The sequence below is a fragment of the Ursus maritimus genome, unplaced genomic scaffold, assembly GCF_017311325.1.
Source record: "Ursus maritimus isolate PB19 unplaced genomic scaffold, ASM1731132v1 scaffold_8, whole genome shotgun sequence".
NCBI classification, from domain to species: domain Eukaryota; kingdom Metazoa; phylum Chordata; class Mammalia; order Carnivora; family Ursidae; genus Ursus; species Ursus maritimus.
Genome location: NW_024426996.1, coordinates 26,903,782 through 26,975,870, shown reverse-complemented (window position 1 = coordinate 26,975,870; position 72,089 = coordinate 26,903,782). Strand labels below are relative to the sequence as shown.

The following is a 72,089-nucleotide window of genomic DNA, read 5'->3' as shown; positions in this document are numbered from 1 at the left end:
ACATCATCTGCAAGCCCTCCCTGGTGCTTTATGCTGATAGGCAGAAAACTACTTTTAGTGATCTAATCTTCTCATAGGATTACGCCTGGGGATAATAAAACTTTACCAAATGCCCGTGGGAATTGTATTGAAGGTAATCTATTGTCATACCGCATGGTAGTAAACTGGAAGGATATTGAAAGTGATTAACAGAGCAATTAAAAGATATAATGAAGAGGCCTGTGAGTCTAAGTTGCTAAGAAAGAAGAAAAGACCATCATTTCAAAACTGATCTGAAACCTTAACATGTGCTGCTGTGATCACCATTGTCAAGAGAAAAAGGTTTACTCTTTTTGTTTTATTTCTACAGCAAAACTTCTCTGTTTCTTCTGTTACATTAATCAATGTACTGTTCTGATCAATGTTCTGTTACATTCAGAACTTCAATGTTCAGTAATGTTCGTCAGGAGCCCAGGCTAGGGGGGGCTCTGCCGGCCTCATCCTGGGGCTCCCAGGCTCAGTCTAACGTAGTGGCTGCAGTTGTGGTCATTTCCCAGCCAGTGGGAGTGGGGAGAGTCCAGGTTGAGGGGCTTCGTCTTTAATGAAATAATAGAAAGATTGCAAAATCACCTTTGGTATTTCATGACCACTCCTAGCTAGAACAATCTCTAGCTGGGCATCCCTCTGCCTAAATAAAACATGGGGTGGGGGTGGGGAGTAATTACTACAAAGAATGCTGGGGGAATGGATGGTTTATATCACACTTTCATCCTCTGATGAGGGAATTAAAACCCAGAGAGGGGAAATGAGTAAACAAAGGTCTCACGGTTATTTGAAACTTAGATTTCCAGACTCTCAGTAGAGGACAAACTTTGCTAAATGTCCCTGGGAATTGGCCCTTGTTCTCCTGCCTTCATGTTGCTGATATTAAAAAGAACGGTGGACAAAGGTCAAGAGTTTGTCATTTGGTTTCCAGGAATTTCTAGGAATTAATTAATTTTAAGGATTGGTCTGAACAGGCCTTTCAATTTACTAAGCTGTTTGTCATAATAACAAGATAATGGTAAGCTTTTCTTTGCTTGCTCCAGAACAGTTTTCTCTATACCAATGTGCTGCTCTCAACCCTAAATTCATATGGACCCACCTTTGCTTCTTTTATACATTTTCAAAGTAAAAATCCAGCTTTCCAAGGAAGTCGGTCACTGTTTACCCTAGTTGGCTTTTTCATAGTATCTTTCATTCTGAAGTTATCACACTGTTTGCTCAGATAAACCAAGTACATGTAAGTTGACATAGAATATGATCATTCTATTTCTGGTTTTTAAAAAATATTTTATTTATTTATTCATGAGAGACAGAGAAGGAAGCAGAGGCAGAGGGAGAAGCAGGCTCCCCGCTGAGCAAGGAGCCCGATGCGGGACTCGATCCCAGGACCCTGGGATCATGACTCCAGCTGAAGGCAGACACTTAACTGACTGAGCCACCCAGGCATCCCCATTCTATTTCTGTTAATAGAAATTCTTATTTCCTATTTTCATAGAAATCTTCCCCACCACTTCATGGAGAGAAACAAGGATTAAACAAATTGAATAGGCAAGTATTGGGTATGAGATTTTGTAAGTGTAGAAACAAAGAACTATAGTTTATTCTTTTTTTTATATCGGTATTAAAAGTAATACTTTTCAAAAAGACCTAACTTATCCCTGTTTTATTCTTAGAACCGTATCGCCTTTGAGGGAGTTTCTGGCTAAAGTTAAAAAACGTGTGTTTAGGGGTGATGCTTCAGATTCTCTTGGGCTTTGTCAGGTAATGAGATTTGAGTCTTCTGTTTTCTCTTGATCACTCCTGGGCAAGATTGCTTCCTCTCTACCGCACAGCGACGGTGTACTTCGAGATGAAATCCGTCTCAGTTACACACTGGAGAAAGCCTGGGGTTATATTTTTCTGAGATGCAGATGCTTCCATACTACATGTCCCCTTATACAACTATTCAAGATGTGTTTGTGACTAAATCTTAAGTCTTTAAAAGGCCCTTAGGAGAACAAGTGTGAGGATGGCCATTGTCTTCTTTGGCCATGTTAAAGATAGTTTTTCTTGTCCTTTTCTTAAATTTCCTAAATGTGCTTATCCAGTCTTGCGAACTCTAAGAATAACATGCAAAGAGGGAAAGGAGAATGCAGGTACTCAAAATGCTCAGATTATTTTATTCCCAAAGTCAAACAATGGAAATTTCATTTTTCTTTTCTTGGTTCTTTTTTATTTAAGAGAACTTTGTTCTGTACCATTCTTGCCCCTTCCCCCCTAACAAACTTAATTTTTTTTTACCCTCTCTTTTCTCATCTATACATTCCTATTACATACTCCCTTAGTCAGACCTAGACCCATCGTGCTGGTTTGTCTCTATTTCAGTGGAAACTGCATAAAAACCCAGGAGGCAAAGCAGGAAACTGGCAAAATGGAAAGCTTCTGCTTGTTACCGGTACCCAGGAGCTACACTCATAACCTTGCTCATGTTATCAACCTCTGCTCCATACACTTTCCTGTTTGCTGTGACCCCTATATCCTCTGAACTGATTTTTGACCCCTTCTGAGCCTTTGTCTTCTAGAATTCATGCATATTTCCACTGCCCATGGCTCCTGGGGTTCCAGGACACCTTAACTTAACAGGCTCCAAGTCCCTTCCGGAGTCTGGGCTCCCTACTCAGTGGGGAGTCTACTTCTCCCTCTCCCTGCTGCTTCCCCTGCTTGTGCTCTCTCTCTCTCAAATAAATGAATAAAAACTTTTTTAAAAAATGAAAAAATACAAAAGCAAAAAGGAAAAACGTCATGCACAGACTACTACTGTTGTGGGGAATTTTAACGTTAAGAAGTAACTGAAGAAGGAGGTGACATTTCATTGGGAAATAAAGACGCAGGGCACAAAAATAGCAACATTCTCACAACACTGCAATGTTATCATTTAATCAAATTGCTTTCCTAAAACCAGCTTTTAAAAAATGGTATTGTTGCTGAGTAAAGAGGTAATTTCGGTAGACAGACAGAGGGTAGGATTAGGAAATTTTATGGAGAGAATAATGAAGGTACCAAAGCAGGGAGACCAGAGACCAGAAGAAGTAGAACCAAACTCTCCCTCCTTGAAGATGTTGCTTGTTACTGTAGGCCTTGCTCACTCTCCTCTTAGACGCTTAGACATTTAATTCTTTTCAAGTCAGTTCTTACACTACCTCCTCCTCTTTCTGGTACCCTCTCCTACACAACTCTTCCACCATCTCAGCTCTCCCAGAAATAATAATAATAATAATAATAATAAATAATACTGAACAACTACTGTTTATATAGCACATTACAGCTGACAAACTTTCATATATACGATCTCATCAAATATGGGTATTAGCATTCATTCATTCAACTAATATTTAATAATTGCTGGCTAACTTTCTAAGTGAAACGAAGATGTCTAAAGAATTAAATGTTATTATCTTCTTTTTATACATGAGAAACTAGTGTGTAAGAAGAAGACAAGCTTTTACTTAAATCCAGGATCAACTCTAGGACTTCTAACTCAAAGTATTCTATTTTTTCCATGGTGTCTCGAATACTGAACTCAAAGGCTAATGAGCCCAAGTTTCTGTGGCCAGGATCTTTAGCACTCTATAAAAATAATTTGTTTCTGATGCAATTTTAAGCCCTGACATTTGACCTAATTTTTAATGGATACCATGTCCCCAATTCATTTTTATATCAATATTTTATGCAGATAGACACTGAAGAATTTCTTTGATTCAGACCTGATATCTTGCTGTACAAAATCCAGGCAGCTTTTCTAAGATCAATGGACAAAAACAGTAGATATTTTACTTTACTTTAATTTCTTACTCCTTATTGTTGAATACACTATAGATACATTTCATTAGAGCAAGGCTTTGTATGTTTTCTCAGTGCCGCATTCCCAGCGTCTACAATAGTGATCCATAGAATGTGTTCAATACATACTTGTTGAATGAGTGAAAATACATTGCTCTTTGTTGGTATGGAGGTAAAGATGCACGTAGAGTGTTTTACGTACATCATCCATTCAACAGGTTAATCACCTGGCCAGGCACTGTGCTAGGAACTGAAGACTAAAGGTAGATTATGACCTGGTCACATGATTTTTAAAGTCAGGACTTTTAAATTGCAGGTGATGGATATGCAATAAACTTGCTTCATCAAAAAGAAAAAAGAAATGCATTGGCTCAGATAGCTGGAAAGTTTGAGAAATGTGGTTTCAGGTATAGCTATGTCTTCTTCCTACACGCTGTTTTCTCATGTATAAAAAGAGGATTATAACACCTAATTCTTTAGGTGCTACAAGAGGTATCTGCTTGCTCTTCACTTCTGTGTTCTGCTTTCTTTGTGACAGCTTTCTTTTTAGGCGGGTTACTCTTAAAGGACAACAAGGAAAGAAAACAGTAACCCTGCAATGTATATTTCTGACATCCTTTTAGCTAGTGATGCAACCTCTTTCTAGAGTTGCTGTGATGGAGATGAGAGATGATGAGGATCTGAACTGGGTTAGTATCAGTGAGAATGATAAAAAGTGAGCTGATCTGAACGATATTTACAAAATAGAATTGATGGATATAGATGAAGCAGGAGAAGGAAGAGTCAAGGATAGCTCCAGTTTTTCAACCAGGGAAACCAGTAAACCATTTACTGAGACTGGACATGCTGAAGATGGACTTCTTCTTAGAAGAAGATAAGTTTAGTTTAGAATATATTGAGTTTGAGTTTTCAGTAAGAATTTAATTGAACTATAATTTTAAATTCTCAATTGATACCTATTGTCCTGTTTGTATTTATGAGAGTATTCCTCTTTGCTCTCAAAATTGTCTCTCTCTGGCTGGGAAATCATATAGTCCTCCTACTTAAGATGGTTTCCTTTTTTCTCAGTGCCTGCATCGTGCCTGCATCTCAGGAGGTGAGATGCAGGCACAGGTTTGAGGAGAGGGAAAAGGTATGAAATAGTAGCTATGGAGGATGAAGAGTAAGCTGACTGGAGCCCAAAAGTTTGTGAGATGGTGTTGCAGGCCCAACTGAGATGGGGTTCTGATTTCCTAGAAGCACCACTGTATCTCTATCACCGTACAACAGCCCTCTAGGGTCTGTATTAATGTGCCTTTTGCAGGTCTGAAAGCTGATGCGGAGGAGTCATGTAACTTGCTCACATCCACAGTAATGAGAGGTAGTGCTTGGACTTGAACCCACATCCTTCAGATTCCAAAATGTGTATACTTAACTATTTGTGTCATCACCAAAACTCGAGACTTTAGGTAGCATGAAGCACTACTTACGCTGTTGACTGCCATGCTATATTGTGTGAGCTTTCTTCACTTATGATATAGAGTTATTATTGCTTTGAGTATACTCGTGTATGTACTTTCTATTCCAAATCTGTACAGGTGCTTTTGGAAAATACTCCTTTCACAGCATGTGTAAGTTTGGAGGCAAAGCTAGGAAAGGGAAGATCTTAGGTTAGAATGACTGCCCTGTGCTCTCAGCTGGAGTTCACACTGGATGGACCATTGGTTGTGGGGAAGATCACTGGTGATATGTTACTAATAATGGTCATCACATGGCAATTGGCATACCACTTGTTTTTAAAAATAAAAAGAATTAGAGGATATACAAAATTATTTTTGCATGTATGTGGTAGGAGAGGAGCCATAAACAGACCCACATTATCTCCTTCTCTTCCTGTAAAATGGGTTGGGAAACACTTTCCACTTGTGAGGCTGCTGTGTGTATGCAGGGTAGGACGGGTGGGGAAGGCAGAGAACTGATCTGGGTTCTTTATAGGGTTTAAGGAAAAAACCCTAGAACTTCAAAGCTCTCATTGGCACTTTGTGTTGCTAAAGATAAATTCCTTATCATTTTGGGGAGAGATACAGATATAAATATAGATGTCATTTTGGTTTTTGGAGTAAACATTTGCACGAACCTTGAGTTATGCGAAGGTAAAATGAGATCCTATTTGAGAATGCCGGATTTGGAGTAAAAGAAATCCGACTGCTCTACAGAGCGATGTAAATGACTGTGTTTTCTGTGGTCACAACGGCATGTCTGTAAGATTATTATGGGGTTAGCTGGTTTGATTTCTCCTGAGAGGCTAGGACAAAGTAAAGATGGGGTTTTCCTCAGTGGTAAGAATGAACGGGCCCTAGGAATTCAGTGGAGAGTTGAGGAATGATGATGGATTTGGGGGTAGGGTTTCCTACTGTTCTGTGCTGTAATTGCCTTATGTTCCCATAAACTTTACATTTATTCAACTGGGCTTTACTACATGTCAGGCAATGTTCTAGAGGTCTGAGATATATCATGGACAAAACAAAGATCTCCAACGGACGGTAACTCATATCGTAGCAGGACTCCTTTAGTGAAGTCTTTTGAAGAATAAAGTCTCATGTCAGCTGTGTTTTGGAGAAAGGAAGGCAGTGTCTCGTTTCGGAGTGAGGCAGAGCAGAGACAACGTCACCAGCATGGAGATGGTGGGGCTGGGGAAAAGTGGTGGGGAAGCCTGGCATAGCCACAGCCAAGAATAATGTCAGCTCCGTTTGCAGATTCTCAGAACTTACGAAGGGGTACTTTGTGTCATCACACATAACGGAGACCCAGATGGTAATTATTCTCGTATTAAAAGGAGGGAGAATTCAAGAAGCTAGCAGGCTTTTGTGTTATGCCTATAATAACATGAATTTAATTCTCAAATTGTTGGCTATATTATACCTGGAGTGAAAGAAAAAGGTAGCATCAGAAATACTGTATAGGAAATTGAGCTTAAATCTCATTTATTACCATTGCATGTATGAATGTGTTGTCTCTCATGAGTACCCTCTATGGAAGAAAGCTTGAGAATCATTGGTGTAACTGTTTCCCAGGAATACACTTACGAACATAGAGTAACAGTCACTTGTCAATATTGGCTATTGACAGGCAACATAGATGCTCTCTAAAAGAATCCTAGATTACATTTCTCATTAGCTATTGCCAGATGGAGACATTTTTATTTTCAACCCGAGGGTATTGTCCTTGTAAATATTGCCTCTATTCACCCTCTGTTGTCATAATTATATGATTAATTAAATGATTATTCTTCAAAAACACACATTGTGTAAGAATAATTTTGGTTATTATGGTATTTTTCTATCCATTATTCTGTTTTCTCCCCAGAGTTTTTCTCCACTAATGAAATTCTATTTATTTTATTTCAGGTACATCAGTAAGTTATGTCTTTCTGTGTTCTCTGATTACATTTATCATGTTAAGATGCACCTGTAAATTCAGTTTAGGCTTGTATTTTATAATATGTGAAGTACTCCTTTGGTTTCCTAACCACACAGAATGCCAAATGGACTTTTATTTATTTATTTACTTTTTAAAAAGATTTTATTTATTTGAGAGAGAGAGAGAGAAAGAGCAAGAAAGCAAACAAGTGGGAGGGAGGGGCAGAGGGAGAAGGAGAAGCAGACTCCCTGCTGAGCAGGGAGCCCAAGCAGGACTCAATCTCAGGACCCTGGAGATCAGGACCTGAGCCAAAGGCAGACGCTTAACCGACTGAGCCACCCAGGTGCCCCAAATGGACTTTTAAGTCATCCCATGCTTATGGAGCTATTGACCCAAAACAGTTGACCTTTGGGTAATATTAATGAGGTATGGAGAATTAATAACAAAAAATTCCAATTTTCAGTCATATATAAGGAAGCTCTCTTTGGCCCACGTGTGAAATCCCTCCTTAGCTTCAGCTTTGACTTAAACATCCAAATATCTTTTTAAATTCCATGTTGGATTCTTAAAATTTATCAGCTAGTAAGGTCTACTATGCCAGACACAATAATGGCCCCCGCAAAGATGTCCACATCCTAATCCGCAGAACCTGTGAATGTGTCAAGTTACATAGCAAGGGAGAATTACGGTTGCAAATGGAATTAGTTGCTAATCAGCTGGATTTAAAATAGGGAGATTATCCTGGATTATCTGGGTGGGCCCAACGTGATCACAAGGGTCCTTAAAAACTGAAGAAGGAAGCAAAAGAGTCAGAGGGAAATGTAATTACAGACCCAAGGCACAGGGAGCTGCAAGGTTGTTGGCTTTGAAGATGCAGAAAGAGGGCCAGGAGCCAAGGAATGTGGGTGGCCTCTCAAAGCTGGAAGGGGCTACGTAAAGGATTCAGGATTCACCTCTTGAGCTTTCAGGAAGAAAGACGGACCTGCCCGTACTTTGATTTTAGCTTCTGACCTTCAGCATGGTTTCATCTCAGATAAATTAGAGAGTATGTGGTTTTTGAGCAATTAATGAGTCTATTTCATCTATGTTATTTCATCGAATTTATGTGCATGACATCTGTATTGTGTCCCCTCATTTTTCTTTGTGTCTCCTGAGTCTGCTGTGACAGCCCCTCTCTCATTCCTTTTCTCCAAGTCTTTGCAGTCCTGTTTAGAACCAACCCCTGAGTGTACCATATTTGATTTGCAAGTCTGGGACCTGGGCAATGATCTAACTTTTAGTTTGCTTCTCAGAGTCTTTCCTAGGGCATCTGGGGTCAGCCGCATGCATGCCCAGCTTGGGGGTGAGCCCAGGAGTGCACAGCCCATTCTGGAAGATGGCTTCCCTGAGCTCCTCCCCCTCTGTGATTTCCCTATTACCTTCCATGTCCCCAAGGCCCCCCTTTCCAGTCCTGCTGACAGAAATCTGAAATTTGGTTTACTCTGCTCTGCCAGCATTTCTCATGACACCCCCAGTGTTTGTGGCTTGGTGGATGAAAGAGAGAGTGGGGGACAAGCAGTGAGATTTTACCCCTCCCTCCCCACTCTCTCAGGTCTTAGTACCGTAGCTCTTCCAAGTGAGGAGGAAGGATTTCTTCCTCCGGAGTTTTAGGCCCCCGTGGGCCCTCCTGCACTGTGCTCCCAAGTGACCCGTGAACCACTCCTCAAGCCTAAACTAGAGAGCTTTTCCTGGAACTTTCTCTGTCGTCACTGATGCTCACTTCTGGGTTTTAGGCAGTATGGCGGTTAGGCCAGGGGACAGACAGCAGGGGTACAGAAAGGTAAGTACACTGTTGTTTCCATGGTGCTCCACATCCCATCTTCCTTCCTTGTCCACATGCTCCATGAATTCTGTCTCGGTTTCTAGCTACATTCAGTGGGAAAAACAGAATAGAAGGTTTGTTCTGTCTTCCTCCAGACTGGAACTGGAGAGAAAATGTGTATTAGATCGGAAGGTAGTGCACTTTGAGGGATGAACCTTTGCAGTTTTACCTTCGGTGGAGGACAGGGGAGCCCTGATGGGATGGTGCTGATGAGTGGTTATATGAAGGGCTCTTCCTCATAACGTCACCCAGGCTGCCTCAGCTCCCAGACACATCATCCTCCGCCCCTGCCCCTCCTTGAAGGCCTGTAGATACCACTCATCACCAGCCCCAGGGTCACAGGAGTGCAAGCTGAACATCCCAGAATTCCACCCCTAGGGCTCTGTTCTCCCCTCCCCCTAACCCCCGCCGTTGTCTTCTGATGATTTCGTCTGTCAACACTTGCTCATTTCATCATCATTTTCATGTGACATCTGTGGGAAACTTAAAGACCACTACATATAAAATTTCTTGGATAAAGTATAAAGATCCTTATATTTTTTATAGCTTCACATTAAGCTGTTTAAATGTTTTTTTCAGCCTCTTCATTAACCAATTCAGGAACGTGTTGGAACGGTAAGAGTTCACACCGCTCTAAACCACACAGAAATATGATTACATGTAATTTGCCGGAATCCTCCTTGAGTTTATGTCACTAGGAAATCTCCTGTAAGCAGTTTAGTTGTTCACACACTGAAAAGTATGTGGATTAGGGAGAGTAAAAGACTGTGTGGGAATTTATACAATCAGGAACTCTGGCTGGCCCTTGTTGAATCCAATTTTCTCGTCTTCATGATCAGCTTAGAATCAGAATATTATTGCTGAAATGGGCTATTATTGTTGAAACTAGACTGTTGGTCTAACTTATGAAAAAACAAAATTAAATGACTTGCTTCCGGTCACACGGCTCGCGGGTGCCCAGAGCAGGTGTCCGAGATAGGTCTTCTGACTTGCAGCCTCTCCTACCGCGTTTATGAAGCAATTCTGAAGAATTCGCCAGTAGTGGGGATGGTGTTCAGGGCGCCAGTGGTCCCTGGTTGTAACAGGCATGTGGGGAGTTCGCATCCTTTGAAGCCTTTATCCTGGCTTCCCCTCTCGTTTACCTTGTTTTGTATGTTTGTATAGGAATTCAGCTCAAAGAACAGGAGAGGGTGAAAGAGCAGGGCTTGTGATTCCGTACTTTGGTCACCCCGCAGGACCCCACCGCGCACTCCTGCTGGTGGTATATACTCAGTTGATCATCCACAGCAACAGTAACCAAGGTAAACGTTCGTGGAGAGCATGTGCGTGCCAGGCACCGACTGGTTGCTGGTGAGAAAAGGGGCAGGCCAGGTTTGGTCTCCGCCCTTACCGAGATCAGTGTAGCATAGTCTGTTTAGCAGAATTGTTTTCTGAGCTAAAGAATACATAATTGGAGGTTGGCCTTCCCCCCTCTTCTATTGTGTATTCATTATTCTTTCTAAAGGGGAGATATGCACGGAGGAACTATTTTAATCTTACCTGCCTTTTGGAAGGCCCTTGGACATCCTTGGCTAATCAAGAATCAGTGGTATAAGCAGATTGTTAATACGGCCTCATGAGAGGGGTAATCACAGCTTTCTCTGGTTTCTTCAAACCCCAGCAGCCTCAGATCTCGGAACGCTCTGAAGTCTTTAGGTTCTTTTTTTTTTTTTTTTAAAGATTTTATTTATTCATTTGACAGAGATAGAGACAGCCAGCGAGAGAGGGAACACAAGCAGGGGGGAGTGGGAGAGGAAGAAGCAGGCTCATAGCGGAGGAGCCTGATGTGGGGCTCGATCCCATAACGCTGGGATCACGCCCTGAGCCGAAGGCAGATGCTCAACCGCTGTGCCACCCAGGCGCCCCAGAAGTCTTTAGGCTCTTATGCTCATCCCTGCTGGCGTGTCAAGGGTGCTGGGTATTCTAGACCCAGCTCATCCCTTGTTCTGCTTTCTCATCACCTGCTCTGATCTTGGGCATTTGATTCATCACTGCCTGTCGGCACAGATATTGTGACTGGACTCATCCTGTTACACAGAACAAGTTATCAACATACATCTATATTACTGCTAAATAAAGTATATAGTAAACATAGAATTAAAGGAAAAAAAAAGAAATTTGTTGCAGTGTAGTATTTTGGAAAAAGAGACGAGGTAGTTAAGGATGGTTCCTGGTAGTGACTACAGCCAGTTTTGCTTTGCTTAATTTTGCTAGGTTATAACACCCAACATTCTCAAAGCGATGATAGGTGATGAGGTCAGAAAGCACGGTGACCCCTAAGAATTCTGTTTCAATGACTTGATGCCTTTGGCATCTTTAGTATTCTATGGATTCAAGGCTTTAAACCAATACCTGAGAGAATGTGGCAACTCTTGTCACATAATATATAACAGAATGTGTTAACTTAGAAGTAATATAATGGGTGACTGTGGCGAATCAAGAGCGCCGGTTTAAGGAGGAACCGGATACGGTGGCTTCCGCGATCTGGGTTATAGGTCTCTGTCTGTTACTAGTCTCTGCAGCGCTTGGCTGAGATGGGAAGCTCGCCAGCCTTACCTGCTGGCTTCAGGTCGACTCTGCATTCCTTAAGGAGGAATCCACGAGGCTATGGGTTACAGCTCCGCATCAGAGGACCTTTAGAGGGCTCTTTCAAGGAGTTTTAGTGAGAATTGATTGAGGCAGAACAGCTAGGTCCCTTCAGGACTTAGATTTCCAAGGCCTGGAACGTTGTGTAGCAACTTCAAGTAGGGAGGATCCTCTGAGGAATTTCTGGACCTGTGTGCTGTTCTGCGCAGACTCTGAGGCTGTAAGAGAGAGAGCCTGAAGCCACTGGCACATACCCTCAAATATCAGGAGAAAGGGGTGGTAGGAATAATCGTCTGTGAGAGGCCAAATACCATGGAACAAAACCATAATAATAAAAAATTATTACGGCTAACATTTATGAACTGCTTTACTTGTCATATCTACTTACTCATTATAACACTGCTTAGAGATACTATTATTTTCCCCATTTTACAGATGAGGAAACAAAAATATTGTTGATTGCCCAAGGTCTTACAGAGAAAATGGAATTTTTCTTTGTGCCAAATGCAGACGGTTTGAATGGCTTAAGGGAGAAAAAGAGGACATGACTATTTAAACATATCATGTTCTTGCTATGGCAACCATATTCAATCATAGCGTTAGATCTGGACGATGTCCTTTGATGCTGTGGTAGGTAATCAGAAACCTCAACACGCTCATTTGCCCAAGATCGTACAGTTAATAAATAGCAGAGCTGAGAACGAAACTCGTCTCTCGACAACCAAGGCAAAGTCCTCCTGTTAACCTTTCGATAGTGGGATTCAGAACGATAGGAAAGTGGAATTGGCTGCTTGCAACCATACAGTAACCAGGATTCTGCTGCCATCTAGTGGGACAAGTGAGTAATATTTTCAAAAAGTTTCAGAAAGGGCATGGAGCCGCGCCGCACACACTGAATTGTCAGGGATACAAGGAGAAGGAATTGGAGAGGTTATTTAGTGTACTGGCACTGTTGTGCAGATGGGAGTTGCGGAGATTGGGAGTTTATTTTATATATATATATACATATACATATATATATATATATATATATATATATATGTTTATTTATTTATATTTAATTATTATTGAGTGAAGTTTCCACAGTCACACAGTGTGATCGTGAGACTGAGCTAAAACTCTGGTCTCCACTTTTGTTCAGTTCAGTGCTCTTTTCTTCTGTTACTCCACTGATGGGAAACAAAAGTTCCTTTCCATTCAGACTCCAAAATCAGTGTATTTGCCTGAAGTACTATGACGTTTTCAGCACATGCAGTATCAGTCAACTTTCTATTTTGACGGTCAGTTCTTAGTTATATTAATGGAAGGGAAAACTGGTGTGTGTGGTGTGGACATATATCTATCTATGTCTCTATTATTTTATGGCTGTGTCTCTACCTTGTTCTAGATCTGTAATCTTTTTTTTTTTTTTTTTAAGCCAACACTAGAATACATTTCCATTTCTTGGGCACTTGGTTACTTATGATAGCCTTCAAATACACTGGATGTCAGTAGACTGCTGGTTAGCATTTTTTAAAAAGTTAATGAGATTCGGGGTGCCTGGGTGGCTCCATTGGTTGAGCGTCTGACTCTTGATTTCAGCTCTGGTCATGATCTCAGGGTTTTGAGAACAAGTCCCGCATTGAGCTCCACACTCAGCACACAGTCTGCTTGAGATTCTCTCTCTCTCTCTCCTTTTGCCCCTCCCCCCTCACATCAATCAATCAATATTTTTAAAAATGTTAATGAGATTAAAAAAGGTTAATAGAGTATACATAGTAGAATATACAGTATATATCAATAAAATATACTTTATGCCATTATAGTCTTAGCAGTAGAGGACTTTTATAGCAAGTTTCAAAGATGTTTATTTCAAAAATAGATTTTTATTTCTACTTCTGATAAATTTATTTTGCATATCGGGGACCATACAAGATCTAAACTATTCGTTACGAACTGGTTTGTTGAATCCATGCATGAAATAGACAGTAACTTAAAATGGTGTCTCCTACTCCATTTGTCACATTTACTAGTTTGTTTCTTCAATTCTTTTACCTAAAACAATGTACTGAGTATCTGGGAGGGTAAGAACTGTTCCATTCGGTGGTGGTGATTTGAAAAACAGCATGGGAGCTGCGACAGAGAGAACCATATACTTCTATCAGGAAAAAGCAGTTCTTGTCTTTTTTTTGGATTATCTCAGCCATAGGGGAGGTTTTAGAGATTTTTCTTGATTTTTACCTCTTTTCTATATGTTCTAGATCTAATTCTCCAATGGATAAAAACCATCATCATCAAGTGTCTTACCAGTTGTTATCATCTTCAATTTTGCAAAATGCTGGACACATGTTAAAAATTCTGCCCTATCTTTAACAATTCTATGACAGTACCAGAGAGGCAAGAAGGAAGGGAGAGAAGAAGGAAACTTTAAAATCTTCAGACCCAGACAAAAATATATGAAATGAAGCTGGCTATTAGAATATATGGGTAGAAAATTCTTTCCTGAGCAAACCATGAAAAGTTTCTTCTATCGTAACTTTGGCGTAATTTAGAGAAGCTGCTTTTTTCTTAATTGCTAAGCCCAGTGGACAGAGACAATGAGGTATACGAGTTGAGTACATGGCTCTGAGGTCAGCCTGCCCAGCTTTGAATCCCGGCTCCACTACCATTTACTAATGGGTAGCCTTCAGCCAGTCACTTAATCTCCTATGTTGTCAATTTTCTGCTTTATTAAATTGACATAATTACTGTAGCTATTTCATAGAACTTTGTGTGTGTGTGCTGGAATGAGATAGTGCAGTTAAAGTGTCTTGAACAATGGTCGGCACATAGTAAACACTAATTTTCAGCTATTAAAATAATTGTTATTAATGGCTCTAGTTAGAGATCTTGAAGGGATTAAAGTCTAGCCTTAATTCAGTGGAATCATGTATCAGATAATATTTCCCCTGAACCAATCTCTGTTTTAGCCACTTAGAACAAATTCTGTTCCTTGGAGACTTGTTCTCCAATGTCTTGAAAAAATCAGAGTTTCCTCAGAATGTGTTAAATCTGGCTCCACTCTGTACAATGTGGGGGTTATGATACTACAGCAGGACCCAAACTCAGGGAGCCATCATCCCTTTTCTTTCTCAACAATTGTTAGAACTGGTTGGTATTACAAGTGTCAATGACAATGTAGGCTACTCTTCAACAGCACGTGGGAGATGCTAAGTTTGGCCTACGCCTGGGTTTACTGGTCCCTGGGCAGGAGACTACAGGCGCACCTGATCTCTGAGAGTGACATCTTTATGACAGGTTGGGCCTGTGCCAAGGAGACATGGGTATTGGAGCCCTAGATGTTTACACTGGAGAATTTTTTTTGGATATCACACAATATCCTCCTCATCTCCCTCAGCTGGTATCACAGACCGCGGGAGAGGTCTTGGGAAAGTCGTGGACAGTGTGGAGCTGGACTATACCTCAGTTATAGGAATGATGAAGTCCTTAGGCCTCAGTTCCATATCTGAGTTGAAAACTTTTTTTCTTGTTGGATCTCAAGTGCACAAGGTTAGTTAATGATGTTAATCCTACCCTTCAGTTCATGCACATTATCACCTTTGGTTCACGGAAGCTCAGCTCTTGTTTAATTTACCCCCATTCCTCATACCCCATTTCCCTCTGCCTATAAGTGATCATTCTACGTGCTTCCTATGTATACTCTCATTCTATCTGTTTAACGAAATAATTTCGTTTTGTGTGTATGTATTTTTAATTGAAATAGATGGTCATGTGTAAAAATGTCATTGTGTTTTGTATTTTTTCTTTGCCAGCACTATGATTATAATATGCATCCGTGTTGCTAGACGTACATTGTTTGCTGTGTTTAACACCTGTGTAATATTCCATGGCGTGCGTCCATTATATTCTACCTGTTTACTCTTCTCGGCTAGGGCTGGATAGTCAGTTTTTGCTTGACTCTCTGCCTCCACGAGCAGCGCTACAAAATCATCCTCCTACATGCTCTCTTGTGGACCATGTGACAATTTGGTATGTATTTATATATTTACGTCTCTGTCTCCAGGCGCAGAACATGGGGTCAGAGTTTATGTGTATGTGTAATTGACTAAGAGCTTCCAGATTCCTCCCAGCACATGTAGACCAGGCTGCACTCCAGCCAGCAGTGCATGAGGGGGCCTTTGTCCCCAAATCTCCACCAACTCTGGGCTTTACACAGCTTTTAATTAGCACTTCTCTGATAATTAACGAGTTTGATTATCTCTTTATATGCTCTTCAGTCTTTCGAGTTTTCTCATCTGTAAATTGCATTTTTTAAACGAATAGGCTTTATTTTTTAGAGCAGTTTTAGATTTAGAGAAAAGTTGAGCCCATAGTACAGTTCCCGTACTTCCTGCCCCACTCCCACATAGTTTTCCTATTAACATCTTACATTTGTATGATACATTTGTTACAATTAATGAATCATAGTTTATTTAGATTTCCTTAGTTTTTACCTAATACCCTGTCTTGGTCCAGGATCCCAAACAGAGTATCACATTATATTTAGTCTTCGTGTCTCCTTGGGCTCCTTTCGACGGGATGGCTTCTCAGACTTTTCTTGTTTTTGATGACCTTGACAGAGGTTTGAGGAGTACTGGCCCAGGTTTTTTGTAGAATGTCCTTCTATTGGAATTTGTCTCATGTTTTTCTCATTAATAAACTGAGTTTACAGATTTTTAGGAGGAAGACCACAGAAGTCAAGTTTCATTTTCATTCCATCATATTAAGGGTACATTCTATCAACACGATTTATGATTGTCGATGTTGATTTTGGTTACTTGGCCGAAGCAGTGTCTTTCAGGTTTCTCTCCTGCAAAATCTCTTTTTTTCCCCCTTTTCACATAATCTACTCTTTGGAAGAAAGTCACCATGCAATATCCACACAGAAGGAGTGGGGACTTACGCTCCCTCTCTTTTAGGGGGAAAATATTTGCATAATTCATTTATAATGCTTCTGCAGGGAAGTTTTGTCTCCTCTCTCTCGTTTATTAATTTACGCAATCATTTATTTATATTAGTATGGACTAACTCATGGACATTTATTTATACTTTGGGTTTTAATCCAATACTACTGTATCTATTTTGTTCCAGCTTTGACCAGTGGGAACTCTTTACATTGGCTCCCGTGTCCCTCTGACTTACCCCAATCTTTGTGGGGTTTTTTTCCCCCTTTTTTGAGCACTTCCATTCTTCCTGATACTACAATATACTCTAGACTCCTTTTGATTATTTTCTTCCCTAGTTATACGATAGCCATTTCTCCAAGGATCCCTAGCTCCTTTTATTGGCGAGAATGGTATTAGAAACTAAGGTCAGAGTGCTAGGTATGATCACTGCTTCTGAGTTACCATTTCTTTTAGGCCTTCTCTGCTGACAGAGCAAGCCCATGCATGTTTGTGTACTAAACCCTGCATGTGTACACACATCCATAAGTATTTCTGTGTGTAATCATCTGTAGCTATCTTAAGTTAAACAATGGTTCTTACTGATGTCTCCAACTCTACTCCATTACCATGTGGATCATTTCAGCCCCCTCCCCTCACTTATTTGTAGGTGTCCATTCCAACAGAGAGAAACCCGGCTCCTGCTATCTTCCATCCACTTACTAATTGTTCAATTCCAGTATGCATGTGTAGCAGTATCAGAATTGTTAACAAGTACCCCCACGGGAAATGACTTTATCAGCTGGAGCGCAGCGCTTACGCACAATTCCTTTTGCCCTTAGTCTTACAGACTTGATTTGTTTCTTATGTTATGTAGGTTGATACCATTTCCCCTAACCCTTCTGGTGAAGTTGTTTCATACATTTGTAATACAGTTAAATTGTCTTATCACAGTCTGCATTCTTTCCTGCGATTTTTGACCTCATAAATGATGTTTTTAAAGTTGCATACATTGGGGCTCCTGGGTGGCGCAGTTGTTAAGCGTCTGCCTTTGGCTTAGGGCGTGATCCCGGCGTTGTGGGATCGAGCCCCACATCAGGCTCCTCTGCTAGGAGCCTGCTTCTTCCTCTCCCACTCCCCCTGCTTGTGTTCCCTCTCTCACTGGCTGTTTCTCTCTGTCAAATAAATAAATAAAATCTTAAAAAAAAAAAAAAAAGAAGCTCAAAATTGTCCTGAACTGGACAATTTAACTGCTTTAAAGTTGCACACATGAAGGTTCACTATTTGGGTTTTACAGTTCTGTGGGTTTTGACAAACGCATAACGTCATTTGTCCAGCATCACAGAATCATGCAGAATAGCTTCACTACCTTAAAGATCCCCTGTGGTTCCCCTGGCTATTTGATTGACACATCTTATTTTTTTCTTTGTGGATTTTGTCCTATTTTCTAAATTTTAATGCCTCATGAGTTTTAGAATCACAAATATATCACTATTTTGCTTATAATTTGTCCTTTTTGATTTTTTTTAAGTAGGCCGTTTCTGACCCCATGTTATGAATATGTTTACTTACATTTTTCTCTATTAACTCCAAAGTATTCTAATTTTACCTTAAAGACTTTAGTCCATTTGTAACTTCACATATGCTGTTTGATAGCATTCCAGTTTAATTTTTCTATACATTGAAGAAAAATTCCACAGCATCAACAAAATAATCCAATCTTTTCACATTGATTTATGATGCCATTACTATACTTTTAAGTTCCCATATATCCCTGGCTTTCTATTCTATTTTACTTAATTATATTGTTATTATATTGTTTATTATTTGTATGGCTTTGCATTATATCTTAATATCTGCTTATGCACATTCCCACACATTACTCTTCTTTTTTTTAGGCTTCTTTGTTTCTACATACGTTTTCAAATAAGGATTTCGAATGAACTTTTTAAAAATTCACCTGGAATTCTAATGGGGGATTGCATTTAATTTATAGATAAATTTGAGGAGGATTGATATTTTTGTGATAGTGAGTCATAAACTTCAAGAGCATGGACTGTCCTCTCACTTATTCAGCCCATCTTTTATGATTTTATTAGCATTTTAAACTTTTCTGAATGCCTGGGCAGATTTTAGAAAAGCTCTCTTCTGCTTACTCTGCCCAAGGCTGAATCCGCTCCCATCAACCTCTCCCCCACTATGTTCCCAAGATCAAGACGGCCTTTAGGGAATTCCCCAGCCTTCAGACTCTCCAAAGATTCTCGTTGTTATTTTGGTTGTTAGTTCTTCAAGTCATTTTAGTTTCCCTTCACATTTACAGTTTTATAGGCTTGGAGGAAAGAGTGTCAGCAGCTTGCTTTAAGTCACCATGCTGAAGAGCCTGGCCGCAGTTTGTTGCTAAGCCTGTGTGAATGAGGCTGTGTATTGTTTTTGTGGGGGGTGGGAGAGAAAGGGAAGAAGTCACCTCCCTGATGCATTTTGGTACCCCTAAAGTACGGACCTGACCGGGAACTGCGAGTCCAGGTGGAAGCGCACAGGTAAAGGCCACATAACACGTGTCTAAATATTTGACGGTTTGAAATACATCTGACAAACTGTTAAATAAATAAAATATGTTCTATCCTCCTTGTTTGGCAAACATAATTTTATAACAACCTGGAAATCCAGGTGTAGGCCTAAAATTCCTAGATCCCTCTGAATTCTGTAACAGAACACCCCAGCAAAATGCAGGAAGCCCACCTCTACTCCGTGGCCTGTCTCTGTTTCCCTCCCAGATCCAACTCCGTCCACCTCTGTGATGATCTCATATGCATGCAGGTGCAGACCTTGGTCCACCTGTCTAAACCCTGTCCACACCCTCTACAAACAACTGCCTCTTGGCCCACCAACCGTGTGGTCTCCCTAGAGAGGAGGCCTGGACAGGTGCTGGGATGGAATGGAATTCTGGCATCCTGGGTACTAGAATGAGGTCTGGAAGGAGGAAGAGTAGATTTTAGGGTGGGCATGTCCCTTTGGCTCCATGGATGCCTGGCCCCAGGGGGAGGGTCCTTGCTGGACAAAGGTGAGAACAGAGTGCCCTAAGTATGGTGCCCAGAGCTGGAGCTCTGTGTGCCAGGGCCCAAGAGAGGTACTGGTCAACTACTATTGCTTCTTTTAGGCTTTGAAGAAAGAAGTATCATCCATTCCATTTAAATTCTGAAGAGGCACAGTTGTTGCCTAACCCCCTGATGCAGGGGAGAGCTTTCCATTTTGGGGGTGAAATGAAGTATGGATTATGAGAAGAGAGACATCTTCCCCCAAATCCCTCTTCTTTCTGTTCTGCCTGCATAATGTAGATATGAACCACAAGTTCCCTCTTAGCCTGGCTTTTTTTTCTTTTAAGATTTTATTTATTTATTTGAGAGGGACCAAGAGAGCATGAGCAGTGGGGAGGGGCAGAGGGAGAGAGACAAGCAGACTCCCAACTGAGTAGGGAGCCCAAAGCAGGATCCTAGGATGCCAGGATCATAACCTGAGCCTAAGCTGAAGGCAGATGCTTAACTGACTGAGCCACCCAGGCGCCCCTAGCCTGGCTATTAAAAGAGAATGGAGTGACCTTAAACAGAGGCTGGAAGTGTGGATGGTGACTGGGGAAAGCATGCCTTTTTTAATGAAACTTCACTAAGTGTGGACAGTGTAGTTGTTTTAAAGTTGTGTCGTGGCTGGGTTTAAAATCAAATCATGTGTTTTCTTAATTATCTGTGCATAGAAAAAGGGGCTCAGTCCTGAAAAGTCTGCATCCCTGATGTTCTTAGCATTTTACTGAATGAGATAAGAGTCTTTTATTAAGGGGGGGGGGCGGTGAAGAGTGTAAGATACAATCCTTGTTTCTATTTTGTGAAGATTGTGTTCTGGACTGACAGAGTCACACATCAATCTGTGATTGGGAGGGGTCAGTGGTACTGTATTTTGTATAAAGTAGCAGAAAAGAATCAAATCTAGTATGTATGCAAGTCAGAGGGACAGTGGCATTCAAATGACTGGTTATTTCTCGTCCTTTCTGTGTCTCAAATCTTCATGAAGGAGATGAATGATAAATAGTGATGACCTTGTTGCCCTTGGAGCACGAACAAAGGTGTGGGTGGATCCAGGTCTTGCAGCTGGTATGCTCTGTTAGGCTGAGTTTCTGGGTGGAAGTCCAGTCCTTTCGTGTTTTCCATATTCTGCTCATAAATTTCTGCAGGGAAGTGGAGGCAGTGACCAGTCTCACAGACAGGTGCTCTGGCGAGAACGGTCTCTTCTTTTTAGTTAAGTATTAAACCTGGTTTCATGATTGTTTTTCAGGAATAGCTAAGAAATAGAAGAAAGACCTGGGAGGTCTATTTTCAGGAATGATGATCTATCCTATATTTATGGCAATAATAATGCAGTTCTAAAATTTTTAACATGTCAGACAATTTTACTCAATGTTTGCATTATATTTACTCAGTGTTTCCATGGTTACATGGAAATGCTTAGAGCAACCATTTTGAAGTACAGTCACTCTAATTAAAAATTATATAAATGACTATATGTAATTGCCAATTGATGAGAGTATTGATTTTATTTGAATCAAAATTAATCACAGGTTTCATCATTACTGTCTTTGAGTTAATAACTGATGATACATCACTATGTAATTCTCTGCTTCTTACAGAGACAATCCATTAAAAATTAAAGTAACTGCTGAGTGTATTTTTTGGTTTAACTTGAATGTATTAGACGTCATAATTGGGGACATAGGAATGACAAGGAGCCAAATATGATAAACTGGATGAGAAAAACTCATTGGAGACTGGAATTCACTTTTTTCGATGTTAAGTTTGTAGCAATGTTGGCCTTATTCTGAGTTTATATTAGTTTCTTATTTTCATCTAACAAATTTTATATCTAAATTTCTTCTATGAACTACTCCTCAGATTACGGACATAGAAAGTGATTTTTTAAAAATGTTGATTTTCTGGGGCGCCTGGGTGGCACAGCGGTTAAGCGTCTGCCTTCGGCTCAGGGCGTCATCCCGGCGTTAGGGGATCGAGCCCCGCATCAGGCTCCTCCGCTATGAGCCTGCTTCTTCCTGTCCCACTCCCCCTGCTTGTGTTCCCTCTCTCACTGGCTGTCTCTCTCTGTCAAATAAATAAATAAAATTTTAAAAAAAAAAGTTGATTTTCTTTCTATTCAGCAACTCTATATTTGGATTAGACTCCTATTTACGTCATCTCCCCAGCCTCGCGAGTGCTTTGTCATATTCTGCATCGCCACTACCAATGGCAAATATGTTGCTCTAACAATCTGGTACTGATGGTGGTTTTAAACCGTTTGCAAATTATTAGATACTCCATGGATCAAAATCTGCAGTCTACCTCCCTTCCTCTCGAAGCTGGTGGGGTTTTTGCACCGCCTGTTGGCTAGAACGCAGTGGGAAGGATGCTGCCTGACTTCCGAGGGTTGATTAGAAAGGACAGCTTCCGCCGTTCTATCTTGGGAAACTCCAAAATCTGCAGCCACCGCGGGAAAGGGCTGGCTGCCCCGAGGCTGCCTGCGGAGACCCGTGAATAGAGCGCCAGGAGACGGATGCTCAAGGCGCCCCACGGGTGGTTGCTTCCAGCCCAGTGCAGCTTCGGTGAATGAAAACGCTTTGAGGACGGACCCAGCCACGGCGTGACTACAACTGCACGAGAAACCCCGAGCTCCGTCAACACTGATAGGCGTGGGCACATTTTTAGTGCTTGCTGTTGTTCTCAGCCGCTCCGCCAGGGTGGCGTTTTCCTGAGCAATAGATCAGCTGCACAGTCGCCAAGCAGCACGTGCTCCGCCTGACGTTGGGAAAGCGCTTCGTAAACTTTCCGCATTGTTTGGTCAGTCTCCGCGGTCAGCGTGTGTTCACCTCCCTGAACGGATTTTACCTGTAAATTAGATATATCAGGACCCAGATTATCTGCCTCATGCAAATGTGATGAAGATTGGACGAGATAAGATGGGAAAGTTGTTAAAAAGTCATACTGAAATCGCTTAAAAGCATAAAGTTGAACAAAAATCAAAACGGCTGCACCAAGGCTCCAGCGAAGCTCGATATTTAAAAAAAAAGGTTTTATTTGTTTGTTTATTTAGAGAGCGATTGCAGGGACGGGCGGAGGGAGAGGGAAAGCATCTCCAGCAGACTCCGTGCTCAGTGTGGAGTTGAACCCAAGACCCCGATCCTGACTTGAGCAGAAATAAAGAGTTGGAACTCAACGGACTGAGCCACCCAGGCGCTCAGGGAAGCTCTATTTTAAAGTAACCTTTCTCCTCTTTTCTGAAAAACTCCCCTCCTCCTTTCCTAGCCTTTTGTTTCAGGAACCTGGTACCACACTGAAAGCGACTAAGGCTGGCAGTGCATACAGTTCCTGTTGAAACCGCTAGATCCTTTGTTTCCCCATATAACCCCCAGCCCCTTGCTCTGGGAGGGCTTGCAGTATTGTTGTTGTTGTTTGTTTGTTTTGTTTTTTAAAGATTTTATTTATTTATTTATTTATTTATTTATTTATTTATTTATTTATTTAAGAGAGAGAGAGAGCAGAAGCAGGGAGGAGAGGGAGAAGCAGTCTCCAGGCTGAGCAGGGAGCCTATGCTCCCAGGACGCAGTATCCCAGGACCCTGGATCATGACTGCAGCGGGAGGCAAACGCTTCACCCACTGAGCCACCCAGGGGCCCAGGCTTGCAGTTTCTGAAGGCCATAGCCTGCTGCATCCTCCTTTCCTCGGCAAAACAATAAAGTTATTGCTCCTCTTTATCCCAAACTCGGTCTTCCAGTTGTAGTTCGGCCCGGAAGCACAGACGTTTATCGACAACAACACAGTGCGTAAAAAGTGAAGTATTGTACTATTTTTTTTTTTTTTTACATTTTCTTACCTAATTTTAGTGGGAGTTTAATATTGAGAAGATACTCCTCTTCTATCAGTAACGCTATCTTTTAAGAGAGAAAAATGGGTTAAATTTTTTTTCTCAAAATTAAACAGTCTCAGGAACTAAATGAAAAATGTAGGCAGATCATTTGGTCTATTGTGTACAAAGTTGCCAAATTCACACAGTTCGCTGAGAATAAAGGTTGAAAATTCTGTATCTTGCTAACTTGGCTTTTCATGTTGTTCTGAGTAGAGCTGTACACAAAGTAAGCGTATTCCGGGGGATCAGGTACCGCCCACTTTATGAAAATCTGATTTCAGAATAGATTTCCGCACAAATATCTGCATTTAGCGCTGTCAGCCACAAGGTGGAGGCAAAGATATTTTTATTTGAAGCAGGCATGTCATCCCGAGGTTTTTCATGGTGCAGCATACAGGCTTGCAAAGATCCATTTTCTGGGATTGTAGCATGAGAAAAGACACCTAATTCATTGTTGGAAACTTTTTTACTGGGCAGAAGCAATATAGGGATTCCAAACCCCTCATCTGTGGATGGGTAAGTAGGTACCATTGTTAATTGCCAACTAGAATTTGCTGAAAAGCATTAGCTATAAAATGAGGAGACTTGTGGTGGTGCGTGTAGTGGAAGGAATAGTTGGGTACTTTCTTGGCCTAATGGGGAAACTATCTCAGATCCTGGAAGAAATGGACAAGGAAGAAATAGCCTCTGGGAAAGGTCATCTTTTGACTTGATTTTCTATGACTGGGTTTTCTTTAATGGGAGACAAAAATTTCATTCCACAATTGACAGCATTTTCATAATGCAATGGCAGACTGAGAGAAAGTGATGTTAAAAATTCACCCTTGCCCAGTAACCATTTAGCCATCAGGTCCTTTATTGGTTGATTTCTGTTGCTTCTCTTTTTCTAATTTGGGTGAGGGTGCCAAGCCTTTTTTTTTTTTTTTAAGTTTTTATTTATTTGAGAGAGAGAGCGTGACAGTGAACAGAGGGAGAGTGAGAGGGAGAAGCAGACCCCTGCTGAGCAGACACTCCCCTGCTCCCCACCCCCCCTTGATCCCAGGACCCTGAGATCATGACCGGAGCAGAAGGCAAATGCTTAATCCACTGGTCACCCAGGTGCCCCAGGCGCCAAGCTTCTAAAGCAGTGAATTAGAGGCTTTTGCACAACAGGTTCCATTCAAGACTGATTAAACCCCAATCTCTGAGAATCGCTGGTCTATAGATTCGGTGAAGGTGAGGCTTTGGTGGTGGGGAGAGGTACACAGAAGGAAGACCGGAGTCATAAAAACACAAGCTTCTAAGTCTTCTTGTTTATTTTTAGCTATTTGAAAACTGGGTAAACGGTCAAGTTGACTCAGTTGTTTCGTTAGAGCATATTGCTGTTGAATTAAATGACGTAATAGAAAGGCTCTCCCCTTATGTTTTTAAATTAAAATCTCCATAAAAAGGAGTGTTGTTTCTTTTACGAATTTCCAGGAAAAGGTATTAATATACTAATCCTGTGTAGACCATTGAAGGTGATGGTTCTCAGGTGATAGTTTAAGAATCACTTGTGGAATGACGTAGGCATCTAGAAAAACACAGGGGGTTAGTACTACAATTTGAAAGACATTCAGTCTTGGAAAGGACAATGCAACTTACAGAAGTTTTGTGTGATGGCTAAACTTTATGAGTCAACTTGACTAGTCTATGGTGGCCATTTGTTCAGTCAAATGTTAGTCTAGATGTTGCTATAAAGGTATTTCGTAGATGTGATTAACATTAACCACCAGCTGACTCTAAGTAAAGGAGATTACTACCCTTGACGATGTGGAGAGTCCTCATCCAATCAAAGGCCTTAAAAGCAAAACTCTACCCAGAGTACATTTCTACCTCGAGGCTGCAACATAGGAACCCTGTGTGAGTTTCCAGACTCTTGGCCTGCCGCGTGGACTTCGGATTCGCCAGCTCCGTGACTGTGTAAGTCAATTCTGTAAAATTTCTCCATTTCTCTATCTCCTTATAGTCCTATTTGCTTGGAGAACCCTTATTGATACTCTTTGTGAGTGCCATGTTTAGAAACAAAGAATTTTGTTTGTTTCTGTCATGGTGAGTACCTCGTTTTTGTAAGAAGGTGATAGGTAATGCTTAAAAAATGGAGGATTATTTATATATAATAGACACTCAAAAGTAAACTCAGCTACAGTTGACAGTAGATGGAAACTCAAAATCATCTCTTTAATGATGAGAAACACCTAGGAAGTGAGTGTAGATTTTGGCAATATCTTCTCAAAAGATCTCTGCTTCCCATAAGGTGGAGTAAAAGCAGGGATAATTATGTATATAAGTCTAAAATTAAAACTTGTATTAGAATGATGGCATATTTGGGTCAGAGCTCCTTAATATAAAAGAAACTGATGAAAGTTCAGAATTTGCTGGAAAATATATTCGGGAAACGATGAAAACACTACTTCAACCCATCATGTAATATTTATCGAATACTTAGTGACAAAAAACACTCTGTTCTGCTTGGTCAGGCATAAAAATGCTTGACCAAAACGGGCTCGTTTGTAGCGGTTAATGAACAATTTGTAACTTCTCAAGAACGGAGCAGAATTTTCCAAGATTAATTTTACAGAGCAATATTTCTGGGCGATATCCAAAGAAGAAGGGGTCAGTGGTTCAATTTAGGGAATAGTAAGTTGTACACAGTCACTTGTGACTCCGAGGGAGATATATTGTTTCCAGAACTAATTTCATCGGGAAAGCGTTCTCCAGTATGCCCATTAATTTTGTATGGCATACTGGACTTAAAGGCTAAGTTTTTGCTTGGTTCTTCGCTGTTACCATGGGCCTTTTTGGGGTTTCACTCTCATTTTTATCAATGACGTTTACATCTCAGAGTTGGTTTTCAAGCTTCAGCAAGGTACTTTTGGAAGTGAGAAAGAACTTTAAGAAATCTAAAATCCTGCCTGAATATGTAGTATATAGTTGTCTTTCCCACCCCTCCCCCCCTTCATGGTAGCTGAAGAACTTTCTATTTGAGGTTAATTTCCCATTTTGGAATCTTTGTGGGAGGTAAGATTGGAGCCTTCTACAGAAGCTGCAAGGGGACAGGCATTTTATTTCCCGGTTACTGGCAGCTAAAGTCTTGAGCATTTCACCTTGGCTTAGTTAATAAAATTCTTCCTGCTAAGACTTAGAATCTTAAGGCATGACCAGGGATGATTTTGGTTAATGTGACTCCACTTATATTTGCTATAAAATCCGCTTCATCTCTACCATATAACTCTACATCTACCATGAGATAAATGTACGTTCCTTCAGGCAGTTAGTTATAAATACAGAACGTTTCCTTGGCTTGTATTGGTTTCAGAGAGGCATTTATTCTAAAAGTATGATCATTTTTTTCAAAATAAAACCTGTTGAATTAGAACATTCATTTTTCCCTGAGCAAAGAAAGCACCTAGAAATAGCCTATACAGTGTACACGTGGTAAATTGAATTAAGCTGAAATCAGGTTTTTAGAATTTTCACCCAATAAATAGCTCTGAGTAGTTGTCTTTAGCAAAGAGAAAAACGTTCAGACCACAGAGATTTTTATGCAAGGCAGATGTTACCTACTTAATGCCGCACAACCTGCAGCTGGGAGCACAAACGTGTTCTCAGGAAGGTGGCGGCGGTGGTTCTTTAAGAAGGGAGCTATCCCAGGTTATTGATGACAGAAGTCTGGCTAACTTCTCCTTAATGGTGCCTATTAAGCCTGAGAAGTAATCAAGAAGTGGAGCTTAGTGTGTTGGGAATTGGAAAGTGGATACTTAATACTGTGAATCTTCTAGAAAGAGCAGAGAGCTAGAAAAAAGCAGGGGCTCATGAGCATGGGCCTGCCTATTGCAGCATCTTTGTGAAAATCACAGGGACCGAGCTGAAGATCAACGCTGTAACATTATCCTCGGTAACATTTACGGTCTGCTTCATATTTATTTTTTTTTAGCAAATTATCAATCTTATCATTGTATAAAGATACTGTCGCTGATAAAAAGCAGGGAGTCTCCTACTGGTCTCCCCAGGAGCTCTGGTTTTGCTTAGGTTAGGCCATCAGATGTTCCCAGGTTGTTCCAACACCAGATCTAGAAGAGTCATGAAAATAAATGTTAGAAAAACAGCTAATGGGCGACAATCATAATACTGCTCAGCGGATGTTTATAAGGGCCAGTTATCCTTATGTTTAAAGAGAGAGCTGTCTAGCATGACCCATATTATCCACGATGACCTGATGGGTCCAGGATAAAAATGTAAGAAATTCCCAAGACCTGTATATAAGGCCATCACTGTTGTTATGTCAAGGTACATCATAGCTCTTCTTTTTTTCTTTGAATGTATGTTGTGTGTGACTTTGTGCTCAGAGAATGAATGGTTATGGCTGAAACAAAAAAATGCAGCAACCAGTAGCGCATGAGGCTCCCGTCATGGGATTGAGATAACAAGTTTGTTTGTTTTTTTACTAAAACACTTAGTGTAAGTTTTTATCAAATCCCCCTCTACTTTGTAATGAGGCAAATACACCCCCCACCTTGGTTACCAAACCCGCCAAGACATGACAGCAGAGTTATACCATACTTCTATTTGCACAGTGCAAGAAATTCCATCTTTCTTGTCCTGAGTTTATGCCTTTGAGGGTGAGAGGGAGACCCATTTGTGCTTTCCTCACTGGTTTCTCACATGGTGTAAGCACCTGGCTGTGCTGAGTGTGATTCTGGTACTGTTTTCTAACCAACTTGAATCTGCAGTGGGAGCCTGTTCCTTTATCTGTTGGCGGTCCAGGGAAGACTATTTCCGAAGCTGAAGAACAAAGCTAACTGGCTTCGTGGGATTTATCAGGAGACCATAATTCTCTCTCTAGTGAGGCATGTCACAATCAATTTTTGGGCTTGAAGAAAGAAAGTGGTCCAGGGAACCAATAACGGTCAAGAGGACAACTCAGGTTTATAATATGATTTTAGTTAAGAATGAAAGTGCATCACACTGTTGGCTGGAAGCCCTGAATTGTAGGTGTACTTAAGAATGAGGACACCTGGAGACCAAGGCTTCGGCTCCTCTATCTGACGAAACACAGGCTTTCGTCGAGATAGAAGGCGTAGGCAACCACAGTCGGTTTAACGGTTTTAGGAACTGCTTCATATTGAGCAGACAGTGCGTGCCCCTTCTGCCACGGGAGAGCTGACATGCTCTTGTAAGAGAAAACTCAGAAGAAAGTGGATCTATTGCAGAGCAATTTAAAATAAGAAAAGCCTGATCTATCTGGGGGGAAACTTGTTAGAGTTTAGATTCACATTATCTGTAGTAGAAGCAGCTTTGCTGGTAGGACTGCCATTTCCTAGGCATTTTCTATACACCCCCCCCCCATCATTACAACAATGCTGAGAGATAGATATTGTAATATTTTCTTCACAAAAAAAGGAAACCGAGCTTTAGGGAGTATAATAACTTGCTCACAAAGATAGATTCTAATGTAGAGTGGGTAATTTCAAAAGTTTCTGGGACCACCCCCATTGTCCGGCCTCTCAGGATGTTAGTTTTCTTTTTTACTGTTTTATATTCAAAGAGTTTATATTGAAAGCCTGGATGTGATGGAATGATTTAATTTCTTTAGTCAATGCTCTTTGCTTCCATATCATTTTGAGGAATGTTGTCAATAAATCAGCAAAATAACCATCTTAGAGCCTTAAAAAGCCTCCATTCAATGAAGGTCTGAAATAAACCAAAATGATTGTTTTCATCATTTTTAATCTCAAGTAATATATTTAAAATGAATACAATTAAATCTGGAGAGAATAATTTTGTTACTGTGCAGAGTTGAGGTCCCCTTCAGTTTAAGGTATGGGGTTCTACTCTATGCTCTTAACATCATCGTGCATTTTTTAATGGGTGAAAGTATAATATCTAAAATAAGTGATAATACTTCAAACATGTTGTTTTAATTTGAAAAATTCTTCTTTCCTCTTAAGAACCCTGTTGTCTTTAAGATTTGATGGACTCTATCTTTAAACGGAGTCTTTAAACTTTGAATGCATAAAAATTCCTGAAATGATCTCCATGTTGTTGTTATCTTAGATGTGAGCTTGTAATGGATATAGTACCAAGCTGGGGACCTGAATTCGAGGCCTAAACAGTCAGAAGTTGGTTGTGTATAGGCGTATAAGCTTCTTAACTTTTCCATATGTTTAATGTTTTCACTATAAAATGAGTTTAAATAGAGGATAGCTAGAAAGGAGACTATTAAAATTGTTCTTGAATTTTAAAAATACAAATCTGGGTTCTTTGCTGCCTTTAAAAACTATACTTACCTAAGACCACACACACATGCATCAGGACTATAGCATATTTTTCATTTCAACATCAATCTGAAATGAAAAAATGTCTTCTAAGTCATAAAGTATTTCATAGACTCTTGCAGAAGGTATACACAAATTTGAACCTTGCTTAGGGGAAAAGATTCTTGTCAAAACATAGCTTTATATTAAACTTTTTATTAGCCATCATTCACATTTATTTGTTTTTATATTGTCCTTGCCCTTAGAATTTACAGTGTTCCAGGAAAAATAGGCAAGAAAGAAATGACAGTAGTTAGTAAGTGCCAGTTACTGGGTGTGCACAGAATAATATAAGGGCTAACGAAGAGCTTGAGCGCCAGGGAAGGATTCCCAAAGGAGGTAGGTGAAGCCTAAATTGAATCCTGAGACTTGACGAAAGATTTAGCCAGGTTGGAGTGAGCATTAGCCAATCTGGGATGAGTCATTATGTGCAAAATCCTTGAGGTAAGAGCATGCTGAATATACTTGAAAAATTGCAAGTAGTTCAGGAGAACCAAAGCAGGGGGAACAAGAAAATGGTAGATCCGACTGGAAAGGAAGTCAAGGGTCCAAAGTCTCTATTACAAAACAAAACTTTAGATGCAATGGAGATAGAGGAATGTACTATTTTGTGTTTTACAAAGGTTATTTTGACCTCTGTATAGAGATGAGGTTGGGTGTGAGGCATGGAAGGTGGGGGGACTGGAGACGAGAGACCAATTGGGACATTGTAATTCAGGCAAAAGGTTGCCTGAATTTAAGTACCAGTAATGTAGAAGTAAGTGGGGAGATAGAGATACTGAGGTGTTAGAACTGATAGGTTTTGGGATTTGGAGGGGTGTGTGTGTGTGTGTGTGTGTGTGTATGTGTATACATGTGAAATCAAGGATCACTTGTTATCTTCGACAATGGATGAATGGTGATATTCATAAATTTAGGAAACAAGAGGATGTTGTAAGGGGAAGATTTTGGGCATGTTGAAATTAAATTTCTTGTGGGATGAGAGAGCCCCATGAAAAGTTGGATAAAATGCTTGGTTGGGAAGGAAGAGATCCTGGCTAAAGGAAGAGATTTGGATATTTAAGGCATGTCCATGGCTGAGAACACTCAGGAAAAATGTAATATAATGAAAAAGCAAGGAAAAAAAACTCTGGAAAAGAGGAAGTTAAAGGATGGCTAGAAGAGGACAATATGAAATAGAGGAAGGAAAGAATCCTAGAAGGACAAAAGGTAGAAAATGATAATATAGATACCAAAGAAATTGTTCCAAGGGGGAAGGGATAGTTGTGGGTATCAAGTGTTTCTGTAGAGAAGGCTGGTAAGGACTGAGAATTACACTGCTGGTTCTATTTGCTCTTCATCTGAAGATCAGGATGAGGGGTAGGGATAGATCACCACATAATGCAACACTGATTTTGTCTGGTTCAGAAGTGCCTTTTGCCATTCCTCCAGCGGCTGTGCCAAGTATGTTTAGAATGGTAGATAGAGGTGGATCCCTGGATATAAATGACTTGGAGTCAATGTAGTAGATGGGCATTATTTTTAAGGAAAAATCTGTCAAGCAAATAAAGGGCAAGGAGGTTTAATAAATTATATCCCAAATATTACAGGGTGACAGGACAAATATTTACACCAAGCATTGAGAATCAAAGTGAATGTTGTTGTAACGTGAAGTCCCAGAGGCCAGCTCATTAACCCAGCTGTGAGATTAGTGTAGAAAGACCATCTAAAGGGCTAATGCAAACAGCAGAGGGTCTACTCTCCCAGTGCTCCAGACAATCACATGTGCGCAAGTGTCTCAACTTCATCTGTCTCCCTCTTCTCTAGCAATTACTGAAAGATTGGCTATTCAGCAGCACTGTTCTACATTTGCTGGTTATAAAGCAAGAAAATCGTTATAAGCCTGCCTTTTCATCATCGTAATTGAAAATACGTTTTTAAATGGCAGTATGTTACAATAAAAAATCTGAAAAGCAGCTCAAAAAAATGAAAAGCATTAGAATTGAAGGAAACATTTGTTGCGTGCAATTGTTCGATTTGTCTTGTATGATGTCAAAAAGGAAAGTGTGCATATGGATAAGCATAACAAAGAGTAGGAAAGGGTTACAAAACTGATGCTTTTTGACAATGTAAAAAAAAATACTTAGTCCTTTTAATAACTGAGTGAGACTCAGCAAAATCTGCTGGAAACAACTTCTAGGTGAGGTAGTTTTATTTTTCTGGGATAAAGCAACCTAATTCAGCTGTTGTAGGTCAGTAGTAAAGGAAGGGACTTGTCAGTTGATTTATGCTGAGCGTTTTAGTGCTGAAAATGATCAAACTATTCTAGCAAGCCAGCAAGCCAACTCCTCCGATTTTTATGTTTAGAACCTCACTTGGCCTGAATTTTCGTGAAGGTGAACATGGTCTATTTCTCAGCAGAATTGAAAGAACAGGCTTTCATTCTTCCTCTGGAGTTCTAACCTTATAAATTGCTACAAACAAGATGGGCTAACAGGTTTGGCCCTAGGGTGTGAATGTAGAAATTTGAAAAGAAATCAGAATCTCCCAGGGTATTAAGCAGAAAAACAAGGTGCCGGAGCTCAGTTTGGCAAACTAATTAGGACTTTGTCAGGTGCAATACAGTCAAAAAGAAACAAAATTTCACTAAAATGTTAATACTCAGAGCCCAGACGTGCCTGGCTTTTAAGTTTTTAAATTCCAGTTAACGTGCAGTGTGATATTAGTTTCAGGTGTATGCTACAGTGATTCAGCACTTCCCCACATCACCCAGTGCTCATCACATAGTACTCCTTAATCCCCAACACCTGTTTAACCCATCCCCCCCCCCAACTCCCCTCTGGTGATTATCAGTTTGTTTGCTAGAGTTAAGAGTCTGTTTCTTAGGGGTGCCTGGGTGGCACAGCGGTTAAGTGTCTGCCTTCGGCTCAGGGCATGATCCCGGCGTTATGGGATCGAGCCCCACATCAGGCTCCTCTGCTATGAGCCTGCTTCTTCCTCTCCCACTCCCCCTGCTTGTGTTCCCTCTCTCGCTGGCTGCCTTTATCTCTGTCGAATAAATAAATAAAATCTTTAAAAAAAAAAAAAAAGAGTCTGTTTCTTGGTTTGCCTCCCCCCAACCTTTGCAAGAGTCTGTTTCTTGGTTTGCCTCCCCCCAACCTTTGCTCATTTGCTTTATTTCTTAAATTCAATATCGTGAATTTAGCTCCAACATGTTGTTGCAAATGGCAAGATTTCATTCTTTTTTTATGGCTCTTACCTCTGAATCACAATAGAGAGGAGGTGCGTTGATGGAACAGCACTTGGAGGCAAAATCTGAGCGCCTGTCGATCAGCCCTTGGAGATCCATGGAGCTGGCATCAGGCAATTGAGCTCTTAATCGCTCTGCTAGTCTGAAAGACCATATTTATGTAAAGTTTTACTAGATGTATTTTATAAACCTTTCTGATGCAAGATGACAACCCACTTCAAGTCTTTTACAATAAAAAAAAATGGAAATAGTTGCTCTTAAATATCAGATCTGTGGAGTGATTTTCAGTGACTCAATTTGAGGTAAGATAGTGAAATCTCCATCTCTTTTAAGCTCTTAAAAGTAAAATTAAAATTTGCTGGATTTGAATTCCCATCTTCCCCCTTTCATTTGTTCAATTATATTTATATGGACCACTTCCTCTCCTATTCCTGACTTTTCATCTTCTCTCCAGTGCTAGATTTCAAGCTCCTTAAAGAGTATTTCCCTCATGGGACTTGGTCACCTTGATCCTTTTTCTCTTCTCTCATTTTATACAATTTCCCCCTCAGTGTGCCTCCTTCTCAACTGGCTATGTTGGAAAACACAAGGTTAGAAACTTTGGCTCTTGTTTTTAGCTCCACTGTAAGTTAACTTTCCATCTAACTTTCAAGATAATTCTAGGACTTGTTCTCTGTATTCCCTCCCAATTTGAATGGTCTATATTATCTTGGTATCTCTCTATGCTTATAATGGGCAACTCAGCCTGTTTTTATGACCTTCTCCAGGAACTACTTGCCAGCCTACTTGTGGGCAATGAGAGGTGGTAGAAACCCAAATTTATCTCAGGGGAAGGTAGATGCTGGGAAAAGACGAGAGGGTGAGAGGGACTAGTTTGCTCATAAAAACATTACTGAAAGGAGCAGGTCCCAGCTGGAAGGGGAGGCAAGTCAGACCAGAAGGAACTCAGAGAATGGAAAAAGAACAAGTGTGGGTATGTGTATGTGCAGGATTTCAAATACCTGGATGCAGTTGTTAGGGATTTGATTTCATAACCGCAAATGTCAATTCTATTCCATTGCTATTCTTAATGTATTGAGATTCTATAAATTGTCAGTTGCCCAATGCAACACTGGAGTATAAAACTTGTGTTATCTGCTTAATGTTATTGTATACTGTTCTCTGATAATTGGGAAATAAGCATTTTGACTTAAGGCTTTCACAATTTTTCATTTTCTTATAGAGCTTTGCTAAACTAGGCTTCATGGGCGTCACTGAAGGAAGTGACCTACTTTTGGGATTCTTAGGTCTCTCTGTGGAGTTCTATTCGTGCTTGCCTTTGGCTCATGCTGATCAAGATGATTTGGAATGGATCTAAGAAATCTACTTACTGAAGTTGGGAATGCCATGGGTGTTTAGGAACCCAGTAAAATTTGTTTCAGTAGCATGGCCTTTCTTGTACTTGAGAAACATGACTATTGACTGTTGTACAACATTACTAATGACGAGTTATTTTCGGTTTATAGAGAACTCATGCTGGTCGTGGGTGGTACTACACTTGATTGAAAGTTTGGCTTGTCTTGTCAGACACAGTATGCAATGAAGTTAGGTAACCTTTTTTGGCAGTTTTACAGTTCCCCGTTATGTGTAGCGACATTTACATAAGCTTTAGGGCACGAATGTTGATGAACTCTGGGCTAATATGGTATTTTTTGAATCAAGTTCCTGTAGGTCTTGTAATTTGTACTTCTGTGGCTGTGTCCTAATTGACCTCTCATCTGATACACATGACCTTTTTCCCCTCTGAAAAGGACTCCATTTCTTCCTACATAGGTACTGGATTCCACTTTTTAAAGCTCTTGATAGCACCTCTTCTTTCTATTGCTCACTTAGCACATCTTAATCTTCAACTGTACTTGCAAATCACAATACCAAACTATTATTGATAAAATGTAGAGAAAACAGCCAGAAAAGTGCCTTACTTTTTCTTATACTCAGTAAAAGTGTTTTCTGAATAATCTGCACATAGTTTTTGTCCTTTGTCAATGAAAGAAGATAACTCCTTTTTCAGTTGAGGGCCCTGTGAGAAAACAATTACGTACAAAATTATTTGTCTTGAAGCATTGTTCTAGAAGACCTTAAATCAGAATTCCATTTGATGTATTAGTATGTGTGTTTCTTACTTATACCACACATTGGCAAACATTTTCTACATAAGGCCAGATAGTAAATATTTTAGGTTTTGTAAACTATATATAGTCTCTTTTGTAATTACTCAACTCTGCCAATATGGCACAAAAGCAGCTATAAACACTGTGTAAACAAGGAGGAAGGCTGTGTTGTAGTGAAAGTTCATGAACATTGAATTTTGAGTTTCACATTTTTTGTCATAAAATTAAAAACCATTTAAAAATATAAGCCCATTCTTCGCTCACAGGCCACACAAACACAGGCGGTGGGTCAGATTTGGCCCATGAGCTGCAGTTTTCCAACCCTTGACTTCTACCAAGGTTGGTCAAGAAAATGAAGCGAGTGGTACCTGAGCATTCATACAACCAGTGGAATCTTCAGAGTCACAGCATTCGGAAAGGCTTTTCAGGGTTGGCTCAAGTATTTTACTGAGGAATACTTCTGGAAGATGTGTTCTCCTACTTAGTTCAAATGTATACCTGGCATGAGAGGGAAAGGAGAGAATACTCTTTAACATGAGTAGAGTTGGGTACGTGTGTCGTGTTTGAAATCGGAGCTCTATTATAAAGGCTAATCACCTGGCTTCTGCCTGGTAGTTAAAAATAATAGATTTAGGTAAAACTGACTCCAAATCAACAGATTTGGGGTTAACATTCTCATCGAAATGCAAATTATTAGTAGTTGCTTTGGAGCTATTCTGATTAATACTGAATTAAAACTCTGTATGTACTATACATACACATATGTATATATTCTATATAAACATGTCTATTTCAAATGCATATGGAACTAGCTTTTGTGGAACTGTAATACAATGCACCCCACATAAAGCATCAAGTAGGCACCTTGAGTAGCTTTTCCGTGAAAGTAGATTTGTGTAACTCCTTCCATTGTCTTATTCCTTTGTTCTCTCTGCATTTAGGAAAATATTTAGACAAATATAAATTAGTCTAAAGTTAGCCTAAATTCTAATATTGGTAGTTTTCTGACCTGTTAATCCAACTTATTTGTGAAATATTTCTATGCCATGGGTATGCATATGCTTGTAGCTTATGCAGCTCATGGTCTATGAACATATGGTGTATTTTAGTTCTCCATTGGATGAAAACAGATGAATGAGAAGAAATGGTAAACCTTTAATTTCTTTGTCTTTTAATGCTAGTGAATATCAATACTGTCAAGAAAGAATTAGTCCGATCAACTCTACTTACTGATCTATGGCTTTGGTATTCCCTTTCTCACACGCGTCGGTACTTGTGGGCAGCTCAGCGGCTGGAAGCTCGGGCGTGGGAGCAGCTGGCATGAAGTAAGTGCACACAAACACGTCCATGGGGGTTTTTTCTTGACAACAGTCCTTAAACTTAGAGTTCTTTGTGGATAAGTTGTCACAGATTTTTACTGTGTATTCAGGCAGCTATAAAAGCAATTGTGAGTTGGTGCAGCGTTAGTATCTGGTTGGCCTCATTGGAAATAAGGAAGGCTTAGGTAGGCTTACGAGCCCTGGCACGGTGTATATGAAAGGTTCCAAGTCAGGTTGTTGGAAAACGTCTCTAACACAGACCTGTTTTCTTAGTGGAAAAAGACCAGGCACGACAACATACCTATTTCTAAAGAGGTCCACAGACTTGGAGAAACCTTTAGGTAAAGCAACTGTGCAAATTCACATCCACTGGAAAGGATTATTTAAATGAAAAAATGGTGGGGAAAAATTGACCGAGTTATAACAGCTATAAACATGAGCAGTTTCCAATAATCTAATGGTTGCAATATTGTTCAATAGAACTTTGTGATGAAATGATTTGTATCTATACCGTCCAATACTAATGAACATTTGGAACGTGGCTCGTGGGGCGCCTGCTGGCTCAGTTGGTACGGCGTGGGGCTCTTGATCTCAGGGTCATGGGTTCCAGCCCCATGCTGGGTATAGAGATGACTTAAATTAATTTTAAAAAGAAATTTAAAAAATGTGGCTGGTATTACCAAGGAGTTGAAGTTTAAATATTAAGTTTTAGAAAGTATAATTAAGTTAAATAACTTAAGTTTAATTATAATTAAACTGCATTGGGCTGTGCAGGTAGAATAAGGTCTCAGGAGTTAGATGATCTTGGCCTTGTGTGTGTACTTTGCCACTTAGTAGTTGTAAGACTTCAAATTATTCACCCTGGTTGATCTTGTTTCCTTATCTATGAAATGGAGTTAGCAATACTCTTAAATGTCACAAGGATTCATTGAGCTGATGTGTGTAAAAAGCAACCTTGAGTGCCTGCCACTCAGTACGTGGTCCAGGTTGAGGATTCTCTTACCTCCTTGGCCATGCAGTCCTCAGAGGGGGACTCACAGCACTTGGAGAGGATTGTGTTGATCTCTTCAGCTAGTGGCAAAACATCCTCCAGTTCAGCAGTTGGCACTTTCTGGGCTAGTTTTATGAGATGGCTAAACAGTTAAAAATGAATTGTTAGCTCAGCCACATTCCATTTTCTTGGTTTCATTATGAACCTACACCCCCTGGAGGAATAATACCATAGTTTCAACTCTTTGTCCCCAATAGCTGCATGGAACACATCTGCTGTGTATATGATGGACCCTATGTGCTAGAGCCGCTATGCACAAGTCAGTCACCCCCAGGAACCATTTTGTATTTTAATACTGATATGGCCCTTTTCTTCTTGCCAGATCTACTACTTGAAGCATGACTTTAAAATGTTAGGTCTAAAAGAGCAATGAGGCACTAATGTCCCTATTCATAAGGCCAATGTCCTATTTTTGTGGCCCCTTCATTGTCCTTTCAAAAATGGTTTATAGATTTTAGAATTTAGAAACTACAGATTAAAAAAATACCTATGGCCCTAGATCACAGAACGAATAAATGTTGATATTTTGCTGTATAGCCCTGGAGCATTTTATAAGGGTTATCAAGTATTAAATATTTCATAAGGGATTATACCCTGCCAAACTATTCATACATTTGCCTTGTTTCACTTAACATATCAGGAATAGTTTCTGTAGTAAGTATTCTTTTTATATTGTGGTACAATGCTTAACCTTAAGTTTGCCATCTTAACTATTAAAGTGTGTAGTTCAGTAGTGTTAAATTTATTTACTGTAAGTAAATATCTGTAAATATAACAGATCTCCAGAATCATCTTATCTTCCTAAACTGGAGCTGTATGCCCATTCAACACTGACAGCCTCCCCCCAAGTCTTTGGCAGCTACCTTTTTACTTTGTTTCTATGATTTTTCACTACTTTAGATACTACACAGAAGTGGAATCATACAGTATTTGTCCTCCTGTGACTGCTTATTTTGCTTAGCATAATGTCCTTAGCATTCATCCCTATTGTAGCATGTGACAGGATCTTTTTCAAGGCTGCATAATATTCCAATTCTATATATACTACATTTGCTTTATTCATCTATCAATAGACATTTGGATTTCTTCTACCTCTTGGCTATTGTGAATAATGCTGCAATGAACATGGGTGTGCAAATCTCTCTCGGAGATCCTACTTTGAATGCAAAAGTAGGATTGTTGGATCATAGGATTCTATTTTCAAATATTTGAGGAACGTCCATACTGTTTTTCATAACGGTGGTATCATTTTCCATTCCCATTAATAGTGCGTAAGAATTTCAAATTCTCCACATTCTTGTCAATATTCATTTTCTGTTTTGGTAGTGGCCATCCTAATAGATGAAAGATGACATCTCTTTGTGGTTTTGGTTTGCATTTCTCTTATGATTAGAGATGGTGAATGTCCTTTCATATGCTTGGCCTTTTATATATCTCTTGGATAATTGTTTAAACAACTCAATGAAACAGAGTTGAATACTTTCTTATTGAGTTATGGAAGTTCCTTACATTCTGGATATTAAACCCTTGTTAGATACACTTGCCAGTATTTTCTCATTCTGTAGGCTGTGTTTTTACACATGGAAGTTTAAGTTTGATGTCCCATTTGTCTATTTTTGCTTTTGTTGTCTATTCTTGTTTTTTTTTATAAGAAATCATTGCCAAATCTAATGTTCCAAAGTTTTCCCTTTTGTTGACTTCTGAGAGTCTTACAGTCTTAGGTCTTATGTTTAGGTTTAATCCATTTTGAATTTTAATATATGTATAAGGTAAGGGTTCAATTTCATTCTTGGATATCCAGTTTTCCCAGCATGATTTGTTGAAGACCCTGTCCTTTCCCCATTGTGTAGTCCCAGCACCTTTGTTGAAATTCATTTGGCCAAATATGTAAGAGTGTATTTCTGAGCTCTCTGTTCCATTAGTCTATATGTTTTTTAAATGCCAGTCCCATAGCATCTTGATTGCTATTGCTATGTAGTATGTATTGAAATCCTAAAGTGTGAGGCCTCGAACTTCATTTTTCTTTTTCAAGATTGTTAGGGCTATATAGAGTCCCTTGACATTCTATATGAATTTTAGCATGCTTTTTTCTATTGCTGCAATAAATACCATTGGGATATCAATAGTGATTGTACTAGATCTGTACCTTGCTTTGAATAGTATGAGCATTTTAACAATATTCTTCAATGAGTATAGACCGTCTTTCCATTTATTTGTATCTTCTTCGGTTTCTTTTGCCAATATTTTATAGTTTTCATTAAATATCTTTTTACATAGCATTATACCAAACCATATGGCATTCTCATATGGATATACTATAACTGATAGAAGAATTCTCCATTCTAGGGAAATTTAGAAAGGCTCTAATTTTTTCATATTTAAAAATGGTGCAGCAATAATATATTAGCTAAATCTTTGTTCACATTCAATGCTATTTCCCTGGGATAAATTTCCAGACACTAATGCAAGTATAAATTAATGATTAAGATACCTATATATATTTTATAGGTGGTTTTGTGTTCTAAATCCTTATGTTCTATTTGCCGAATACACCATCTTAATTCAGAAGGAAAATTAAAGAGAAGGTCTAGAGAAAATGTCGTTTAGTATTTGAATATTTCTATTGGAAGATTATTTTTAAAGAACTCAAGAAAGTTGTTTCTATTACCATGAGAGAACCTTAGGACCTGATGCCAGCACAAAATAGTTTTTTTTTTTTTTTTCATTATCATTAGAGGGGGTGGAAAGCTTGTGGATCAGAGTAAAAAGAATTAGACTGTAGATACTGGAAAGATAAATTTGCAAATTCTAGAAGTCTGAGATGTGTTAACACTGTATTCTGACAGTTTCTATGTTAACAGTAGCCACACAAAAATTAAAGTGAAGGTTACAAATTAAGTGATTAGAATACATTCAAAAAGCTTAAGAGATATACATCATATATAGCACAAAACTTCATAGACCAAATAAGAATTTAGGAAGTCACATCCCAAGGGAAAAAAAAAAAAAAGGCAAAGGAAATAACAGGTGATGAACAAAAAAATTTTTTGTTTTTGTGTTTATAATACATACTAACATGAATACTGAAGAAACAATTTCTAGTGGTCTACCAGTTTTCCCATGAGTATGTGGAAAAGGTTGATTAAAAGCAAATCTCATGTTTTACAACATAGCCTTATTTATTCATATTTTATGTAGAGAAAAAGAACTAGGCTGTATTTTTGTGAATTATAGGAACAGAAGACTGTAGCATATATATTCTATTACAGATATTTCTTTAGAGAATCCTAATATCATGGGTAGTGTAGAAGCGAACAGCTAAACACACTGCTGGTGCTTAATCTTTACCTGAGCCTTGATTTTTCCTTCCCGTAAGCAGCATACTGTGAACAGATTCTATTTGACATAGTGGTGAGAAGTGATAAATGTTTCATCTGGAGTCTCTAGGAAGTAAGTGAGAGAATCCTATTAGATGGTCAAGATCCATTGAAAGCAGAGTGCAGGAATGGCAAAACAAACAAAAAAACCTATTATTTTTTACTATAAAACTGAATTCTGACCAAATAAACTTACTGATATTCCTTTCCTAGAGGTGGTTATGTTTGTTTTTCCAATGAATGAAATGTAAAGGAGGCATTTTAGAAAGGTTTACTGATTATAGAATCTGAACTCCCACTATTTAAATTGAATGGCATTAATAGAGGAAAAAATAGAACATAACTACATAATAAAACAATACCTACCTCTTTCAAAAAGCATACTGTTGGGCTTGGTGAGGTACAGCACGATCCTACCATAGAGAGATAACTCTTGGTATAACTGACTAAGAGTGATAGAGGGGCTTGTCCATAATTAATGGAATATTCATACATAAATCTGTGGGGGGAAAATAAGATTGGTCAAAACATTTGTGGGAAGCAGAATCTACTTTTTCAGAAGTATTTTGATGGAAAAAGGATGTATTACATTAGCTTAGTTTTATTATATAAAAAGCACTAAGGATTTAAAGAATGGGTTATAATACTAGTCACTTTTAACCAGTATTTTCATTAATTCCTTAAATTTCCATATGGATTACTTGAGAGGAAAGGCTATTTGTCTCTTTGTAGTTAGTGTCTACCAGCTGCATGGCTCATGGTAATTGCTTATTGTTGATCAAATTAAAATGAGATACATTTACCTTTCATGATTTATCACAGTTTATTCTTGACAATTGCTTATTTGCTGAAATCTTTAATTTTTAGGAGCATAAGCCCTTAAGGGTCTGTAGGATACTCTGAAATCTTGGGCAAAATCCTCTCTGAAAATTTTCCAGGATGAGAAAGCCAATGAATTTTTATAAAATCATGACCTGAACTTCAAACTTCTAAAATCAATTTGAGTGACATTGCATTTGACTTTTGCATGTGTATTTTGCCATTATCATAAACAGAATTGTATTGCTGTACACATTTTAAATGTTTAATGTTCAGAAAAGCTTAAGTTCTTTTTTTATTCCTACATCCCTAGAAACAGTTGTGAATGGGACCTGTTATACCACGTAAGTGAACATGTAATTTTGACCATCTCATTGTTTAACATTCATTAGTAGCCAGATTATATATTCTAATATTAGCATTGGAAGATCACAGAAACTTACAAAAATGAGGGGAAAATCTATCTGATGGAGCACGCAAGGATCCCTCGCATAAGGAGAATCCCAATAGCTGTCAAATATTTGAAAATGTCACATAGAGAGGGAATCCACGTGATTCTGCTTCAGACAATAGAACTGTTTGGCAGGTTTAGAAAGTTGACTTCACCTCTGTCTGAGAAAGGTGTTTACAATAATAGCACTGACGGAGATGAGAAGTCTTGGGGAGGAGTAAAGTTCTTACTGGAAATTGTTCAGGTGGCTATAGAAGAGGTGTTTGTATAGAGGAGGGGGTTGGATTCGACCCCCTTCTGGTGTTTTATGCCCTGAAGTTTTACTTAAGATGAAAGCAGCTTACTGCTCAGCAAAGTCTTTGGGATCTTTCCGGAATGCCTCGCAGATTTCATCATTTGTGGGCTCTACGTAGGTAGGAAACTCTTGTGGCTGGTGCTTCAGGGCAGCCATACAGAGTTTCCGTTCAAGGCCCTCTCTGGTACAGCACTCAGCAGTTCCTGGGTGTACTGGGAATGGAGCGTCCTTTTCACAGGACCTAGCAGACAATGCTGAGGTCTAGAATGAGAGAAGAGAAACAAGTCAACTCCTATACGGAAGTTTCCAGGCTCTTAGTTCACCATTCAATATACCTTAGTCTTAAGTTTAAAAATTCTCATTAGTAACAAACCGTCCATGCCAAAAGCTTCATTGAATATCTTGTCTACGTGGCAATTTGCATAGTTACAGGCAAATACAGGGTCTTGCGTTAATAAAGGACTCACTAGGATAAAAACAGAACTTTCATTAACAAGTAGACTGTGTTTGCAGCCGTTAGAGGTTTTATCCTTTGGCTCTGTGTTGCTCGGGGGAGATAGTAAGTGAGGTCATTTGAAAAAGCTCCACTGGTGATTCTGATATGATCTCCCACCCGCTTTCTGCTGCAGATACCCCAGTGAGAAGGAACACCTCCTATTAAATGAGCAGACTCTTGACAGACTCTTAATTCTTCTAATGTAGTCTTCTACATTTGTTGGCATTCTCTTACTCACTGGTTCCTGAGCCTGCTTTTGCACCAGCATCAGAGTATATAAAATTAGGTGCCTGGGCTGTACGATGCAGAAATTCTGATTCATTAAGTCAAAGAGGAGGCTTTTAAGGAGCTGTTTCCCAAAGCCCCAAAGTTTTATTCAGACGTGCACGGCTTGAAAACCACAGGTGCACTGATAACCTGTGGGCAGGTGCAGCCCATGCTAAGGGTACTACCAAAGCAACTTCAACAGCAAAATGTTCTTTTTGGAAAGAATTTGATATTTGGAATAAATGTAGAATTGAAATCATCCCTATATAAAAATTATCTGGGGATTTAATAGGGCAAAAGTGCCTTGACATCTTTATATTTATTTCAGAAGTTAGTCATTTTTTAAAAAACAAAACTTCTAAGGATCTTTCCTATAAATGAAGGAGAGCAACATGATGAATTAGTTACGTAAACCAAAAGTAAACCTCTCCTTCTCTCCCACACCTACTTTCCATCAGGCTCTCAGAACTTAGGAATTCTTAGGAACTCTTTATCCTTATCTCTTTTTCCAGTGAATTCCTTTTCCATTTCTTTCCCTGGCAAATCTCCTTTCCTTCCTTTCCTTCCTTTCCTTCCTTTCCTTCCTTTCCTTCCTTTCCTTCCTTTCCTTCCTTTCCTTCCTTTCCTTCCCTTCCTTCCCTTCCTTCCCTTCCTTCCCTTCCTTCCCTTCCTTCCCTTCCTTCCCTTCCTTCCCTTCCTTCCCTTCCTTCCCTTCCTTCCCTTCCTTCCCTTCCTTCCCTTCCTTCCCTTCCTTCCCTTCCTTCCCTTCCTTCCCTTCCTTCCCTTCCTTCCCTTCCTTCCCTTCCTTCCCTTCCTTCCCTTCCTTCCCTTCCTTCCCTTCCTTCCCTTCCTTCCCTTCCTTCCCTTCCTTCCCTTCCTTCCCTTCCTTCCCTTCCTTCCCTTCCTTCCCTTCCTTCCCTTCCTTCCCTTCCTTCCCTTCCTTCCCTTCCTTCCCTTCCTTCCCTTCCTTCCCTTCCTTCCCTTCCTTCCCTTCCTTCCCTTCCTTCCCTTCCTTCCCTTCCTTCCCTTCCTTCCCTTCCTTCCCTTCCTTCCCTTCCTTCCCTTCCTTCCCTTCCTTCCCTTCCTTCCCTTCCTTCCCTTCCTTCCCTTCCTTCCCTTCCTTCCCTTCCTTCCCTTCCTTCCCTTCCTTCCCTTCCTTCCCTTCCTTCCCTTCCTTCCCTTCCTTCCCTTCCTTCCCTTCCTTCCCTTCCTTCCCTTCCTTCCCTTCCTTCCCTTCCTTCCCTTCCTTCCCTTCCTTCCCTTCCTTCCCTTCCTTCCCTTCCTTCCCTTCCTTCCCTTCCTTCCCTTCCTTCCCTTCCTTCCCTTCCTTCCCTTCCTTCCCTTCCTTCCCTTCCTTCCCTTCCTTCCCTTCCTTCCCTTCCTTCCCTTCCTTCCCTTCCTTCCCTTCCTTCCCTTCCTTCCCTTCCTTCCCTTCCTTCCCTTCCTTCCCTTCCTTCCCTTCTTCCCTTTCCCTTCCCTTTCCCTTCCCTTTCCCTTCCCTTTCCCTTCCCTTTCCCTTCCCTTTCCCTTCCCTTTCCCTTCCCTTTCCCTTCCCTTTCCCTCCCTTTCCCCTCCCTTCCCCTCCCTTCCTTCCCTTTTCTTTCAAATTACCTCCTTTCAAAAATGTTCGAAGAGTCAACACATTTTTAAAAATGCTTTGAACAAACAGGAGAAAGAAGAAGGTATTTAAAAAGGCAATACCATCTCTGTTTTGTTATGATCTGTCTCTACAAACCTGGAGCTTATCTCTGGTCAAGGGATAACTTACAAATACATGAAATAAAATGTAAATAAAAATGTGTTCTGTTAGTGGTCACGGTAGCTTAAGGTGGTGCAGAAGGTCAGGTCGTAAATGATGGATATTTACAGAGTTGGTGATGGGAGAAAAGGATTACAATTCCTAGAAGGTACATAAGGGCCAGATGAAGCAATTAATGGGTAAGAATTATCATTGTATAGGACATATTCTGATCAGATCTTTGGAGCATGGTTTCTGCAGTCTTTAGCAAGCAGATATTTGTCTGTGGAGGCCTTTATCAAGATGCATCTAAATGTCCTTTGCGTGAGGCCTGATGACTGCATTAGTAAATTGCTAGAAACACCTGTCTTTTAACCTTTTTCAGCTCCCATCTACATTTTGAACCCTGTCACATCAGCATTTTAACTTCTGCATATATACGTCAAGGGAGAACCTGGTATATGGTTATAGGGCAACATTTGAACCTGCAAATAATTTGAGGTGAACACTAAATTATTCTGGGGCTGTTGGTACCAGTCTTAACATGATAAATATGTATGAGTAGGCTTTTAAGAGACACAGAATATATTATGACAAGAGGTTCATGAATTAATATATGTCCCAGTTTTCTCATTTGAACCTTGTGGGACTGGTGGGCAAAACTGATTCATTGTGCTAGAGTAAGTCTGGGCTCTGGAGGTAACAGGCTTCCTAAGTCTCCCAAACTTAGAGTAGGTGGAGTTGCTGTCTAAGATTTCTCCAAAATATGGCATAAAAGCCTATCCTGGCTTCTTTCTCTGGGCCACTGTGGACATGGCCAGCCACGTGAACCTACCCTGAGGTCATAGCATTCGGGGTCGGCCCCTTCAGCACAGCAGGCTTCTGTCAAGGAGACAACTTCATTCACAAGGTGACTGATCTGTTCGAATGTGCTGCTGGGAAACTTTCTGCTGTATAAGACCATTGATCTGAGGAGGAGAAACAGCAGGTCAATATATATAGAATTTTTAAAAATTTCACGTTTGCACAAATTAAAATATGAAATCTGTTCAGTCTTAAACAAGCATATTGCACACCTTGATTAGTGAAAAGAACAGGAGGTTGACTTTTAAAACTTAGTTTTGTTCCAGGCAAACTTCTCTTGTAAAATGGAAGTTGGATTTGGGGTTTTATTCTGAGGAGCCTCCTGTTCTTTCCTCTCTCAAGCTTCCCCAGTAGGACCTGTCCTGTGTTTTGTCTTTGTTTGCCGTGGTCCTTCTATATACTCTTTGCATTCTAATTTACCTTAGAAAACTGTGTTGCTTCTCTTAACTCTATTAATAAACTTACAGCTAACAAATTCTTAGACCCTAATAACAATAATTCAACTGGAATCGTTGGACGTCCTCCACTGGCCTGGTGTCCATGCCCACATCAGCCTTGGGTCCTATCCTTTTACAATGTGCAGAGTGGTTCAGCATGCTGACTTGAAGTTCCCTCCGATGTGGCTTCATCCAAGGTCCAGTAACCAGGAGCATGAGGGAGTACCTCATACTTACAAAGATGTGAAGTCCTCTTTTCCCAGATTGGCAAGTTCCTTGCAAACTTTATCCTTCTCATAATCTCGGCCTAGGGACCAGAAACAGAAAAACCTGTATCTTTTCCTTTTTAATGAATGTTATGTTATATGTATATGCGTTCTGCAGGATTCATCTAAGGTGAAAGTAGCATTTTCCTCTATATACAGTTTCATCTTTGGATGCCTTCCTAGCTGTTTTCTTACAGGTGAATTTTATGGTCTGCTATAAACTGTGGTGGGCAGCAGAGCAAATGCACTGATACTAAAAACACATCAGTCAGATGATGTCAGAACCTATTGATACGGCAATCCTTGTGGGCCCCTTTACATTCATGCTAAGATGGAACTTCCATCCTTCCCTTCTTTGTCTCCATTTCACCAAAGGCGTTGAAAGAAACAACAAAAAAATAAATGGAGAGTATGTCTACATACATACATAGTGGAGAACTAGCCCCACAAATGCAGGACTTTACGGAGGTATGTGAGGTGGTGTTGCCACCATAACTCCATTACCCACTTCCAAATTCTATCCAGGAATGCTAGGAACTCAGCTGAGGGGGGAAAATGGAAATCTGAGCACTTTCTCAAAAAATAATTTGGTGGTGGGTTTGGAGGAATGGGTGGACAGTGCTTCCCCTCATTTCAAGCACAGGGAAAGGCTTAAAGGAAAACACTCAGACCTTGAGAGGTGACTCCTGGAGTTTGGGGTATGATGACAGGTGTCTGATTCAGACTAGAGAATGCTAGAGGGAGAGAGGGCCTGGTGAATATGGCCTGGGGCAACAGAGGAAAGGGCTTCCAGCGGGAAGCCGTACTGTGACCTGTGGACCTGATGCAGATCAAGCAGGAGAGCAAGGCGGCCTGGAGTTGGCTTAATTTTGGGGGTGGGGTAAGCTATCAACAGGGCAATGGGCTGCCAACAGCGGACATCTCTGTGCAGAGGGGACAACTTGAAAAGTCTTAAGGTGCTGGTTGGATGTAAGAGATCCCAGAAATGATGGGAAAGAGCTCTCCATAGAACCCATAAAGAAAAAATGTCAACTTGGAATATCTCCCATAACCAGTGGAAGCAGTGTCTCACAAAACTGTCCATTGAATTAATGTTCCTGCTGCTTACCCCTCCTGCTAGCTTCTCCCTTCCCTATGTTAACCTTGGAACAGGTTAAAAAGCAGTCTAGAGAATGGGAGGAAGGAGGAGAGAACAGGCAGAGAAGAAAAGTGTACATGTCTCTTATTGCCGCAAAAGGCAACAGGACTGAAACAGGACTGATCTGGGGAGAGTAGTTTCAACTTCAGAAGAACTTACAAATGTTTGACTATTAAACCAGACTGTTAGGAGGTAGTTATTCTGAGGTTCAAAAGGACCAAAGGACCTCTATAAGTGAACAGAAAAATCATCAAACCTACTCTTAGGTCCATTCGAATGGTTGGGAAGAGCTCGTTCCCACGGGAGAAGATGAGTTCTTGACGGATTACGACCCACTTTTCAACATCCCCACTGCATAATACAGCAGGCTGGATGTGTGGAAGCCATCCATGGGGTTATTTCTGAGGCCTCGTTTATGCAAGTAAGTCTAGGAAACAGTCCAACATTTCATGATACAGCTTTTGGGTGAAAAATGTAAGAAGTATATAAATGGCCCAGTTTCTAAGTGTGCTAAGGTTTAGTAAGTTTGTGTTTTGTTTTGTTTTCCTCCTGGATTTTAAAGATTGAGCAACCCATCTCAGGTGATACAATGGCAACTTCCATCATGACTTTGACCCTCCTACATGTCCTGTCTCTCAGTTACAGCTTTGAAAGCATGAACATAAGCCAGGGTAGAAAGTGGTCTTTGATGGTTTGGAGTGGAGGTGGTGGCACTTGGATACAGGCTGGGGAGAAGTTTTTGTTCTCGGTCTTGCTTTTTTTTTTTTTTTTTTTTTTTGAGCAGGTTCTCTTTAGGATGTGTTAGGCTTAATGGCAAAAACCTTCTGTAGAGGAAGCTGTTGCCCCTGTATCTTTCAGGTGGACTGCTCAAAGTATGAACTGCAGTGGGAAGAGTCAGAATTGAGGGACAAAGATATATATATATTTTTAAGAGAAACATTGTGTTTAATGGTAAAGCTTAGCACACTCCAGCACCAGGCATGGACTGAAGTTGAAGCAGCAGGGATGGGTAGGTGACCCTTATGGAACCTTACATGGCGAAGAGGATGAGGAAGGCAACCATCAAACAGAAGAGCCCCATAGCCTCAGACAGGGCAAAGCCCAAGATGGCATGGGAGAGGAGCTGCTGTTTGAGAGACAGGTTCCTGGCATAGCCAATGATCAAGCTGCCAAACACTGTCCCGATGCAGCCCTTGAACCAGCCACACCAACTGTGGCAACCCCGACACTGATAAACTTGGCTGCTGTGTCGATGTCCCGGAGACAATGGTCTGGAACTCCCATCGGACCACCTGGCGTGGAGAGCTGCTGTAGGATGGCTCTTTAGCTGGGATCTCTGGCCTGCTCAAGAGGAAGGGAGACACAGGCCTGATTACATCCCTGGTACAACTGTGGATCAGAGCCGGAGAAATGAGTAGTGCCCCGGTGGTCTGCATTTTCTCAGTCTCCCAGCTTTAGCTCTAGGTCTAAGCCAACAAGGACATTCCTAAGCAGCCCATTGCTTGAGCCCCTTATTACAAATTCCATCAAAATCCTAAAGGATGGGAAAGAAACAAGATGCTCAAATCTTATGTTATCTTGGAAATCAGGATAAGACAGTAGGATTGATAAAATTAACTGGAGTATATGAAGCTACTTGCAGTGAACGTGTTACAGCCGAGGACCGTCACATCTCGTACATCTTCTGAAATGTATTGACTGGTTTACAAGGTTGGATACTGGCATAGTTTCAAAAGGTCAAAACAGTGCCTAAAACTTCCATTAATGATTAACGGTATTCGATGAGACCAGCGACTAGGGCATGGGGGAAAGAATTTAGGGGAGAGCTGTCCTCCTATAGTGAAGAATGTACCGTTAGGATGTTCATAGAATTGTTTTATGTTGTTCCTAAGGCACAACTAGGAGAAAGAGCTGGCCGTAGATGTTAGTTCAGTGGGTGAGAGCTTTATCACAGCCGTGACTGATAAATGATGAGCCGCTTTTTGAAGAGGTGAGTTTGTTTTGCCCTAGAAACAATCAAGTGGAATTTAAATAATCATGAGTATTAAAGATTCCTGAATTTAGTACAAGATTATATCCTCATGATCTGAGATCACATCCTAAGTTTTATGAAATAATTCCTTTAAGACATAGTAAAAATTTATATGGAGCCCCCCCCACAAGGCTTACTGTGTTTTAAACCACAAAAAAATAGATCCAATAAGAACTTTTCTTTTTAATGCAGAGGAGCTAACTCTGTTTAATAAACTTTCCCTATAAAAATAGAGGTCATTTTTGTTACTTTGGTTGCAAACACTCAATAACATGAAAAGTGAGAGCCTGTATTCAAATGGTGCACCTCTGATGAACATTTAAAGAAATACTTTGTTTCTAGCCTTCCAGATTCAGATTTCTCACTTCACCAAAAAGGAAGTTTCAGTGTTATGGGAATGAGAGTATGTGTGAATGTAGTATAAGTAGATACCACAGACTATCCCCCGTTCAATAGCTTTAATTAAATCAACTAATGTTTGCACTAAAATGCACTAGTTCCGCAGGTGCTGGGTACTGCTTTAATTAGAATGCAAAATAACAATGACAACATGGGGAAACTCGACCAACTAAGGCCTTAAAATGGTTTGGGAACCATTTTTGCTGAAAATTCAGCCTTGGGCTTGACAGAAGCAAGGAAAACAGCTCAAAGAGTCACTGAGAAAGTCTAGAATTAAAATAAGGGTAAAAAGCTCTTAAATAACCTGTAGAGGAAGCTGTTGTACTATGTATCTTTCAGGTAGATTACTCAAAATCTGTTTCTGAATAAAATTTTTTTTTCACTTATTTATCTACAGAGATTTATAGCTTCTAAGCATAAGCAAATATGTTAATCATTTTCTCATGGTCTAAAAAACAAATACTGAAGTTAATTTACAATGTGATCATTACAAATTGATTCCTTATTCCATGGAGTACTGCTGAATGTTTTCATACCGGTTGAACTCCCTTTGATTCATATAATTAAATCCTATCTAGAATAAATTATAAATAACATAGTCTGTTCTTTAATGTTCCATGTGGTTATAAAGAAGGCAATCTGAACTTTGATACAGCCACAGTAAATATTGGCATATTCTCAGTGACTCTGGTGAAATCACTTTCACATCAAGTGACCCTTTGGCACTAAATGTTTACAAATTTCATTAACAGTTTTGCTTTTTGCAATAGCCTGTCCCATTTCTATCTGTATTGTGAAATATTCTGGTAAGTCCTATCTAATTCTAGACTTTTGAAAACTTGATTTATTTTCAGGAAATGTTTATTGCCCCATGTACCTCCTCTCTCTCAGTACAGTGAATAATATTCATACATGCAACAGATGAGTTTTGAAGACCTACTCTGTACCAGGTATTGGGTTCAGTATTGAATATATAATGGAGAGCAAAATAGACCTATTTCTGTCCTCGTGGAACTTTCAATCTAGTGGGGATAGACAATAAGATGCTACCATCTTGGTTAAAAAGTGTATTTTGAATGCTTTAACCACTGTTAGAATATTTCTCTGAAACCATTTTGGCCCCTTATAAAAGCTGTTTGTATACCAGGAGTGATGGCTGTATCCTAAATAACATTGAATCGAATAAATGCTTATATAGAATGCTAGAAACTGTATTACGTTGCTATTTTCCTATTTTGTTCTGGAGAATCATGAGCTTTCAGAACTTGTTGGGCATTCTGTATTTTTGGTAATTTCATTCCTTTGGCATTTTCATTTCTATCGTACATCGATAGACTCATCTGTCAGAAAAGGTCAGTATATTTGGAGTGTGTGTGTGTGTGTGTGTGTGTGTGTGTTTAACTTAAAAATACGGTTTGTAGTGTTTATTCAAACTAGTCAGATTAGATGTTGATTTCAGGGTAGTGGTTTACTTGAGAAATTGAACACTGCTGGACTGGCTTAGGAAGCTGCCCAACTTTTGGGGTTAAAGAAAACTACTGATTTATTACTGAAAACACTGTCAATGAAGAAGTGGCAAAATAATACTTTATTTCATTTTTCAGGCTTTTTATGGTTCTTCTTTCTACTGACATTTTTCATCATAAAGCATTGATCTGGTTTTTCATATTGATAATTATTGGAGATAGGTGTGCAGTTTTCTGGGTTTGAGTCAATAGAAAGAAATTCAATCCATTTATAGATTTATATTTACATACACACACACATACATATAAACTTATATATTAATCCATCTAGAGGAAATTAAATGTACCTCTTAGGATGCCATCAGAGGAACAAGTAAAGCTTCATTTTAGACTTTGAAAATTAAAAAGGCAGTAGGAGATACAGGGTCAGTGAGTCACTTGCCCAAAAACTACAATTGCAGTAGAGAATGACCTCATAGACTCATTCAAATTTAACATCCTTGGGTGTTCACCTTGGGCAGTCACCTACATAGATGCTACACTCACCAAAGTCTTAAAAGAGGCATTCTTCACATATCTCATCCCCCCTCACCTTCCCTTCATAGGTTGGGCCTCTTGTTATCTACAAATGATTTTGCAGGGGTGAAGATCAGGGAGCAACTTTCTTTCTCCTACCTTTGGGATGTATGAGAGTGATATCTACTACATCTTGACTTGGAAATTTAGAATGCATTGTGGGACTTGGTTTTTAAGCAATATAAGAATAAAAAGGTGCTATGCAAGACACTCTGAAGCCACCAGTACCTAAGGAACTGAAGTCTGATAGTAGAGATAAGCCTATAACACTAATAGTGCTCATTGCCATAGAGGAGATTGAAACAAAGCATTACAAAACCTCAGAATGAAGAGGGTTTTTAGAAAACCTCCTGAAAGAAACTATTACTTGAAGTGGATCATGAATAATGGGCAGGATTTTAACAGGAGTAAATCAATTGGGAGATGTATTTTAAGTGGCAAGAACAACTCGAAGAGAGATCCGAAGTTAGAAAATCACAAATAGTATTTGGGAAAAAATGAGTAGTCCAAAAAGGAAACTGAAATGTGGACTTTAACACATGCTTGAGAGCCAAAGTTTTACTTTTTAGGTAATGGGGTATCCCTTGAAATATATTCCTGTAGGGGAATTCAAGGAATAATCATCTTGAAGATAGTCAATTGTACCTTTTTCATAAGGCTGTCCTATGAACTATGCTAATCTAAGTAAAAATGCTTAGCACCTCTCCTGCCTAATGTGATAAACACCCCGTGTGAGCCACTTTTTATAACAAAATCCAATGATCTACATTACCAGATATTCTATAAACTTCGATGTGGATATCCTGTGATTTGTTCCAGTCCTTCTTGCAGGTGGTAGGTTAAATTACTTTCTGGTAAGAATATGGAAGTGAAGGTAAAAATAGAAAACTCCCAGAGAGTAGGGAAATGAGTTAACATGTACCCCAGTCATCTCCTGGCCAGCTCTCACTGGATCTGGCAAATAAAATGGTAGCCTGTCAACACTGAGATGTCTTGGCTCAGTGCTCCTTTTCTCTGGGAAGTTTCAACTTGTCACAGGACCCAGAAACCTACTGTACTAGACTTCTATTGCCACTGTAACAAATTACCACAAATTTAGGTTTAATCAATACAAATTTACTACCTTACAGTGCTGGCAGAGGTCTCTTTGGGCTAAAATCAAAGTGTCAGGAGGACTGTGTTCTTCCTGGAGGCTCAAGGAGATCGTCTGTTTCCTTGCCTCTTCCAGCTTCTAGAGGCAGCCTACATTTCTTGGGTCCAGGCCCTCTCCATCTTCAAAGCAAGCAATTTTTATCTCTTTTTCCCCTTAGTCATACCTTCCTCTGACTCTGATCTGATTCTCTTCCACCTTAAAGCACCTTGTGATTACATTGACCCCACCCAGATAACTGTCTTTATTTTTCTATTTGAAAGCCGACTGATTCCTTCTTTTACCTGCCACCTTAATTTCCTTTTGCAATGTAACCTACCCTATTCACTGGTTCTGGGCCTTAGGGTGTAGACCTTTCTGGAAGGCCCTTATTCTGCTCACCATATATTCCTATTTAAGTCTCAAGTCACCATCAGGTGGCTCTAAACAGAGACCAGAACTGGAATGGGTTTGTCCCGGACAGCCTGACCCCTGGAACCCTACCAGCACTTGTACCCACTCAAGCTCATCAGTTCATTAATCTCTCATAGTGATCCTGACTTACGTAGTTCATCTTTTGGAGTCCAGTTACCAGATTATCAGGTTTTGTATTGTATCTTAAAATGAATTGATGGGGGAGATATGGGAGGTAGGGATTTGATTAGGAGGCCACTCAATAGTCAGGTGAAGGGAAACAAGGGTCTGGGCAAAGACAGTATGTGGAGATGTAGCAGATACGAGTTAGTGTTCACAGGCCTTGAGCTAGATACATGTAGGAGGGTAAAGGAGGGAAGCGAAAGGGAATACGGAGGAGCTTTCTATAGCAGAAAGTTCCGTATAAGGCTGTGTATTTTGGGTCTGAAATTGGTAGAATGTGGAAATGATTGACTATAGATAGCAACAATGGATACGATAAAATCCAGGAAGTCTCTACGGGATTGGACATAAATGATTACTGGGAAAGTAGGGAAATTAGAAGACCGAGCCAGATCCGTGGAGTGTGGAGGAGCTAGAGTTTGGATCAGTTACGGATGACCGTAGTAGGCAGCATGGATTTTACTTAATTCCCTCTAAACTTGTGCTAGTGAACTGGATTTCTCTCCTGTTCTTAGATTAGTGAAAGATTGTTCAGGTATCTGTCCCGTGAGAGGCACCAAAGCCGTGATTGTGAGCACTGTCTTTGTAAACCTAACTCGTCTCTAAAAATCTGATTCTGCTACTTACTAGCTTAGTTTTCTTAGGTAAGCTACTTACCTCTCCCTCCTACAGATTCTCTCACTTTTAAAATGGTGATAAGAGTACTGAGTTGATCAGGGTGTTATAGTGATGAAATAAATCTATTCAAAAGATCTCGAACATGGGGGAACGTTGTGAATATTGTCTATTTTATTCAGTGCATAGATTCTAAAACCAATGTTTCACAGTGGATACTTTATAAATCTTATTTTTATAATTATCTTACAGAGTTTACTACTTCCAGGATGTCTATTAGGTATTCTAATTGAAATTTCATTTTCCTTAAGTACTCAAAACTACCTTCTGAGATCGGTACTCTAACAATCCTAACTTCGTGACTTTACACAAAAAATCTGTCAAACACATACTACATGGCACGTAGTATTCTAAAACTGGGAATTAAGGGGAAAAAATAAACGATCTCATGGAGTTTAGGGTCTACGTTTTACACTTGTTATAATAAACTAATGAACAGCTGGTGACTGAGTAAGGTGATGAGTACTAAAAAGAAAAGCAGGGTAAGGGGATAGAGAAAAATGATCAGTGCTTTTGGAGATAGGTTGGTCAGGGAAGCCTCTTCTGTCCATGAACTTGGAGCAGACACATGAAGGAGGTGAGGAAGGGAGCCACGTGGATATCAGGGGGATCAGTGTTCTAAGAGGAAGGGGGAGGTAGTGCAAGCCCTTGGATGCAGAGCAGGTAGTGTGGAGAGAGTGTGGAGGTCTCTGGCTGAAGCAGAGTCAACTGGGCGAAAACAGAGCAGGGTAGCTGTGGGCAGAATAAAGAGGCTAAGTGGCCGTAGATACCCAGGGAGAAGGGTAATCAGTGCCTCTTAAAGATTCTTCATCTCCTTAATCTCACGGTCTTGAAAAGCATGCACACTTCTCCGTACACTGTACACATGGTGATGAGTGCCTACCTGGTGTTACAACTTACAGCAGTGCGGTGTCACATTGCTGTTGATTTCTAGGGAGCTTCACATTGCCTTTGGTGACGAAGTTAGCTACCTCCCTGACTTCAGCTCCTCCTCCCCCTTCCTGGCTAAGCCTTTTTCATGCTGTGACTCTGGCTGCTTTGTGAACTTGAATCAGGCCGTGCTTGTTCCTAGGACTTTTACACTTCCATTCCTTCAGCTTGAAACACGCTTCTAGATCTTTGCATGGCTGCCTTCTCATCAGGTAGGTCTCCTATCCTAGGTCACCCCCTCAACAACCATTACATAGGTTTTGCAGAGAGGATGTAAAGACCTCTCTGAGAAAATAGGGAAGATATCCACTTCTCCTGCTTTCTGTACAGCTATGTCCCTGAATAAAACTTAGCACAATTTGTTTTTAGTTTGGCTGCTGAGGAAGGGGCAACTTGTAGAGAAGAGAAACAGTGATTCAGTGGTGAGTGGAGAGGTAGGGATAACCCAGATTGTCTAGGGCTGTTCTGACAGGCAAGTGGGAGAAGGAAAACATGCATAATAAATAAATCATAATAAAAAAATCATAATATCCTGTTATTGCCAGAGCTCATACAAAATGCAAAGGTTTATTTCCTGCAGCATTATTTCCTCAGTAATCCTGTGGCTGTGTCAGCAGCCTTCCTGCTGCTTTCCTGCAAACAGGGAAAGATACATTTTCGATTTCAGTTCTGAGGAAAGAAGCCGAGTGGAGAGGCAATCGGCACACACAGACTGCTTGCCTCATGGGGTAACTAAAGTGGATGTTTCCTTTTGACTCCATCCAGACCGGCACATGTGGTAAAGCCCTTCTCTCCCAAGATGTACCCGAGGGCTCGGGAACTGAATCTCCAGTGCCATTCGATAGGAGAAGACTGGCCTGACTAGAGCCGATATTCACGTTGAGCTGTAACAGTATCCAACTTAAACCTGACGTTTCCCAAAGAACACTTTCTTCCCCAAAGGCATTTTAGGAATGAGCCCATGTGTTTGGGAAACTGGGCTAAATAAGATTTCTTTCTTATATGACTTCTCAGAATCTTTAGGGTAACAAAGACCTTGATTATAAATTGACCAAGAAGGACTGATGTATGGCTTCTTTCTTTCTTTCTATTTTGTTATATTAGTCACCATACAGTACATCCCCAGTTTTTGATGCAATGTTCCATGATTCATTATTTGCATATAACACCCATGTGTTTAGCCATAAAAAACTTTTCCAAGAGGAGTCTTGAATGAAAAACACTTTCAAAAAGGTGTTCTAGATACATGCTATGGATTGTTGGTCTGCTCTCTAGAACAACAGGCAGAACAGCAACCCAAACCCCTCCCCTACCACCCAAGCCTCCTCTCAATTCCTGTAATCTCTGTGCTTTGTTGCTTTCTTCCAGGAGACTGTACACCTAGCTTCCAGGTAAATCGTTGGCTTGGTCCTTTGGGTCATGCTCATGTACTATAGAATAGAGGACTGATGTGTCAGGACTACTGTTCCCAAATATTGGACATGTATTACTTACAAATGTATTTTATATCTTGGGATATCGTCTGGCCTGTGGCACCTAGGTAATCTGACTGAAGTTGATTGGCAAGTTCAGACCTTTAAGGAAGCTGAATTGTAGTTTTTAGCATCCATTTCACCAGAGCGTGAGACGGTGCGAATGATGTTAAGACAGAGGGTGCCGAATACTGTTTTCCAGAGGACATTTGTAATCCTTTGTGGTGAAGCCAATATACACTTCCTGAGTCAGCAGTTCCAAATGACTCCTGCCCCAAACTATGGCGTCCGCATATAATCCCAGTACCTAGCCACTCCTGGATCCTCTGTGTTTTGAAGATCTTGATCTGAATGTATTTCAGTAGGATTTTTCAGGTTCAGATCTTCCCCAGGGAAGCCTTGGGCAAAGGAGTAAGCTGTCAGGGTTTCTTGGGACTTGGCCTATTCAGAAGTCTTGTAAAGGACACCATTTATCTTATTTATATCCCAGACTTCGTAGTCTAACACAAGGACCCATAGCTTGCTTAAGAATCTATAAGTGAGTAACTTAAAATTTAAAATAACTTCAATGACAAAAGATCAAGGAAAAGTGAATGTAAAAAGAAGGGCAATAAGGTTATTCATGTCACAGTTAGTAACTGACAATTTCTGGGATACACATCTTCTTCTACTGGTTAGATAGGTTACCGACATGGATATTACCCTGTGACTTGGACAAGGCTGTTCACGGAGAACACTAGATGGAAGTTTTAGTTTTCTAAAGCAAGACAAATGCAGATTTCCTTACGAGCATTAAAGAATCAACCAGAAAAGTTAATTGGAACAGAGTATGAATTCTGCAGCTTGGGAACTTCTCATGAAGTCGTATGCTTCACACACTTTAGCTTGTATCACTGGAAAAGGTTTTAAACAGTGCTCAGAGATGAAGATACCATTTGAAGAATATTAATGAAAAATGCAGCTTAATTATTTGATAGTCATGTTTCATATCTACTACATTCTTTCATGTGGGATCTTTTAAAAACTATGGTGCATTTTCAAATATTACACATACACAGAATTCCTGGAAGAGGATCAAGGATCTTAGCTGACTTCATGCATCATTGATACGGTATATTATGCTCTCAAAGACAATAAATCTTTGAAATCTGGGTGGGGAAAATGCTCAGTGACAGATCACAGCTTCCATTTGCGTTATCTTTTAACAACTAAAAAATTTGTAATTTCAAGTGATTCTCTCCAGATCTTGGTTTTCAAAAAAGCAGGGAAGGATAATTGAAAAATTACGGTTTTTTCTTTTATGAGGGTCTTGATTTCTTGACCATTCCAATTCAATGCTATATGCCCCAGTTGAGCTCAGATCGGTGCCTCTTTGAGTCTTCCCTTACTCCTCAACATGTCTACCAACACTCTGTTCTTCACCTTTTGTAGAACTTTTAAAAATGGTAATGCAAAATCAGACTGGTAAGAGTTCTTATAAGTGATCGCACCCCTGGAAGGTCTTACCTCTTTCTAGAGCATGCACAAATGCTACAGCAAGCAGAAGAACCAGGGTCCTCTTCATTTCTCTGCCGGCAAGTTCTGCAGCACCCCGTCTCCTGTACGTGACCCGGTACAAAGTAGCAGCCCAAAGTAACCAATTTCCTTTTACTAAGATTCCTGACTGTGAACTCATCAATTATTAATCTCTACACAGAAGCAAGGGCAGTCATCCTTGGCCCACAAGAGATAAAATAATATCAATCAAGGCAAATAGACACTCTGGGGGAAAATGTAGGAGATTTTAATCATTAACTTTGCCAAACTGCAAAAGAGGGAATTACATAGAACTTTTTTCCCCCCACTGCTGCTTTTTTCTAAAATTTACTTGACGTATTAATTGGCCCATATCCCTTCTCCCCCCACCCCCGCCTTATAGGGTTATGTGTCTTTGGACCCTCCCTACCCTTCTCATATAAAATGGAAACCTGGGGCTTTCTCCCTATTGGTCTGCTTTTCTTTCTTCAAATTTACTACAAATAAAGATTACCTTAAAATATTGAAGACTAGATATTTTGAAGTCCTAAGGTACAAGGGGGCGAGAAGCCAATTTATTACAGTTGCCCAGTTCCATAACCTTAATGTTCCAAAATTTTACTGAAGATGGTGGGATAGTACTTCATGGGCTATATTACACTTTTTGAAGCACTGACGTATTGTAATATGTATTTTTAAAGATATTTATTTATGAGAGAGACAGAGTGAGCATGAGAGGGGGAAGCAGACTCTGCACTGAGTGAGGAAACTAAATGTGGGACTCTGTCCCAGGACCCCAAGATGATGACCTGAGCTGAAGTCAGACACTGAACTGACTAAAGCCACCCAGGTGCCCCTATTTTAGTACATATTAAAAATAACCCTTGAAGTGAGGCAAATAACTAGGGTGGTGGTAGTAAATGACTTGCCCCAAATCACAAAAGCTAGTTGCAAATCTTGGACTCCCCAGAGCTCATTAAAGTTCTTTCTGTGGGCGTGCCTGGGTCCTTTGGTTTGTTGTATCTGCCTTAGACTCAGGTCATGATCAGGGTCTTGGGATTGAGCCCTGCGGCGGGGAGGGGGAGGGTTAGGTCCCTGCTCAGTGGGGAGTCTGCTTCTCCTTCCTCCTCTGCCCTAGCCCCTGGCTTGTGTTCGTTCTCTCTCTCTCTCTCTCTCTCTCTCTCTCTCAAATTTTTAAAAATTTCTTTCTATGAATTCTATAAAATTAGTATATTTTGGGATAGTATAGCTTGAGAGCTCACAGTGGTCTTGTGGAATGCAGAAGAGGGAGCATTTTACGGACGAGGGAACCAAGTTCCAGATAGGTTTTGTGCCTTTCCCAGAGAGGCACAGTTATCCTTCATCCCATCACTGGAATCAGGTCAGTGCCTGGGTCTTGCAGTAGCCCTCTTTTCCAGAAACAGGGTCAAGTCAGGATTGGTACACAAGCTCTGAAACCAAATCCTTACTCAGCGCTTATTGGGCCTGTAACCTTGGGAAGTTTTGTCTAAGCCTTATTTTTCTCCTATGCAAAGTGGTGATAGCGCAAGTACTGTTGTCACGAAATTGTGAGCTTGATGAAGATAATACATGCACAGGGTTTACTGTAATATCAAACACATGATGACATTAACGTTATCTATTACTGTTGTTAATGTTAGTTATTACTCTTACTCTAGTTTACTTTCTTCACTGGCTCTCCAAACCAAGAAGATCACTGGAACTCAGTGGAATATTTTAAAGCCAGCCCCTATCCTGGATTTAGGACCATCACAGACAAATGCTGTAGAATTTCAGTATCTGTTTAGCAGCTAAGGATTAATTGCACTGGCAGACTCCATCCAAATCTTAGTAAACTACAATAAGAGGTTACATTTTTAGTCTGATCCTCCATCTGTATTGAAAATAGTGGGGTTTTAGTTTCAGAAAATGGAGCCCAGTTAGTTGGAAAAAGATCTCTGCTTCGATTCTGTTTAGTTACCTAAGGCCAATGGAAATCTATGTGGTAAAGGAGATGAAAAGAGAGTATAAACCTTGCTAGAGGCAGTATGGGAAGATAGTCTTGCGTTTAAGAACCAGCTCTATACTCTTCAAAGATTAACTTTCTGTCTACTAAAAAATCTTCTAAACTTTTCCTTTGGCTAAACTAGGAGTTTACTTTGTAAGTTAATTAAAAAATGTTTTAGTCTTATTGTAAATTATTTGGACATCAACTCCAAATGAGGGCCAAAGAGTTTAAAAATAAAGAAACCCAGAGCTCAGAATAACGGACAGATTCGTTTCCATTTTTAAGATAACACAACATATGTACTCCTATAGTTTTTAATTTAACAGTATTTTAGTCCTCTTTTGATCAGTTCATTCAAAGCTAGAGTATATTGTTTCCCATTAAATTTGCTACAGGGTTTAAGATCAGCCTGTTCTTGCACTTGAAAAAAAAAAAAAAGTTATCTCTGCTTTTGCAATAGCCTCTACCATTTCTGTTTAATGACAAACTACATGTAGCAAGAATTGCAACATCTCATTGAGGTGTCCTCTTGAGAAATCTCTACACAAGCTGCCAAATGCATTCTCTTGGTTGAATATCTTTTTCTAACTGAGAATTAGCTCTCACATGCTAATAGCTAAATATATGAAACTTTGCTCCATCGTATTTCTGTAAGTTTCCTTAATCTTTCAAATGTTGATTGCTTACAATGGCTTGAAATCTGGGAAGAAATAATCCTAACTGGCTGAAACGAGAAGTCTCATGTTGCAATGACTGGTACCTCTGAAGTGTTACAGTTGTAGTGATGGCAACTTAAATTTCTTATTGAAATTGATTTTCAAAAAGAATTCTTTATTAAATATTTAAGCAGTAGAATTTTACAGGAGTTGTTTTGCCTGTGAAGAATTGAAATAGTTGGGGCTCTTGGCTGGCTCAGTGGATAGAGCATGCAGCTCTGGATTTCAGGGTTGTAATTTCCTGCCCTATGTTGGGTGTACAGATTACTTAAAAATAAAATCTTAAAAAAAAAAAAAATTGAAGTAGTCTTCTCTTTACCTTGCCATTGACTTTAGAAGAAATGTAGGGTTTTTACCTAAGCAGGGCCGGTTCTAGGCAAAATTGTGAGACAAAGCCCATCTCTAGTTCTTTCCCTATTATGTTTTTCTTCTTTTAGTAACTCTTAGAACATATACTCTTTACCAAAGCTGTATTTTGAACACTTCCATGCTGCTATAGGCTGCTTAGAAACTCTTCCATTATAGTGTAACAGCAGAAATTACCTTCAAAATGATTTCATTTGCCAGAATGTTCTTCTCATTCAGATTCTCTTTATGCTATTAAAGTGCAGAGTCAGTACCTTGCCCTGATGAATGACTTGATGAGATGGATGGTAGTAGCATAAAGTATGTATTACCCTTAAAGTTGATGTGCAGAGCAGGAATAGAACATGATCTACATTGCAGGGACCTTTTTTTTTTTTTTTTTTTTTTTTTTCAAGATTTTATTTATTTGAGAGAGCTCATGGGCAGGGGGAGGGGCAAAGGGAGAAGGAGAAGCAGACTCCCCACTGAGTGGGGAGCCTGATGTGGGGCTCAATTCCAGGACCCTGAGATCATGACCTGAGCCAAAGTCAGAAGCTTAACTGACTGAGCCACCCAGGCCACCTCTGGTATTTTTTTTTTCCTAATTCTTTTATTTCCAGTATAGTTAACATGTAATGTTATATTAGTTTCAGGTGTACAATATAGTGATTCACACTTCCATACATTACCCAGTGCCCATCTCCAGAAATGCACTCCTTAATCCCCATCACCTATTTCACCCATCACCCTACCCACTGTCCCTCTGGTGACTATCAGTTTGTTCTTTATAGTTAAGTCTGTTTCTTGGTTTGTGTCCCCCCCAGCCTTTGCTTGTTTCTTTTTTTTTTTCTTTTTTTATTTAAGATTTTATTTATTTATTTATTTATTTATTTATTTGACAGAGAGTGAGACAGCCAGCGAGAGAGGGAACACAAGCAGGGGGAATGGGAGAGGAAGAAGCAGACTCCCAGCGGAAGAGCCTGATGTGGGGCTCGATCCCAGGACCCTGGGATCATGCCCTGAGCTGAAGGCAGATGCTTAACAACTGAGCTGCCCAGGCACCCCCCCACTTTGCTTGTTTCTTAAATTCCACATATGAATGAAATCATAGGATATTTGTCTTTCTCTGATTGACTTATTTTGCTCAGCATTATACTCTCTAGCTCTACCCATTTCCTTACAAATGGCTAGAGTTCATTCTTTTTTATGGCTGAATAATATTCCAATGTATACATCACATCTTCTTTATCCATCTGTGCATGGATTCTTGGGCTGCTTCCATAATCCAGCTATTGTAAATAATGCTGCTATAAACATAGGGGTACATGTATCCCTTTGAATCAGTGTTTTTGTATTTTGGGAGTAAATATCCACGGGTGCGATTACAGGATTGTAGGGTAGTTCTATTTTTAACTTTTCAAGGAAACTCCGTACTGTTTTCCACAGTGGCTGCACCAGTTTGCATTCCCACCAACAAGGCAAGAGGGTTCCTTTTTCTCCACATCCTTGCCAACACCTGTTGTTTCTTGTGTTTTTTATTTTACACCTTCTGACAGGTGTAAGGTGATATCTCATTGTAATTTTGATTTGCATTTCCCTGATGAAACAGACACTCAACATTACTCATCATGTGTCTGGTGGCCATCTGTAGGTCTTCTTTGGAGAAATACCTGTTCATGTCTTCTGCCCATTTTTTATTTTTATTATATTTTTTTGGTGTTGAGTTTTATAAGTTCTTTATATATTTTGGATACTCTTTATTGGATGTGTCATTGGCAAATATTTTCTCCCATTCAGGAGGTTGCCTTTTAGTTTCATTGGTTGTTTCCTTTTCTGTGCGAAAGCTTTTTATTTCGATGTAGTCCCAACAGCTTACTTTTGTTTTTATTTTCTTTGCCTCAGGAGCCATATCTGGGAAAATGTTGCTATGGCTAATGTCAGAAACATTTCTGCCTATGCTCTTTTCTAGGATTTTAATGGTTTTGGGTCTCACATTTAGGTCTTTAATCCATTTTAAGTTTTTGTATACGAAAAGTGGTCCAGTTTCATTCTTTTGCATGTAGCTGTCCAGTTTTCCCGACACCATTTGTTGAAGAGACTGTTTTTCCCATTGGATATTCTTTCCTGCTTTGTCAAAGATTAATTGACCATATAATTGTGGGCTTATTTCTGGGTTTTCTATCTTTTCCATTGATCTATGTGTCTCTGTTTGTGCCAGTACCATACTGTTTTGAACACTACAGCTTTGTAATGTAACTTGAAGTCTAGAATTGATATTTCCAGCTTGGCTTTTCTTTTTCAAAACTACTTTGGCTATTCTGGTTCTTTTGTGGTTCTACACAAACTTTAGGATTTTTGTTCTATCTCTGTGAAAAGTGCTGATGGAATTTTGATAGGGATTGCATTAAATGTGTGAATTGCTTTGGGTAGCCTAGACATTTTGACAAGAATCTTTCAATCCATGAGTGTGGAATGTCTCTCCATTTCTTTATGTCCTCTTCGATTTCTTTCATCAGTGTTTTATAGTTTTCAGAGTACGGGTCCGTCATTGTTTTGGTTAGGTTTATTCCTAGGTATATTATAGTTTTTGGTGCAGTTGTAAGTGGGATTGTTTTCTTAACTTCTCTGCTGCTTCATTATTGGTGTATAGAAATGCAACAGATTTCTGTACATTGATTTTTATCCCGTGACTTGGCTGAATTTATCAATTCTAGTAGGTTTTTTTTGGTGGCGTCTTTCGGGTTTTCTATATGTAGTATGGTGTCATCTGTGAATAGTGAAAGTTTTACTTCTTCCTCACTGATTTGGATGCCTTTTATTTCTTTTTGTTGTCTGATTGCTGTGACTGGGACTTCCAGTACTGTGTTGAACAAAAGTGGTGAGAGTGGGCATCCTTGTTTTGTACCTGATCTTAGAGGGGAAGCTCTTTGTTTTTCCTGCAGGGTATTCTCTATAGCCCAACCATTTTTCTGTTCTTGACTTCCATGAGAAATCCCAATATTCTTATAATTTCTCTTTTTATCTAACTGTATTCAGGCTGCAGTTCCCTCATTTGCAATTAAAGGCTTTCTAAATAACATACGTTAGACCAATCTTCCTTCTGTTGCTATCTTTTGTCTAAAATGTACATGAGACCATATTATTGCCTCCCTACTCATACCTTAGTTAATTGCCTGTGTTTAAAGTTCATGACTACATCTTATGCACTTCTGAAAGGTTCTCTTTGCCTCATATAATAAAATTTAGTACAGCTGAACTGCTTGTGGTTCACTGAACACATGGCATTGCTGGGTCTCCAAAGGTCTTTGTTTCCATGTTTTTCCTTGAAAGAGCTCTTACTCTATTTTGTGTCTGCTCTCTCAGTTTTCAGTAGAAGAAGCCACTTATTTAACATATATTTAATTCATACCACTTTTTGCCAGGTATCATGCAAAGCTATTGGTGTTACCATGGCTTGTAGACCTCTATGGTCCTCATGGACCTTCTAATCTAGTTAGGAAGGCAGATGATGAAAACTAGCAAATGTGTTGAGTGGCGAGTATGTGGAGAATGCAGAAGAGATCAGAGTAGATACAGGGAGGCCAGTTTGAAGCTGCTTCAGGAGTCCAGGCAAAAGGTGACCATTGCTTGGCCTGTGGTACTGGCAACAGGATGGGGAGACTCTATTTAGGAGACAGAATCAGGGGTGATTGACCAGATGTTGGAAGGGAGAAAAAGTCAGAGGTGAGCTCCCAGGTTTCTGGCCTAAGTAAGTAAGTGACAATTAATGCCATTTTCTATGATAGGATACACTGGAGGAGATAGTTTGGGGAAGGTGCTGTGTTAGGAGGAACTCTTGAGTAGGCACATGGATCACTACTCCGGAGTACAGAAGAGACATGAATTTCCAGGCTGCACTGAGTCTTCCTGCACTGTGCTCTGTTCACCCGCAGTGCTCTTACTCTAGCTGAGACTTGTTCATCTAAGTGTTCACAACAGCTAGCACAGAAACTCACCATTGTAAATCCTCAATAACAGTGCAATGGAGCAATTTAAATATCTAGTGAGGTTGCCAACCCTGTGTTTAAAATTAAAGACTATGATAGAACTCTATAATTTGTTTTTGCTCATTGAAATACAGGTAAAATATGAACAAGTCAAATCATCTAAATTTTACTTGTATTTTCATGCAAATCTACAAATGACTCATTTTGTATTTTAACAAGAGGCTATTATATATTCTACAGAGTATAAGAGAATACAGAGTATTAGAAAATCTCACAATACATATGGGTTTATTAAGCAAGATGGCTTCATTTATTTCAAAAGGAAATTTTGTGTTGAAATTAGAGATAAATTAACTTCTACCATGGTTCTGTGTACTAAGTCTGTAGTTTAAGAAGTCTTATATACATTGGAAAATAATCATAACTTTCCCAAGAACAATGTTCATAAAGAAATAACCTCACTGAAGAGAACATCAGATATTTAAGAGAAATGCTTATTTAGACTAGAAGTAATCAATTTTGTCTTCTGCATGGAAAAGCAAAGATAAAGAAAATGGAATTTAAAATCTAGGAACAAAGTTCATATGAGATTGCCTCAACCTTAGATAAGTAGCTACAACTCTGTGTGCCTCTGTTACTCAGTGGAATGAGCAATTCTGTGGTCACCACTGCTTTGGCTATAGTTCTAACTAGGGAACTGCCAGCCAATGGAAAGAAGACGGTTTCTTTAGTAAATGGACAGCTATATGCAGAAGAATGAAACTTGGCCATTCTCTTACACCTTACACAAAGGTAAACTCTAAATGGATGAAAGACCTCACTGTAAGATAGGAACCCATCAAAATAATAGAGGAGAACATAGGCAGTAACCTCTTCGACATCAGCCACAGCAACTTCTTTCAAGACATGTCTCCGAAGGCAAGGGAAATAAAAATGAAAATGAACTTTTGGGACTTCATCAAGATAGAAAGCTTCTGCTCTGCAAAGGAAACAGTCAACAAAACAAAGAGGCAACCCACAGAATGGGAGAAGATATTTGCAAATGACACTACAGATAAAAGGTGGGTATCCATGATCTATAAAGAACTTCTCAAACTCAACACCCAAAAAACAATCAAGTCAAAAAATGGGCAGAAGACATGAACAGACACTTCTCCGAAGATATACGAGTGGCTAACAAACACATGAAAAAGTTTTCAACGTCATTAGCCATCAGGGAAATTCAAACCAAAACCACATTGAGATACCACCTTACGCCAGTTAGAATGGCAAAAATTGACAAGGCAAGAAACAACAAATGTTGGAGAGGTTGTGGAGACAGGGGAACACTCTTACACTGTTGGTGGGAATGCAAGTTGGCACGGCCACTTTGGAAAACAGTGTGGAGGTTCCTCAAAAAGCTAAAAATAGAGCTGTCCTATGACCCAGCAATTACACTACTGGGTATTTACCCCAAAGGTACAGATGTAGTGAAAAGGGGCACATGCACCCCAATGTTCATAGCAGCAATGTCCACAATAGCCAAACTGTGGAAGGAACCAAGATGCCCTTCAACAGACAAATGGATAAAGAAGATGTGGTCCATATATACATGATGGAATATTACTCAGCCATCAGAAAGGATGATTACCCAACATTTGCATCAACATGGATGGAACTGGAGGAGATTATGCTAAGTGAAATAAGTCAAGCAGAGAAAGTCAATTATCGTATAGTTTCACTTATTTGTGGAATGTAAGGAATAGTGTGGAGGACATTAGAAGAAGGAAGGGAAAAATGAAGGAGGGGGGGAAATCGGAGGGGGAGACAAACCACGAGAGACTATGGACTCCGGGAAACAAACTGAGGGTTTTAGAGGGGGATAGGGGTGGGAGGATGTGTTAGCCCAGTGACGGGTATTAAGGAGGGCACGTATTGCATGGAGCCCTAGGTGTTGAAAGCAAACAATGAATCATGGAACACTACATCAAAAACTAATGATGTACTATATGGTGACTAATGTAACATAAAAGAAAAAAAAAGAAAGAAATCTTTTTAAAAAAATGAAAAAGAAAATAAGCCCTTTTATAGTAAAATATCTATCGTAAACAGTACAGATTGATGTGCCCCAAATGTACGTATTTCTTTTCCACATTTTTAAATGCTTTCTAAGAAAAGAATGAAGTCTTCAAAAATAGAATATGTGTCAATATTCATAGCATGTTCGTTAAGGGATTCTAATGTTGCCTTCCAGGCATTCTCTAATAAGCAGGACTCTAAAGAGGCAAGGCTGGCAATTTGACTAAGTGAAATTCATATTTAAATTGGATTACACAGGCTTAATGTTTCCAGGGTCATATTGTAACAATTAAAAGACAACGTATTTTCCCCAAGTAGAATCTATTAGGTTATCTTGGTTTTCATGAATTTCTTTTTAGGGGGGCTATAATGTCGAGAAATAGGAAACTTTTGAGAAACCAATTATAATAGGCAGAATGTAGGCATACCTCTGAGACATTATGGGTTTGTTTCCAGACCCACATCCCAATAAAGCAAATATCAGAATAAGACAAGTCAAATAAGTTCCTCGCAAAGCTTAGAAGAGTAATGTTTACATTATAGTGTAGTCTGTTAAGTGTAGAATAGCATTATGTCTAAAAAATGTACATACCTTAACTAAAACATACTTTATTGCTAAAAAATGCTAACCATCTGAGCTTTCAGCAGGTTATAATCACTGATCATAGCTCACCACAACAAATATAATGATAATGAAAAAGTTTGAAATTGGTGATTATGAGAAATACCAAAATGTGGCACAGAGACACAAAGTGAGAAAATGCCATTTGAAAAATGGGACTGATAGAGTTGCTTGATGCAGGGTTGCCACAAACCTTCAATTTGTGTTTACAGAAAACCAAAAACAGCATCTGTGAAGCTCGGTAAAACAAAGCTTAATAAAACAATGTATGGGGGACTTCAGCGAGATAAAAAGCTTCTGCACAGCCAAGGAAACAGTCAAAAAAACTAAGAGGCAGCCCACGGAATGGGAGAAGATATTCGCAAATGATACTACAGATAAAAGACTGGTATCCAAGATCTACAAAGAACTTCTCAAACTCAGTACATGAGAAACAAATAAATCATAAAATGGGCAGAAGATATGAACACTTTTCCAATGATATACAAATGGCTAACAGACACATGAAAAAATGTTCAAAATCATTAGCCATCAGGGAAATTCAAATCAAAACCACACTGAGATACCACCTTACGCCAGTTAGAATGGCAAAAATTGACAAAGCAAGAAACAACAATTGTTGGAGAGGATGTGGAGAAGGGGGATCCCTCCTACATTGTTGGTGGGAATGCAAGTTGGTACAGCCACTCTGGAAAACAGTGTAGAGGTCCCTTAAAAAGTTAAAAATTGAGCTACCCTATGACCCAGCCATTGCACTACTGGGTATTTACCCCAAAGATACAGATGTAGTGAAGAGAAGGGCCATATACACCCCAATGTTCATAGCAGCATTGTCCACAATAGCTAAATCGTGGAAGGTACCGAGATGCCCTTCAACAGATGACTGGATTAAGAAGATGTGGTCCATATATACAATGGAATATTACTCAGCAATCAGAAAGAATGAGTTCTCAACATTTGCTACAACATGGACGGCACTGGAGGAGATAATGCTAAGTGAAATAAGTCAAGCAGAGAAAGACAACTATCATATGATTTCTCTCATCTATGGAACATAAGAACTAGGATGATCGGTAGGGGAAGAAAGGGATAAAGAAACTAACATAATAAAAAAATATTATAAAAAAAATGTATGGGGGGGGGGCATGCCTGGGTGACTCAGTTAAGCATCTGCCTTCGGCTCAGGTTCTGTTCCCAGGGGCCTGGGATGGAGCCCAGTGTTGTCAGGCTCCCTGCTCAGTGGGGAGCTTGCTTCTCCCTTTCCTGTTCCCCCTGCTTGTGCTTGCATGCTCTATCTGTCCAATAAATAAAATCTTTAAAAATAAATAAAACACAGTATGCCTATAATGCTCCTTTCTCTATCTCCCCACCGCAACGATGCTCACATCCTAATCCTTGGAACCTGTGAACAGGTTATGCTGCATGGGAAGGGGATTTTAAGGTTGTGAATCAGATTACTGTAAAATAAGCAGATTTTTCTGGACTATCTGGGTGGGCCCAATGGATTCACGAAAGTCCCTTAAACATGGAAGAATAAGGCAGAAGGTTAGAAAAGATTAGGAAGAGATGTGAGGAGGAAAGCAGAGATTGGAATGATGTGATTGTTGACTTTCAAAATGGAAAGAGCACATGAGCCCCAAAATGCAAGAAATCAAGGGTGTTACCATCTTCGGTTCTGAGAACTTTTCTATATAGACTTATAATTATTACTTCTGATAAATTACCTCTTTCTCAGTATGTCCTTCTTTATGTAATACTTTGTCTTGAAGTCTCTTTTGTTTCATGTTAATATAGCCATGACATCTTTCTTATACTTACTCTTTACATGGTTTATCTTTTCCATGTTTTTACTTGGAAACTATTTGTGTCTTTGTATTTAAAGTGACTCTCTTGGAAAAGGCATTTAGTTACATACTTTTTTAAAAAAAATTAAGACATATCTTCCTTTTAATTGGGGTGTTTAGTTCATTTGTTATTGACATGATTGAGTTTGAATCTACCATCTTATTTGTTTCGTGTGCTTGAATGCATTTTTCATTTTTCTCTTTGATATTTGTTCTGTTTTTGCCTCTTTCATGTCAGCTTAATATTTTTATCATTAAGCTTCTTAGCTATTTTATTTTTTAGTGGTTGCTCTAGGACTAACATTATCTTTAATATATCAAAGCTTATTGGTTTTACATCTGACACTTCACACTTCCCATTTATCTCTGATAGTTCTTATTTCCCACTTTCCGACTTCTCATTTCATATTTTCACTTTCCATTTCATACATTTAGAAGCTTACTCAGTATAATACCATTTACCCATACCACCTTTTTTACTATTTTTGTCATACTTTATATTTGTTCCTGTTTTATAAGTCTTTCTTTCGAAGTTATTCTTCTTGCCTTATTTAGCACTTTAAACCTGTTTCTCATTAACTTCTTACAAGTAGTCAGCTGTAGTTTTTGCTGCTATCTGGTAAATGGTGTGTCTGATTGCTGTCAGTATTAGAATTTAGCCTTTAGTTTTCACTAGCCTTTGCACCCAGTGTGGTTCGTTTGTTTGTTCGTTCGTTCTTTCTCTCTTTCTCTCTCTCTTTCTCTCTCTCTTTCTTTCTTTCTTTCTTTCTTTCTTTCTTTCTTTCTTTCTTTCTCTCTTTCTCTCTCTCTTTCTCTCTTTCTTTCTTTCTTTCTTCCTTCCTTCCTTCCTTCCTTCCTTCCTTCCTTCCTTCTTTTCTTTCTTCCTTTTCTTTCTTTTCTTTCTTTTCTTTCTTTTCTTTCTTTTTTTAAGATTTTTTTTATTTATTTGAGAGAGAGAGCCAGAGCATGAGCTGGGAGCTGGAGGCAGAGGGAGGGGAGAAGGAGACACCCCACTAAGCAGGGAGCCCAACATGGAGCTCCTTGCCAGGCCCCTGGGATCATGACCTGAGCTGAAGGCAGATGCTGAACCCACTGAGCCACCCAGGCGTCCCCCGTGTGGTTCTTTTTAAATCTCTGAATGTTTCATTGAACTTACATCTGCAAATCAATGTTTTTCATCAAACTTGTGAAATGTTTGACCATTATTTTTGAAAGACTTTTCTGCCCTTCTCTTTTCTCTGGGACTATAATCACACATGCTCCTAGTGGTGTGTTAGGGTATCTGATGTTATCCCAAAGCATATGTCCCCGAGGTTCTAGTCAGCTTTTTTAACCTTTGTTCTCTTCCTCAGTTTGGATAATTCTAATTCATTAGCCTCAGGCTCATTACTCTTTTATCTCCAATCTCATTTAAAGAATTTAGCATTTTTTTCAGTTTTAAAATTTCTTTTTATAGTTTCTATTTTGCTACCAAGTTCCTTCGTTTACTTAAGACCATGTTTGCTTTTAATTCTTTAAGCATATTCTTTGAATCTTCCTTCATATTAATATAAGCTGCTTAGTAGTCTGTATACTAAGTGGTCTGTGTGGGCCATCTCAGAGTTGGTTTCTATTGACTGATTTTTATCTGGATTACCAGCGACATTTTTCTGTTTCTTTCCATATGTAGTAACTTTTTCACTACATACTGGACCAAAAAAACCCCAAGAACTAAAACCCTGCATTCCATTATATTCCTATAAAGATTTGACCTTTTTTTCAGCTGGCACTTCAGTTACTGGCTAACTTCATCTTAAACCCGTGTGAGCTTAATCTTGTCTTGTCTTAGGGTGGATGAGTGAAAAGCACAAAGTGTTTCCCAAGCCCCTATAACTTGGAAGGACTGAACCCCTCCAAGCTCTGTCTTTTATTGCTCTTG

General features: G+C 39.7%; 1 protein-coding gene and 1 pseudogene across 1 annotated transcript; both read right to left on the bottom strand.

Moving 5' to 3' along the window:
- Positions 1 to 29,904: 29,904 nt before the first annotated feature.
- GC (GC vitamin D binding protein) lies at positions 29,905 to 58,924 on the bottom strand. The gene is made up of 12 exons (XM_008693198.1): positions 58,584 to 58,924; positions 46,635 to 46,704; positions 45,932 to 46,064; positions 42,645 to 42,856; positions 41,397 to 41,529; positions 41,002 to 41,096; positions 37,606 to 37,735; positions 36,514 to 36,716; positions 35,652 to 35,781; positions 35,095 to 35,192; positions 33,143 to 33,275; positions 29,905 to 29,934 (listed from the first exon to the last, which is right to left on the bottom strand). Exons 1-12 carry the CDS (start codon positions 58,750 to 58,752, stop codon positions 29,905 to 29,907), a joined length of 1,536 nt encoding a protein of 511 aa, XP_008691420.1. The 5' UTR covers positions 58,753 to 58,924.
- On the bottom strand, positions 47,955 to 49,822 carry LOC103665298 (annotated as a pseudogene).
- Positions 58,925 to 72,089: the final 13,165 nt, after the last annotated feature.

Coding starts and splice junctions, on each gene's coding strand:
- GC (XM_008693198.1), bottom strand. CDS start 58,752: ATGAGTTCACAGTCAGGAATCTTAGTAAAAGGAAATTGGTTACTTTGG. Junction 42,857..45,931: donor CCGAATGCTATGACCTCAGG/GTAGGTTCACGT, acceptor CTCTCATTCTAG/ACCTCAGCATTGTCTGCTAG. Junction 29,935..33,142: donor CTCTCTATTGTGATTCAGAG/GTAAGAGCCATA, acceptor TTTTCATTTCAG/ATTGATGTTGAAATGAAAAA.